Genomic DNA, 72,089 nt, shown 5'->3' with positions numbered 1-72,089 from the left:
AAGAAGAAGCCTGCAAGAAATTTTGGAAGGAGGAAAAAAAATAGGTTAATTTTTTTTAATATAAAAAAATATGTTCCCAGCAGTAGAGGTATTTGAACAAGGCGTGGTCACGCCTTGTGCGAAAACCTCTACTGGAACGAAAAAAATTTTTTTGTTTAGTTTTTAAATCAGTAGAGGTGTTTCAACATGGCGTGGCCACGCCTTGTGCGAAAACCTCTACTGGAACGAAAATAATAAATTTTTTTTTAAATCAGTAGAGTTGTTTCAACAAGGCGTGGCCACGCCTTGTGCGAAAACCTCTACTGGAACAAAATTAAAAAAAATAAAAATAACAAGAACTAAAATTTGGGTTGCCTCCTAAAAGCGCAATTTTTTTAATGTCGTTATACTCGACCCTCAAAAGCACTCATTCAAAAAGAGGCTGACGCCCAAAGTACGTGTTATATGACACCATATATGGGTCTTGGTTCCATGTGCCTCAAGTTTGGCTTGATGTATGCAATGTAAGCTCGTCTCCTCAACAAAACGTGACTTTAAATAATATGCATGAGATGAGAGTATCATCGTTGGCACTTGAAGAACAAAATATGTTGAAATCGGCAATGGAGAAAGACAAGGATCTCCTAGATGTATGTACGATAACATTATCGACGAGCTCAAATCGATAGTCTCAGGAGCTTGTTCATCTCTCAACTTCATTGGTGCCTCATCTTCGTGTGATATTTCTTCCAAAACTTCTTCAGACTGAGGTTCAACAGTTTCCTCATTCAATGCCACGCGCTTGTTTACCATATCATTCAATCGACTTATGATTATTTAAAGAATTTATCCCTCATCTTCTTGATGCTCGAAAGGTTGGTCTGTAAAATCAGATTGGCTAATTTCTGGAGTGTATTGGTACTTCCAACTCTACAGCGAAGGATCCCAATACTGATGGTAGTCAAAGTCGGCCATATCATCTAGCAAATATATCACACTGTATTCAGGTCGACTAAGTAGTGAACTATCAGTTGTTAATGCTCTATTAAATACCCATCTTCGTGTAACTGTATCCAAACCTTTAAGAAAAAGTCGAATAAGAACATAGTTAGAAAAATCATGATTCCTGAATGTGGTAACTAAATTATTGAATCTCTCTCATGCTACATAGAATGGCTCTCCGTTTTGTTGGGCAAAACTTGTGAATACTTGTCGATGAAACATCTCGAAGTATTTCACAACAAAAAATTCTCAAATTCTTATTTTTTTGATAAAATCACCTGCACAAGAAGAATGAGACATAAAAAAAAATAATAATAACAAAAATAAAAAAATAACCTTGCATCGTTCCCCGGCAACGGCGCCAAAATTTGGTGTGCTGTCGTTGTGCCACCAAACTTAAATTCCTACTCTTTAAATAAAACTAGTGTAATGGTGAGTAGGGTCGAATCACAGGGAACGGGGGATAATTCCTTTCGAGTAAAATGCAAATAAAAGGTGGATTTTGGAATATGAATTTAATAAAATACTAAACTAAATTTATCCAAGAAAGGAAAACAATAAATTTAAATGATAATTAATCAACTAGCATAAAGTGAAGAATTTAATACAAGAAAGATCTGATTCAAGGGAGTTCTACTATTTAATTATATCGCTGTTCATCGGCAAACAAATAATTAATTCAAATTGTTACAAGCAATTAACCTTATAATAATAAGGATAGCCGCTAAAATTCTTGTGTTTTTCTAAATTAATTGACCAAACCCAGCATCCAGTCAAAACTTATTAATAATTAACTGGTCACGATAGCGTTCCATATTAATTAAAAATAGCATTTCCGTTTTGTGAAAACAATTAATCCTAAAATCTAGCAACCGAGATAGCTGCAATTGATAGATCGAGTTTTGTTGAATTATTTAGATTAAATATATTATGATAGCACAACACATCTACTCTATGCTACTCGTGTACCAATCATTCATGACAATTACGGATCATTGAATTCATGGTTAGCAGTAAAAAATCATATATCGAATTAAATTGTCAAATTAATCGATATACAATATTCATATAATTAAATCATAAATCAACAAATACTTGGAATAAAAAGAATAGTAAATCTAAGAAAGGATACCTCACAGTGATAAATTAAATAGTAAAAACAACCCTTAAATCAGAAATAAAACTGGAGAGAAAATCCTTGAGCTCTTTTCTTCTTGTTTTTCACGTGAGTCTTTTTGTTGGAGAAAGTTGGGAGCTTCTTTTTTTTTTTCTTGTTTACTGCGCCTCTCTTGTACTGTACGTGAGGATGGAATGGTTGGAGTATTGAATTCTTTTCTTGTGCAAAAATTCAGCCGCCTCCCACGTGAGATGTGTTGGTTAAAAGGAAATATTTTTGGTCCAAAAATATATTAGCCCAATAATTATAACCTAATCACTAAAATAAAAATACTTAGAAAATATCTTCCAAGAATATAGAGTTTTTTATGGAAGAAACTCTATCTAGTATTATTCCTTGATATGAAAATTCATCAACTTTCACTAGGCAGCCGATGAGTAGTCATAAGACGTGGTCACGCCTTATCCAAAAAAATCTTCTGAATTTTTCTGCTCTGCGTCTTACACTAAGATCAAATTGGCAACTTTAATTGTGATATAAAATCACATTTTTTAGTCTAGATTTATCGTAAGAGCAGAAAACTTCTTCCTACAATAAAATCACACAAAAATGTGTCAATTAAGCACGTTGAAAGTGGTAACAATTAGAGATATGGCAACGAAAAATGCAAACTATTATGAGCCTATCAAATCTCTCATACCTAAACCATGCTTGTCCTCAAGCATAAAAGAGTTCAATTCATTATCTCAACTCATTATCCTCTTTCTGCTTCATTTACTTGTCCGTAAAATATTTTTTACATGCACCAAAGAAATTTAATTGTTGTGCATCTGACTACCAACATCATGAACAATTGCTTCCATCCAAATGTGTAGAAATAAAAATGCATAGGGTCCAAACACTCCTCACACGATTCGCTCATTTCACTCGTAAGTGTCTAGGTATGTATCAAGGAGCTCTCATGTCAAAACACTGAAAATTTTTACCATAAGCTTGCAAATATATCACAACCTCCGCCAAATGAATGAATAAAAATGCATAAACAAGGGCTGTAAATGGGTTGTACCGTGGCTAGAGGTCAGGTAGAAAAGAAGTACAATGGTTTATGGAACTGAAGAACACATACACACTTTCCACAGAAACAATTGCATCCAGCTAACAATAACATCTTCAACCTCATTATAACATTCAAGAGCATTTTTTTTTCGTTGCTCTTATTTTCATTCTCAGTCCCTTTTTTTTTCTTATATATATTTTTTTCAAATTTTTTTTTGTGCATAAGAAGTTTTTTGAGACAACGAATTCGAGCATGAATCACTCGATCTTAACAATTTGCACTTTCTTGGCTCAAAGCAATGCTAAATGCGAAAAGTTTGTATGATTCTCCAATTCATGGTTCAAATAGAGGAATAACCAACAAAAGGGGTTTATCATGGCTTGTAACGTGGTTATTTTCCAACAAATAGGCTCAGGCTCGAACTTGGCTCACTAGGGGTAAATGAATCAGGGTAGGCTCAAAAAGAACGGCACTGATGATGCGAAAAAAAACGGTTTGAACCTAATGTCCTTTACTTTGTTTATGCACCTAACCCATCACAAGGTATCAACAAATACATGTATAACAATGCAAGTTCTAGAAAAATCAACAATGTATAACTAATACACAATCAAATAAAATGGAGAATGATATAATGTTTGCTCATAGGCTCAAAGCTCACCAAAGAAAACGGTATGTGTGCTAGACCTCATACACTTATCATTTCAACACATCATCTAGAGCAACTACCCATAAATGTAGCAGTAAGAATGCAAAATCAGTTGCACACAAAGAAAACATTAGTTTTTTTTTCTTCATAGACTCGCATCAGAGGCATTCAAGATTCAAAAGAAAGAGATAACGAATAAACACTACATGCTTTATGGATCAAACAAATTCACTCTACTGTGTTTATTTTTATTTTTTGTTTTTTGTTTTGTTTTGTCTTTTTTTTCAATTAAACATGCAAAAAATGAAAAAATAGAAATTGAAACGAGAAATAAGGCTATATACCTCCTCCCACACCTATATGTGGCAATGTCCTCAATGACACAAAAAGTAGATGCACAACACAGACAGTAAAAGCAAGCAAGGGAAGTTAGAGAACTCCTCTGAAAATTGTTGGGTATCGTAGAGCAAGGCTTCCTATTGCTGTGGCGGAGTGGTACCGGTGGTTGAGCGACGCTGCTGTGCGAAGTTGTGGTGGACCGAGAGATGGAGGTCGGCGGGAGGAAGAAGAAGCCTGCAAGAAATTTTGGAAGGAGGAAAAAAAATAGGTTAATTTTTTTTAATATAAAAAAATATGTTCCCAGCAGTAGAGGTATTTGAACAAGGCGTGGTCACGCCTTGTGCGAAAACCTCTACTGGAACGAAAAAAATTTTTTTGTTTAGTTTTTAAATCAGTAGAGGTGTTTCAACATGGCGTGGCCACGCCTTGTGCGAAAACCTCTACTGGAACGAAAATAATAAATTTTTTTTTAAATCAGTAGAGTTGTTTCAACAAGGCGTGGCCACGCCTTGTGCGAAAACCTCTACTGGAACAAAATTAAAAAAAATAAAAATAACAAGAACTAAAATTTGGGTTGCCTCCTAAAAGCGCAATTTTTTTAATGTCGTTATACTCGACCCTCAAAAGCACTCATTCAAAAAGAGGCTGACGCCCAAAGTACGTGTTATATGACACCATATATGGGTCTTGGTTCCATGTGCCTCAAGTTTGGCTTGATGTATGCAATGTAAGCTCGTCTCCTCAACAAAACGTGACTTTAAATAATATGCATGAGATGAGAGTATCATCGTTGGCACTTGAAGAACAAAATATGTTGAAATCGGCAATGGAGAAAGACAAGGATCTCCTAGATGTATGTACGATAACATTATCGACGAGCTCAAATCGATAGTCTCAGGAGCTTGTTCATCTCTCAACTTCATTGGTGCCTCATCTTCGTGTGATATTTCTTCCAAAACTTCTTCAGACTGAGGTTCAACAGTTTCCTCATTCAATGCCACGCGCTTGTTTACCATATCATTCAATCGACTTATGATTATTTAAAGAATTTATCCCTCATCTTCTTGATGCTCGAAAGGTTGGTCTGTAAAATCAGATTGGCTAATTTCTGGAGTGTATTGGTACTTCCAACTCTACAGGAAGGATCCCAATACTGATGGTAGTCAAAGTCGGCCATATCATCTAGCAAATATATCACACTGTATTCAGGTCGACTAAGTAGTGAACTATCAGTTGTTAATGCTCTATTAAATACCCATCTTCGTGTAACTGTATCCAAACCTTTAAGAAAAAGTCGAATAAGAACATAGTTAGAAAAATCATGATTCCTGAATGTGGTAACTAAATTATTGAATCTCTCTCATGCTACATAGAATGGCTCTCCGTTTTGTTGGGCAAAACTTGTGAATACTTGTCGATGAAACATCTCGAAGTATTTCACAACAAAAAATTCTCAAATTCTTATATTTTTGATAAAATCACCTGCACAAGAAGAATGAGACATAAAAAAAAATAATAATAACAAAAATAAAAAAATAACCTTGCATCGTTCCCCGGCAACGGCGCCAAAATTTGGTGTGCTGTCGTTGTGCCACCAAACTTAAATTCCTACTCTTTAAATAAAACTAGTGTAATGGTGAGTAGGGTCGAATCACAGGGAACGGGGGATAATTCCTTTCGAGTAAAATGCAAATAAAAGGTGGATTTTGGAATATGAATTTAATAAAATACTAAACTAAATTTATCCAAGAAAGGAAAACAATAAATTTAAATGATAATTAATCAACTAGCATAAAGTGAAGAATTTAATACAAGAAAGATCTGATTCAAGGGAGTTCTACTATTTAATTATATCGCTGTTCATCGGCAAACAAATAATTAATTCAAATTGTTACAAGCAATTAACCTTATAATAATAAGGATAGCCGCTAAAATTCTTGTGTTTTTCTAAATTAATTGACCAAACCCAGCATCCAGTCAAAACTTATTAATAATTAACTGGTCACGATAGCGTTCCATATTAATTAAAAATAGCATTTCCGTTTTGTGAAAACAATTAATCCTAAAATCTAGCAACCGAGATAGCTGCAATTGATAGATCGAGTTTTGTTGAATTATTTAGATTAAATATATTATGATAGCACAACACATCTACTCTATGCTACTCGTGTACCAATCATTCATGACAATTACGGATCATTGAATTCATGGTTAGCAGTAAAAAATCATATATCGAATTAAATTGTCAAATTAATCGATATACAATATTCATATAATTAAATCATAAATCAACAAATACTTGGAATAAAAAGAATAGTAAATCTAAGAAAGGATACCTCACAGTGATAAATTAAATAGTAAAAACAACCCTTAAATCAGAAATAAAACTGGAGAGAAAATCCTTGAGCTCTTTTCTTCTTGTTTTTCACGTGAGTCTTTTTGTTGGAGAAAGTTGGGAGCTTCTTTTTTTTTTCTTGTTTACTGCGCCTCTCTTGTACTGTACGTGAGGATGGAATGGTTGGAGTATTGAATTCTTTTCTTGTGCAAAAATTCAGCCGCCTCCCACGTGAGATGTGTTGGTTAAAAGGAAATATTTTTGGTCCAAAAATATATTAGCCCAATAATTATAACCTAATCACTAAAATAAAAATACTTAGAAAATATCTTCCAAGAATATAGAGTTTTTTATGGAAGAAACTCTATCTAGTATTATTCCTTGATATGAAAATTCATCAACTTTCACTAGGCAGCCGATGAGTAGTCATAAGACGTGGTCACGCCTTATCCAAAAAAATCTTCTGAATTTTTCTGCTCTGCGTCTTACACTAAGATCAAATTGGCAACTTTAATTGTGATATAAAATCACCTTTTTTAGCCTAGATTTATCGCAAGAGCAGAAAACTTTTTCCTACAATAAAATCACACAAAAATGTGGCAATTAAGTACGTTGAAAGTGGTAACAATTAGAGATATTACAACGAAAAATGCAAACTATTATGAGCCTATCAGGGTTGAACCAAATACAATTTTTGATAATTTATAATTGTGCCTTAGGTTTTAATGTTTGTATGTTAATGAATTCCATGAAGTTATTAAAATTTTATTGAAAATTTGAATACCTATAAACTTTTTTAGAGTTTTTAAAAATCAATGTTGAATACCACTTGACTTTTTAAAACTCTATGAAAGTCTATTTTGAATACCACTACTTCTATAGATTATATAAAAGTCTTAATTGAATACATCTAGGCATAGTTTGGTACATGAGATAAGGGAGAGATTGATAAATAATCCTCATTATCCCATGTTTGATACCTTTTAAAAAAGCCCATGATAATATCATTGGCCCTTGATAAATAATTTTTTAGAAGGATGAAATGTCTCTTCTATTAGGTGTGATAATTTTAATTTAATGATAAAATACACTACAAATGACTTAATTGCCCTAAATTTATAAATGATTTTTATAAATATATGCAAGTAGTTAGAAATTAAAATCAAATAAATATTTTTATTTATTTTATATATTATATAATATGATAATTATATAAATGAATTCGAGATAATTATATAAATAATTTTTATAAATATCAATAAAATTATTAGTATCACTCGATTAACCTTAAAAATTGATATTTGACTTGACTCACAAAATCAAGGGCTCAATTATCATATTATATAATATATAAAATTAGGTAAAAATAAATAAATCATGCAAGCACTATCGGCGCATGGACAAATAAAAAATATGAACTCAAGCAACAACTTTGAAATTATAAAATTTATTATGATAAGGTTAATTTTGTCATTACAATCTAATATATAAATTTAATTACTCTTATTAAAATCATACCAAACATTAAATATAATATCCTACATCTTATTTATCCTTAACTTATCATTATATTATATATCACATTTTTATCATATCATGTGTACCAAACTATGCCCTAGACTTTTAAAATCTAGTTCTTAAAAATCAATAAATCTCCTACATTGAATACATTTCCCTTAATAATAATTATATCACATGCATCATCCTTTCATCTAATAATGAATGGGTTACTGCTCGGGATGATGTTCCACAAGTTTTAATTGACCACTTTATGTCCGTGAACACCAATTCAAATCCGCCTTGATTCAAGCCTTCTTGGCATGGAGATACGACTTTCAAATGAAATGAGAGATTACTTAGATTCCTTCTACTCTGCAGATGAAGTTCGAACAACATTATTTGTGACGTCCCCTTGGAAATGATCACTAGGACCGAATGAATTTCATGTGGGTTTTTCCAATCAAATTGGGAATTGTTAGGTTATCAGATTACCATGAAATGTCTAAATATTTCGAATGGAGTTATTCCTATTGGCAGAATCAGTGACATCTATCTGGTTCTCATTCCAAAAGTGAAACATCCATGTTTGGTTACATATTATTACCCAATTAGCCTTTGAAATACCTTGTCCAAAATTGTTTCTAAGGCGATGGCAAACCGATTGAAAAAGTATCAGTTGGAGTACCGTTTTCTCGTATCAAAGGGGCGGCGAAAGTTTAAAAATTTTAGTTTTGACGTTCAAAGTGTTCTTTGGGCATCGTATGATTTAAAACATTCATAGGATGTTTAGTTCTGATTTACTTTTGCAAATTTAGTGCATGCTCCAATTATTCAGGTTTTTAAGTCGTAATAGCACTTCTTGTAAATCCCTATGGACGGATCTTCCTCATTCTTCGATCGTCAAATCAAATCTTCGATCAAAAACTTTGTTCCTCGTATAGATTGTACTAGAGATCTAAACGAAGTTTGCGTAGACATTCGATCGCCGGAATTTCAGAAAATCCGGCAATGTTGAGGTGGCGTCGGGATGACGGCACGTTGGAAGGAAGTGACCGAAAATATTCTCCTAAATTTAGGGGTGATCGATTTTTCTTCTAAAGAGTGTAAAAAGTTATGTTATTTCATATAATCTTTAACGAAATATTTATAAGTTTTAATTTAATTCATGATCAAATAAGAAATCATACTTGAATAAGAATACATTAATTATATTATTCAAAAATCTCTCATGTATGTAATTTCTACTTTTGAAAATCTCATGTATAATTAAATTATTATCAAATTTTGATAATACAATATTTATGCTTTAAGTTAAATAAATTTTATTTAATTACCGAATTAATTAATTCATCTTTTCTAGACTATATTAAAATATTTTATAAGAATTTTGCACTAAGTAATTACCACTACTAATATTAATGTTATTTAATTAATAAATTATAAATTTACTAAATAAATAATTGTGACTCATTATAACTAAATTTTCCACTTATCCATTTTTTGCAGCTGCCAGTTTTGTGAACTCTTTAACCAAAAGAGTCAATTCATCTCTCCTCACCTAATTAGCTATTAAGCTAAATTTCACATCTTCCATTACATAAATCAATTTATAAACTTATTTAAAAGATATATGTTTGATCTTCATCAAACCACAGTCACCAAAATTCAATTCTTTGAACTTGACTATCTCAACGACAACATAGAATCGAATACATGTGTGACTTTCAATGGTTCAAGGATATAACTAGCCGTGAGTTCACAACTTCATATGATTCAGAATAAAATTTATTCTTATTTTGGATTACCATAATTATCCTCATTCTTTTCTTCAACTCATTGATCAATAACATCAGAACTCAAGTTTCAGTGCACACATCAGATCATGGTAAGAGCATCTAGTAGCATCGCCTCATGATCTCATAGGTATCACTGATAGTGCCTGCAAGAACCTTAAGTTATTGTTACCATACAATACTGTCACTCAACTCATATATGCCGATCGGATATGTAATCATTTATGTATCGAGAGTTGCAAATGAATTCGATAGTGATGTGAAATATCTTTGACTGATAATAATGACATGGTATGTGCAACTGAGGAAACACATTTCCAAAATTCATATGTCTTACTCTGACCGGATCATTGCATTATTAACTCATCAGATCACATATGATATCTTCACTCATAAGGGAGCGGTGAATATCCGACTACAATTCATTAATTCTGACGTATTTCGAAACCGCATCAAACCTTGTCACCTCATGACCCTCAATGGAGTCGGTAAATGGATCAAACTACGTGTTATTACGTAGAGCATCTATGTTGTCATGGGTCAAATGACTAATGGTGTACAACCATAACAGCGAATATTTCACTCGATATGATAACCACTTGTACAGTTAGATGGATGGTTGTTTAGTGCATCATCAAATGATCATTCATCTGTATGAATGAACATCTTCATGTCTTTACTAATGAAATATGACGTTTACATCACATATGCTAGTCTCAAGCTCAAATGACGTTTTATCCTTATTTTAGGCAGCTGATTCGACTATGAACCTATTTAGAATATACGGTACGTTTATTAATGTGTTTCATGATCACGCTAAGAGGCATACGTCATGATATCTATTGTATATTCAATGACTTTAACTATGTTGTTTGCACGTGTATACAGATAAAATAAATGTTATAATTGAATAAATCATAAAATATTATGGAAACATCGGTGAAATTGGCGTTTGTTATGTACCCCAAAGGTCCAAAGTGGGTTGGTTTTTTGCGATTTATCCATTTTCAATCGGCTTTGCTGGCAAAGCAAGAGAAATCTCTTGCGGCTCAAATATACAGGGCAAAATATTTTCCCTCGTGTCAATTTCTTGTTGCTCGGTTGGGACATAACCCCTCTTATGCATGGAGAAGTCTCCTTTGGGGGAGAGATCTGTTAGCACGTGGCATTCGTTGGAGAATAGCATCCGAAAACAGCTTCCGATGCTTATGAACCCACCCTTGGTTGCTTCGCCCTAATCTTCTTAAACCCATAAAAATTCCACAACCAAATCAAGTTCACTCGAGGGTTAGCGATTTAATGACAACTTATGGGGAGTGGGAATTGGGACAGAATACATAATACTTTGTGGCCGGTTGATGTTATGATGAAATTAAACGAAATCCCATTGGCAATGCTACGATGTCATATAGTATACAGATAAGGGTGAGTACTCTGTTAAATCCGGTTATCATCTTGCAACGGCTACTGATGAAGGGTGTTGGTCCCACGTGCAGAGTTTGAGATAATAAACCTGAAAATAAAGAATAAACTGGACACCGAGATTTACGTGAAAAACCCCTAAAAATTATTAGGGTAAAAACCACGGGCAAGATGAAAAGAATTTCACTATAATATTTTGTGGTGTACAACTCACTCACTGTGTTTCCAAAAAGAACACACACTCTCTTAATACAGGAGAACAAAACACCTCACAAATATTATAAAACTAAGCACTCAAATGCTTATAAGATGAGAGAAAACTCGAAGAAGTGATGATTTCAGAATGAAGGAGGGGGCTCTATTTATAGAGCCTCCTATCAGTGTGAAGACGCGTATAAAACGAGTCTTCCGTCTTCTCACGTAATTCCCGTGAAATTTCCTGCAGCCAACCACTACACGTTTCTTTGACTGGTCCCCCTTCATTTAAATGTTTGCCACATTTCTCCCACTTGGAGATTTGATTGAGAATCAAACACATCTCCACACATCCTTTCAATCTTGCCATTACCTGCTGCTTACGTCTCTACTAGGACACTTGAGAATCTACACTACTCAAACTTATCAGTGTTCATTGGCTTGGTCAGAAAATCAGCTATGTTGTCCTTCGTATGGATCTTTTGCATATCCACGCTTCTTTCTTCTACTACTTCCCGCACAAAGTGAAATTGTACTCCAATGTGTTTAGTTCTGGAATGAAAGGCTGGATTTCTTGCTATAAGCAAGGCACTCTGACTATCACAAAACAAAAGAACATTCTCTTGTTTGTGTCCGATCTCCTCCAATAACCTTTTAATCCATATTGCCTCCTTGCAAGTTTGAGTAGCTGCCATGTATTCTACCTCCATTTAGATAATGCCACAACTGTCTGCAGTTTTGAAACACAGCTTACAGCTCCCCTCGCAAGTGTAAACACATAACCAGTAGTAGATTTCCTTTTATCACGATCACCTGCATAATCTGAATCGACATAGCCCCTGAGTGTAAAATCCGATCCTCCATAACATAATGCAGCATTCGAGGTACCCTTAATGTATCTAAGGATCCTCTTAACAGTGCTCCAATGCTCTCTTCCAGGATTCGCCATATACCGACTAACTGCTCCCACTGCTTGAGCAATGTCCGGTCTTGTACAGATCATGGCGAACATCAGACTTCCCACTGCTGATTCATATGGTACTCGAGACATTTACATCCTCTCTGCTTCACTGCTAGGACACATCTCGGAGGATAACTTGAAGTTAACAGGAAGAGGGGTCGATATTGGCTTACTATCTTGCATGTTGAAGCGTTGCAAGACTTTTTTCAAATAATTTTTCTGGAAAAGCCAAATCTTTCTGTTGCTTCTGTCTCGGTGAACTTGCATCCCTAGAATCTTGTTTGCTGATCCCAAGTCCTTCATATCAAATTCCCTAGCCAACTGTGCCTTCAATCCTTGGACCTGATCTTTGTTGGGGCCTGCTACCAACATGTCATCCACATACAACAGCAAAATGATATAATCATCATCGGACCTCTTGATATATGTACAAGGGTCTGCACTCAGTCTGTTGTATTCAAGGCTCATGATATATGAATCAAATCTCTTGTACAACCACCTCGGTGCCTGTTTGAGACCGTACAGAGATTTCTTCAACCTGCAGACCAAGTTCTCTTTGCCTATTTCTGCAAAACCTTCTGGCTGGAGCATATAGATTTCTTCTTCAAGATCTCCATGAAGAAATGATGTTTTTACATCTAGCTGTTCTAGATGTAGGTCAAACACCGCACATAATGTCAGCACCACTCTGACTGTTGTAAGCCGAACCACAGGAGAAAATATCTCATTGAAGTCAATGCCTTCTTTCTGAGCATACCCTTTTACCACCAATCTAGCACGATACCACTCCACTTGCTTATTGCCATCACGCTTCATCTTATAGACCCATCTGTTTCCAATAGCTTTCCTCCCTCGTGGCAGTGTAACAAGATCCCAAGTTTTATTCTTGTCCAATGCCTCCAATTCTTCTTGCATTGCTATCATCCACAAGGATACATCCGAGCTTTGAGTAGCCTCAAGAAAACTCGATGGCTCACCATCATCTGATAATAGACAATATGCAATGTTGCTTTCACTGACATAATCTGAAAGCCAACCTGGTGGTCTTCTGTCTCGAGTTGACTGCCTCACATTGGAAACCTCAGACTCAACATGCTCTTATTCTTCGTGCTCTGGTACTGCTTCACAAGAAACCTGACCTTCGTCCGTCTTATTTTCCACATGAAATATAGTAGTTTCTGAATTCAACGTGCCTTTGTCTCCCTTTACTTTATCTTCCTCGAAGATAACATCTCTGCTGATGACAAGCCTGTGAACAGTAGGATCCCACAAGCGAAACCTCTTTACTCCATCAGCATAACCCAAGAAGATACATTTTCTGGATTTCGAATCCAACTTCGATCTTTCTTGCTCATTGTACAGAACGTACACAGGACTTCCAAATGTATGCAAATGAGAATAATCTGTCGGCTTCCTAGTCCACATCTCCATCGGAGTCTTCAGATCAATCGCCACTGAAGAAGAACGATTGATAATATAACAAGCGGTTTGGACTGCTTCCGCCCAAAATGACTTTTCTAGAACCGCAGTCCTCAACATAGCTCTTGTTCTGTCCAACAAGGTCCTGTTCATCCGCTCCGCAACTCCATTCTATTGAGGTGTGTAAGCCGTCGTAAACTGTCTTTTGATGCCCTCATGTTGACAATATGCATCAAATTCGTCACTGGTATATTCTCCTCCATTGTCAGTCCTCAAACATTTGATTTTCTTTTCAGAATCAAGTTCAACCCGCGCTTTAAAATCTTTGAAGACTTGGAAACATCTGATTTCTTCTTGATTGGATACACCCAACATCTCCTAGAGAAATCATCAATGAACGAGACAAAGTATCTCGCTCCTCCTAGGGATACAACCGGTGCTTGCCAAACATCCGAATGAATCAGCTCCAATATGCTTTTGCTTTTGGCAGTAGAAGTGTCAAACTTTAATCTGTGTTGTTTACTGGTAACACAGTGTTCACAAAAGGGTAGTGACACTTTTGTAAGTCCCGGCAGCAGCTTCCGTTCTGAGAGAATTTTCAACCCTCGTTCTGACATATGCCCGAGCTTTCTATGCCATAACACTGTTAATTATTCTCCTGAACCAATTGATGCAACAGCTAGTTCCGTCTCTTTGTGTGTTTCTCCCAAAAGTACATATAGATTTGCAGCAATTTTTTCCGCCTTCATAACCACAAGCGCGCCTTTCACAATTTTCATGATCCCGTTCTCGATCCGAGTTTTGCACCCGATATCATCCAATTGCCCCAAGGACAAAAGATTTTTCGTCAGCCCCTTCACACGTCGTACCTCCTATATGGTGCGAATGGTGCCATCAAACATTTTAATTTTGATAGTACCGACCCTAGCGATTTCCAAGGCATGATCATTTTCCATGAATACAGATCCTCCTGAGACTGGTTCATAATGATCAAACCATTCTCTCCGGGACGTCATGTGCCACGTCGCACCTGAATCCATAATCCATGTGTCACAAAATTTGTGCCTGCCTTCCGCAACTGTTGCCGCTTCGCTGAATAATATTTCACCACTGCCTGAAGTACTGGCCACATTTCCTTGAGAACTTTTATCGATACTCGTACACTCTCTCTTGAAGTGCCCTTTACCGCCACATTTGAAGCAGTAAATATTTTTCTTCTTACTTCTGTACTCTGATCTACCTCGTCTTTGGCTCCCACTGGAGTCACGGTCCATAAATCTCCCTCTTATCATCGGTAAAGCATCTGCTTGCTTCGAGGTTACCAACCTATCTTCCTTATTTTTGCGCCGGCTTTCTTCTTCGAGAACCGCAGTTAAGACATCGTCGAATCTTAGAAAGCCCATAAGAATATTGTTGGTAATGTTGATGATAAGTTGATCATATGAATCTGGTAGACTTTAAAGTAGAAGCTTCGCACGTTCATTTTCCCCTATTTTATGCCCCATGGAAGTGGGTTGGGAAAATAGGGTATTTAGTGTGTTGATATGGTCGATCATCGATGAGGATTCCACCATCCGAAGAGTATAAAGTCTTCTCTTTAGGAAAATCATGTTGTGTAGGGACTTGACCTCGTACATCTTTGTCAGAGTATCCCAAATAACTTTGGCTGTTTTTATCTCAGAGATACTTGACAAAACTTCGTCAGCTATAGCCAAGTGTAAATTGGCAACATCATTATCATTCATCTCGTTCCACTTTCCATCATCTGTAATCTCCACCGATCTATCTCCAATAGCCGCCAAACAATTCTCCTTTCTTAAAACTGCTTGTATCTTTATTTTCCACAGCATAAAATTGCTTCCGTTGAACTTTGCTATCTCGTACCTTCCCGCCATTATGCCTACAACAATTTTAGTAGACTGGACAAAATAATCCCGCCTTAAATAAAAAATCTCAAAAAATCTTTTCTGATGTGGAAGATCAGTCTAGGCTGCAACCACAGAGCATACTCAGAATTTTAAGAAATTTTAAACCAAGGCTCTCATACCACTTGTTGGTCCCACGTGCGGAATTTGAGATAATAAACCTGAAAATAAAGAATAAACTGGACACCGATATTTACGTGGAAAACCCCTAAAAATTATTAGGGTAAAAACCATGGGCAAGATGAAAAGAATTTCACTATAATATTTTGTGGTATACAACTCACTCACTGTGTTTCCAAAGAGAACACACACTCTCTTAATACAGGAGAACAAAACACCTCACAAATATTATAAAACTAAGCACTCAAATGCTTAAAAGATAAGAGAAAACTCGAAGAAGGGATGATTTCAGAATGAAGGAGGGAGCTCTATTTATAGAGCCTCCTATCAGTGTGAAGATGCGTATAATACGCGTCTTCCGTCTTTTCACGTAATTCCCGTGAAATTTCCTGCAGCCAACCACTACACGTTTCTTTGACCGGTCCCCCCTCATATAAATGTTTGCCACAAAGGGAAGTAGTAGTACTGGGATGGGAGTTGGGTTTTACATTAGGCAACACCAATCACAGAAAACAAAGTGGTTTTCCATGGATGAATTGGTAGCTGCGGAGATTCGAAGTTTGTGCTCAAGAACCGATGGTGCTTCGACCGTACGCTGCTCTCGACAAGCCAACCAAGTGTCTCATCTACTAGCCAAAAGTAGTATGTAATTCTGATTTTTAAGGATGCTATTTCCATGCTTTTGTTCAAGTTGTCCTCTTCGATATGATTAAAAATTAAAAAAATAAAATCTTATAATATTTTGATACACGGACCTAACAAAAAATGGTTATATATATATATTATAGATTCGACATGAAGATTTTGTCGATGAGCCATTATATTCGATGCCAAAATCCACCACCACACAAGGCTTTGTTCACGTGGACTTGTCAAGGAGACCGAGCCAAATCCACAGCCACATAGGGCTTCCTTCACGTGGACTAGTCAAGAGACCGATTATTATAATCTTTTTTGTGTATTCTGTCGAGCATCCCATCCCATCCCATCCCATCCCATCCCATATCCCATCCACGCCCTTTTGCTTTCGAATATTTTAATGGTAGGGATAGATTTGGGCTATCATCCATTCGGGGCAAGTGAAAATCACGTGGCTCATCTTCCTTGTGGACTGTAATAAGCCACGTGGTCCAAGATTTGAAGAATCTTATGTTGCTTTTCTATGATGCCACGTCATCAATCAATTTTAGAAAGAAGACAAGTCCACAAATATCCCACTTTTTTTAATATTTTAAAATCGAATATTATTTGAATCAAAATATTCATAATATATTTAGAATAAGCAATAAATTCCTCAACATTTTCGATAAGATTATCCAAAAAAGAATATCATCCATTCATCATAACATTAAAATTTGTTAGATGTTTTTATTCCATACTAAAATTGAACTAAAAAAAAACAAAAAAAAAAATTTGAACTCAAATGTTAATTTTTTGTATTACATTTGTTTTTACCAATGAAGTCAAACATAGTTGCATTGGACAAATAATAATAGGTAAAAATTTGCGTGAGACAATTTCACGGGTCGTATTTTATGTGACGGATTTTTTATTTGGGTCATCCATGAAAAAATATTACTTTTTATTCTAAAATTATTACTTTTATTGTGAAAATTGATAGAATTGACCGTTTTACAAATAAATATTCGTGAGATCGTTTTCTGACCTACTCATAATAATAAGCCACTAAGAACGATGGCGGTTGGTTTTGTTGTTTAGTGGTTGAATAAAAGTAAACATGTTTTGATGAATTTAATTTTATTAATTAATAATATCGAGTGGTTAAAAACACAGCTTGCCCTTCTCCTTGTGCTCAGCTCCACCATTACTGCTCTTCCAACTCTCTGGTTTCTTCCATTCTTTGAACTTTCCGAAAATATTCGCGGTTGGGAACACAAGAATCGAGAAGTAGCACCAGAATTTTGTTGAATCCAATGGCGAACAAGGGTTGTGAACTGTGCAGAAAACCAGCCAGAATGTTCTGCGAGTCGGATCAAGCCCGACTCTGTTGGGACTGTGATGAGAAGGTGCACGCCGCCAACTTCTTGGTGGCGAAACACAGCCGCACGCTCCTCTGCCACGCCTGCGCATCTCCCACGCAGTGGAAAGCTGCTGGCTTGAAGCTCGGCCCCGCCGTTTCGGTCTGTCGTGCCTGTGCTGAGGGTGAAGGGAGCGGCGGGTTTGGGAATGGGAACCTAGATTGTGATTCCCAAGAAAGTGAGAGCGATGATGGAGAATACTACAGAGATAGTGATGAAGGTGAAGGAGAGGATGAAGATGTGGATGAAGAAGGGGGAGAGGAAGAGGAGGGAGAGAATCAGGTTGTCCCCTGGTCGATCTACAGTTCGGCAACGCCGTCTGCGGCGGCTCCGATGGCGGCAAGTTCTTCCAGTAGTGAGGATGCGGCTTCTTTTTCCTTGTGTAAAAGAAAGCGGGACAACTACCCTTTTGAGTCCGAGGTTTGTTCTTCCCCTTTCTTGCATCTTTTGAGATAAAAAAATCGTTTAAATAGAAACTGATTCGGAGCGAAGAGTAGAAATTTCTACACCTAATTAGTATGAAACACTGTTATTGGGGCTCCCAATTTTGAATCTTTAATTTGATTTATGCAGAATGAAGAAGGTTGCTGTTCTTCACACAATCCGGACTCCAAGTTGGCTTCACATAACTTAAGTATTCAAGAATCTGAGAATCTCGATTCTTCGGAACGGACTCTGTCCAGACCACTGAAACTGCGTATAACTCGGTGGGAGCGGGATGATTCAGGCCAGAGTCCGGGGTACTCTTCCGCAGCTGTTGTCCGCACAGTCCAAAGATTCCAGCGAGAAACCATGGCAGAAGGTAGAGATACTTCTTCAGTGATCCTGGGAATTTGCAAAGTCGCCAGAGATTCTTGAACACTGAAATTCCTCGGACTCGTAGATTAATTTGATGTTTTCTTGTCGTTGGATTTGACATTTACACCAAAAAAAAAAGGAAAAAGAAACCACGCTGCTGAAATTTGAGGTAGATTTTTAGTTTTTGGTTTTATTTGATTAACAACTTGAGATATATGGAATATTTGTATGTTTGGAAGAGTTTCTATTTTAAGATGGGAATTTGGGATTCTTGTTGGTTGTATTTTTTATTTGTTCGGTTTCACTTTGAATGGTTGTTGGGGCGATTCTTCTCAATGACAAATATTGGTTCAGAGTTTGATTCAAATTTTGTATTTATTCAGTAAAAATGTTTTCTATAATTTTATTTTTAGATATGTAAATATGATTTAAAGTCACAAAGAAATGGTTTTATTCAGCTTTTTTGTAATCGCTCGCGTGTTTATGTTTATGCACCAAAAACCTTCTAAAATGACAGTATTGAAAAATAAATGGAAGGCATCTTATATTCTTTTTTTTTAAAAAAAAATAGAATATATAACCATCTAATTTTTAAAACAAAAATCACGTAAAGACGTTTAAAACAAAAATAGGTTTTTTTGTGAGATAGTCTCACGAATATTTTATATATGAGATGGATCAACTCTACGATATTCATAGTAAAAAGTAATATTTTTTTATACATGATCTAAATAAGATATTCGTCTCACAAAATACGACCCGTGAAATCATCTCACACTGGATTTTGTCTTAAAACAACTAAATTAATCAAAATATTTCCATCCAATATCTTTCTTTTAAAATGTTTCTCACTCACTTTCACTCACTCAGTAAGTTCCTTTGAGATCGAAACGATGTAATTCAAAATAAATAATATCTTACCAAACAATGAACCTGATAATGCAAAAACACAACTCAAAAAGAGACGGATTCAATGTAAGTTCAATGGAGAGGAGAGCAAAGTTGTCGGAAAGAAAAGTGAGATGTGGATTATATTTTTCCACAGCGGATGTGTATACGTGGCGTAATCTTCACCGTTCCTTTCAGAACGTGGCCTCCATCTCTTTATAATCAACTTGTGGTTTTTTTTTAATTAGATTAAAGTAAAAGAAAAAAAAAATCAAGTATCTCTTTATATACACGTGTTCAAATTTGAGCCGATGAAAATTGTTCATTTTCAAATATTAATTCAAATCCTAATTTATTCAAAAAAAAATGTGGCAAGAATTTCAAAAGAGAAATGAAGTGTTACAAAATCGTGGTTTGTGTTGTGGGATAATGATGACGAATGTGTCGAAATGCTTAAAATAGTGTATTAAAAGATGCTCGTAGGCTTCTTATTTTGGCAATAGTACACTTAACCTTTCACATGTACGTACAACAATACTTCATTGAATGTCTCACAAAATATTATTGTATGGTTCAAGAAAATCAGTCATGGCCAGATTACGCATATCGGAAGTATGCTGAATGTGTGATAAAATTTAGTGAGCATTGTGTTATGAAATATGATGCAGGAGACCAAACGGCTTCGGTTGCTATTGGAGGAAGATCAAATAAGAGAAGATGATCAATCTACCGTTCAGTTGACTAAAGTTTTAATAGCGGTGAAACTAGAACCATTAGTTTCAAATGAAAAGTCAGCCGCAATATTAAGTAGTGATGCTATGTCACATATCATAAAAAAGTTCGGGAAATTTCTAAGAAAAAATCAAAGCAACTTTCAAAACTTCAATCGAAGATCTTATCAAAAGAGATAGTCAACTGAAGACTCCAATGCTTGTTTCAACTGTGGCAAAACTAGTCACTTCGTAGCAGACTGCTCTAAACCAAAGAAAGATGACAAGAGGTCATCTGAAAAGGGCAAAAGATCTTTTGATAAAAGGAGACCCAATGATGAAAAGAAATTTTCTAAGAAAAGGCATAATCAAAAGACGATGGTAGCGGAAGAAAACAAATCAAAATGTCTTATTCAGACTCTGAATCATCTGAATCAAAAGACTCAAGCAGCTCCAGGGATGATCAAAAAGTGAAATATTTAATGACAAATGATGCAGAGCTCGAATCTACAGTGAACATGTATTTGATTGTAGCTCAACTGATTTTTCATGGGAAGACCTTGTCGATGCACTTTATGACATGATTAATGAATTCCAAAGACTTTCTCAATAATTCGAGGAAATTAAAGCTCTGCAAAATGACCTACCCGACAACATAACTTGAAACCAAGCATATGAATTTGAATTGCAAATAAGAGAAGATGATCAACCTACCATTCAGCTGACTAAAGCTTTAATAACGGTGAAACTAGAATCATTAGTTTCAAATGAAAAGTCACATGCGATATTAAGTAGTGATGCTATGTCACAGTTCGTAAAAAAAATTGGGAAATTTCTAAGAAAAAATCAAAGTAACTTTCAAAACTTCAATCGAAGATCTTATCAAAAGAGAGAGTCAACTGAAGACTTCAATGCTTGTTTCAACTGTGGCAAAACTGGTCACTTCATAGCAGACTGCTCTAAACCAAAGAAGGATGATAGGAGGTCACCTGAAAAGGGCAAGAGATCTTATGATAAAAGGAGAACCATTGATGAAAAGAAATTTTCTAAGAAAAGGCATAATCAAAAGACGATGGTAGCTAAAGAAAACAAATCAAAATGGCTGATTCAGACTCTGAATCATCTGAATCAAAAGACTCAAGCAGCTCCATCGATGATCAAAAAGTGAAATGTTTAATGGCAAATGATGATGAGCTCGAATCTACAGTGAACATGTATTTGACTGTAGCTCAACTTGATTTTTCACGGGAAGACCTCGTCGATGCACTTTTATGATATGGTTAATGAGTACCAAAAATTTTCTCAATAATTCGAGGAAATTAAAGCTAAGCAAAATGACCTACCCGAAAACATAACTGAAACTGGCTGTGAATAGTATAGTGAAATGTTGAGTCTAAGGGCAGATATTGCTAAACTGAAAATTGAGAAGGAAAAGTTACAAGATGAGAACCAGAAGGTTAAAATTGAAAATTTGAAGCTAACTGGACTAGTTTCATCCTGGAATAAGTCTTTAACCACGTTAGCTGAAATGCAAGAGTTGCATAAACATGTTGGAGACAAAACTGATCCCGATTTTAGCAACACAGAAAGCATTCCTGAGACTATTACTCAGCCAAAACTGAATGTATGCAAAGGAAAATATATTAACTTTGTGAGATCCAATATGATATATGAACATCAAGAATCTATTCATCAAAATGAACAGCTTATTGAGGATATGAAAAAATAAATAAAAAATTTGGTATTGGTTACGAACCTGAGAGTACTAGTGTTAAGCCTAACTGGAACCCATTTCAAACAAGTTCGGCCAAGCATAACTCGATGAAAGGTAAAAGAAAAAATTACTTTAATTGTAAACTTGTTCGAAAACTAATCTCGTCTGGACCCAAATAGGCATGAGTACCAAATTTTTATTTATTTGTGATTGCAGGACATCAAAACTGAACCAACTAAAAGGTCAGTCTGGTACTTGGACAGTGGATGTTCATGACACATGACTGGAAAATTGAACTGCTAGATGAACTTACTCAGTTTAATGGACCTAATATTACAATTGGAGATGTTTCTCAATGTAGAACCATATGTAATGGTAAGCTTATTCATGGTAACATTATCATCAAAATTATATTACTTGTTGAAAATCTTAAATATAACTTAATTAGTACAAGTCATTTATGTGATAACGACTATTCGGTTAATTTCAGTAAGCACAATTGTACTGTCAGAATTAGTATTGGATGCATTATAATGAGAGGTAATAGATATTGTAACACATACAAAATCAGTTGGACTACTCAATTGAATGAACCGCTATGCTTCCTAGCATCCAACTCTTCAAGGAACTGGCTATGACACAAAATGTTAAATTATTTAAAAATCAAAGCCATTGCAAACATGAGTAAAAGTAATGTGGTCAAAGGTCTACCCAAAATTGATTTATCGAAAGACAAATTCTGCACAGCTTGTCAGTTTGGGAATAAAGTTAAGTCATCTTTTAAAAATAAAGGGTGTAACTTATCAACTCGATTCTTAGAACTGTTGCAATTGGACCTATTCGGTCATATCCCAATCAAAAAACTTATGAGGAATGAAATATACTCTAGTTATTGTTGATGAAATCTCAAGATTCACCCGGATCATTTTTTTTTAAAATCTAAAGACCAAACTGGCCACTCAACTAATCAAAACCTTCACAATACTTTCAATTGAAAAATTAAAAGGAATTAACAAAATCAGGTATGACAGAGGAAATGAATTTGTTGATCAAAATTTGTATGCTTTCTTAGAAAATCATGGAATCAGACATGACTTCTCAGCTGCCAGATACCTCAGTAAAATGGAGTTATTCAGAGAATCAATACGACTCTTAAAGAAGATGCTAGAACAATGTTAGCTGATTCTGGAATTTCTCAAAGATTTTGGGCCAAAGTAGTGAACACAACATGTTCCACACAGAAAAATCAATGATAACAAGAAACATGGCAAGACACCTTATGAGATCTAAATGGGAAGCAACCCATATTATCTTATGTTAAATCTTTGGCTCTAAATATTTTATTCACAATAATGGAAAAAATCGTCTGACAACCTTTGATGTTAAGTCAGATAAGGGTGTATTTCTTGTTTATTCATCAGTTAGTAAAGTCTACCGTGTATTTAACAAACACACATAAATGTGGAAGAATATGTGCAAATTGTATATGATGAAACAATGTCAACTGGTTAGTCAACTGATACAATTAAGTTGACCAATCGATTTGAAGAAATCACTCTGGAAGATGAAATTAAGGAAGACACGCCTAATATCAAAAGATCACTTCAATCTCCAGATTTTGAGATATTTGGTCAACAAATTAGACTAACTGACGTTCTAGTGAACCAGTACGTTAGCCTACATAGAAACGATGTGATCCAAATTGATGAAAATCAAACAAAAGTGAGGTCAACTCAACTGACTCAGTTCCACAAAACTCTCTGAATGAACCTTATTATGGGCAGAACAAAAATCATTATCCCAACTCGGTAATAAATAATCCATCTGCCCCCATAAGAACCAAAGGGCAGACGATCAATCAATTTTCTACATGTTGCAATTATTTCTAATATTGAACAAAAAAAATTGATGAAGCACTAAAAGACAATAGCTAGATTGATGCTATGTAAGAACAGCTCAATCAGTTTACCAGAAATCTTGTCTAGGACTTAGTTCCAAGACTTTCTCATCAAACAGTTACAGGTATGTGATGGGTCTACCGAAACAAATTTAATGAAGATGGAACTGTGGTAAGAAATGAAGCAAGACTGGTTGCTCAAAGATTCAGACAAGAAGAAGGAATCGATTATGATAAAACTTATGCACCAATAGCAAGACTGGAAGCTATTTGAATGTTTCTTGCATATGCTTCTTACAAAAATTTCAAAGCATATCAAATAGATGTAAAGAGTGCATTCTTGAATGGACAACTGCAAGAAGAGGTCTACGTGGAACAACTACCAGATTTATCAACCATTTATTTCCAAATCATGTCTATCGGCTAAACAAAGCTCTATATGTTTTAAAACAAGCTCCAAGAGCTTGATATGAAGCTTTGTCTAAGATTTTAATGGAACATGATTTTGTTATAGTTAATGTAGATAAGACACTATTTAAATTAACAAAAAGAGAGCACACCTTATTAGTTCAAATCTATGTGGATGATATCATTTTTGAGAGTCAACTAACCCCAAACTACATTTTTGAGTCAACTAACCCCAAACTATGCGAAAAGTTTGTTACACCAATGCAAAAAGGAATTGTTGGGTGAAATAATTGTCCCTGCTTGGTGGAGTGATCGAACCGTGATGCTTGAGCTGCTGTTTGGTTTAAAAGATTTGAATTGCACTATTACCACTAGCTATAGCTTTTGGTAAAGCGGCAAGCGCTCGATCCTACAATTGGTATCAAAGCCAAGGTCACGGGTTCGATTCTCATTGATTGCAAGGAGTGCAATTATTGGGAGGGAGATTGTTGGGTGCAATAATTGTCCCTGCTTGGTGGAGCGATCGAACCGTGGTGCTTGAGCTGCTATTCGGTTTAAAAGATTTGAGTTGCACCATTACCACTAGCTATAGCTTTTGGTAAAGCGGCAAGCGCTCGGTCCTACAGGAATGCTAAAAATGTACTTCCCCAACTATAAAATTTTACACGATCGATATCATGCAACAGTTGCAAAAACATGAGTCTAGCCGACCCTCCTTGATAATCTGGGAACAATATTCCTCTAATAAACATCAATACTACACAGCAGGTATATTTCACGACATCTACTTCCGAACTATTACCATCAATAAGGGTATAATGCAGTGATCTTGTATTGAAGTCATAGACAAATGACCACCTTTAAAATGCAATGAAGACGACGCAATCCCAACAAGTCAAGACATATAAGTTGTCATTGACCACTGTATGTAAAAAATCTATTCCAGTCACCGGGTCACTCAATTGTTAGACCCCAAATTATCGAAACATCTTGTAGTATCACAGTTGCTTCACCACATCTCAAATAAAATGTGTGTGTCTCGCATCGCCATCGTTCAACAAGAATAGTAATCAAATGATTGTCAAACACTTGAAAATCACATTGTAAAACCCCATAAAATCTCATATGATTTAAATATGTAAAAACACAATTGTATAAATAATTTCTAACATATAACATCTAAACCAAATTTACAATATCATCAACAGCTTCGGAAACATATGTGTTGTTTGTAAATAGAGAACATCGAGATCTTCTGGACCTCAATTTTCTGTCATTCTAAAATAAGTTGTCAAAATAATAAGTTAATACAAAATACTCTAATAATAAATGAAATAATACATATAAAACTAAAACTAAAAAATTTATTAAGCATAGATTTTAAAAATAATATGATATTTAATATATGTATAAAATAAAAAATTCAATCATCACTTTAATATAAATAAATATTTGTTCTTCTGTTCGTTTGATTATTTTGCTCTTAGTTTGTTTTATTTATAGTAAAGATTTGACCAAATTTCGGTGAAATTATTGAACTGTAACATCCACTTACACCTACAGCGAATGTTGCAGGGTGCTGAGAAAGCTAAAGCGAAACAGACGCCGCAGCCGGACCCTGCAAATTTTTCAGGGTTTGCCACAAATAATAAGGACACCCACATTGGTTGGTTAATGGGTGTTAATAACACCCATTAATTTTCGCCCACCAATGTGAGCGCAAGAATTAATAATCTTGGCTGACATGGCAGCCAAGAAATTCATTAGAATGAATGGCGTTATTTCGAAATTTGCGACGGTTTTTCGTAAACCATCGCAACTTTGCGACGGTTTTTCGTAAACCGTCGCAAAGTGAAAAGCGTTTGTTTTTTTTTAAAAAAGGTCGCTATTTGCGATGGTTTTTTAACACCCGTCGCTATGTGCGACGATTTTTCAAAAACCGTCGCTAATTATCACCAACGGCTATTTTCAAACGGCAAAATTATGCACCAACGGCTATATTCGATTATCGTAATTCGTTTTCTTTGTATTTTGTGTTTTTTTTAAAGAGATTGTGTTGAATAATATTTTAAATAAAAGAGTCCAACTTTTTTTCATTTCTTAATAATATTTTAATGAATATTGAAATTAAGTTATTTTTAAAATAATAATACTATTTATTTTTAGTAATATTTGTTGTAAAATTTTAAAAATATTATAAAGATATTGAAATATTAAAAAAAAAAATGAGTAAGTGGACAGTGGGACCCATAAATAATGAAAGTTGAAATTAAATGAATGTGGGTGTGTGTTAATAATGGGGAAATGTTAATGTAATGAATATGTGGCTCGTGGACCCCATCATTTTTGATGAGATGGAGAGTTATTAACATGGATTAATTTCGACGGATGCGAATGCCCTAATGTTTTGCAATATTCATTCTCACCTCATTCCATCCTATCAAGCATGACTTAAATATTCCAAACCCACAAAAGTCAACAATCTTACTTGTTTATTTGAAAAAATGCACTGAACTTGCAAACTTCCTGCTAGGGGTGGTAACGGTCGATTTGGTCCGATTTTACTCTACAATAGTTCGGTTTTTCAATTTTTGATTTTGAATATCTTTAATTCAAAACCAAACCATTTTATTATGATTCGGTTCGATTTTTTGTAATACGGTTCGGTTTATACGGCCGGTTATATACAGTTAGCTAAAATTTGTTAAGAAATAAATTTATACGTCACTTTATGCCTTTAAATCTAAATTATAGTATTTTTCAAACATTTAATTTGTGAGACTTTATCTTATAAATATATATAAACTGTGTTGTGTACAAACATGTCATACGAATACAATAACAATATATAACTAATTAACCATGTAAACACGGAAAATACATGAATCCAACGGAATATTCAGTAATAGGAATGATAACAAGGTGTCAACCAGCTCGAATGAAACACTTATCATCTTACGAAAAAATTAACGAAATATATACAAAACACAAAAGAAAAGAAAACGTCGATTGGTGAGTGGTAAGAAAGAAGAGAAAACGATCGGATTGAAAATTGAGGGTTAATGATACGAAGTTTGTAAATTTTAATAGGCTCATTATACATAAAAAGTCTTATAATTAACAATAATATGACCCATTATACATAAAAATCATATACTTAACAATAATATGGTCGATTCGGTTATTCTATTTTTTGGGGGATTAAAACCGAAAACTGAACCGAAAAACCGAATTTTATAAATTTAAAACCATAACCGACCGAAAAATCAATAAAACCGAACCATTTAAACCGAAATATTCGGTTCGGTCGGTTTTTTATTTTTAGGGTTTTAAGCCCACCCCTACTTCCGACACTCAAATCACGCATTCTATTTTTCTTGCACCTCCTTAATCAGTTACCCAAAGTTAAAACGATAAGGAAATGCTCAAATTAATTGCAAAAACCCGAGACTACTTGCTTGCTCCAAAAGCATAAACAAGGGTTTCTTCATAAATAATTTTTTAAAAATTAAAATTTTAAAATTAATGTATGTAGTGGAGTTTTGTAAAATTTTGTAAAACTCCACCGCTGTTGGCGGATGCTGTGTTTCTAGATTTTTTTTTATATATTTTTAAAATTTGTTATGTTTTTCCAGTACATCTCTTATTTTAAAAAACAGGACTCGAGACTAATATAAAAAATGAGAGTTAAAACTCAAGTTCCATGAATTGAATCGATTAACTAATTTTTTTCCCAAAAAATTTTTTATTTGTAAAATATCATATTTATTTTTAATAATTTTGCACTCTTTTTTAAAAAAAATATTTATTCATTTAAATAGGTGTCTGTTTAGTTTTCAAAAAATAAAAAAATTTGTATATGTATTTTTACTAGTAATATGATTAATAATAATAACAACAACAACAACAACAATAATAATAATAATTGAAATATACAAGTTCTTGAGTTTTCACACACAAAATTCTTGAATTTGTTATATTCTTATTTTTCTAAAACAAATTATTTATTTAAATATACGTTCTTTTAGTTTCGAAAAAAAATAAAAATATGTATATCTATCGATTCACTTATTTTTTATAGTAATATAATCAATAAAATAATAATATTTGGAATAATAATTAAATCATATTAATATTTAAAAAATATCGCAGGTCTTTACTAGTGAAAAAAATGAAGTAGATCAACATACACTTCGTTTATTTTTTCGTAAACTAAACCAATATATATTTAAATCAATAAAAGATTTTTTTTAGAAAATTTAAAGAGCACAAATCCAAAAACTCTGCGTACAAAAAATTCAAAAATATTACATAACAAAGTTTAAGATATTTGAAAATCTTGAACTATGGTTTAAGATTTTAAAATTATCTAAGATTTATCTACCCATATATTATTACTATTCGAATTATTTAGTATTAGTATTATTATTGTTGTTTCTTAATCAATAAAAATAAGTAGACCTACACATACATAATTTCATTTATTTTTTTCAAAAACCACCGCATATAAAAGAAGTTTTAAAAAAATTAAAAGGGTCCATATTTTTTCGAATGATAATTACCAAATATTTTAAAATAAAGATTTTTTTAAATAATTGACCGATTTACCTTTATAGGGTGATTTATCTTTAAAATTAATCAACTCACCAAAAATAAAATTGAAGCTCAAATTCATTAATTTGAAAAAAAATAAAAATAAATAGATCGACACATAAACACTCTTATATTTTTTCCGAAAACTAAACCAACATATATTTAAATAAATTAAAAAAATAAAAGAGCATAATTTCAAGAAATGCATACATAAATTCAAAAGTCTGCATTTTTCAACTATTATTTTTTTTATTAATCATAGTACTATTAAAAATAAAATAAAAAAAAGTAAATCGATACATATACACATTGTTAATTTTTTCGATATCTTAACCAATGAGTAAAGACTTTTTTTTTTAAAAAAAAAAGTGCAACTTTTTTTGAAAGATAAATTAACTTATATTTTACAAAAAAAAATTGAAAAAAAAGAGTTGATAGATTAATCATTTTAAGATGATAAAACACAGCTTTGAGCCCAGATTCACTCCGTTTTCCCTCTATCACTAGGTACCCGTTTGGTACAAGATATTGATTATGTGGTTGGTTTAACCTGTTCATCTAGAGTTTCGTTGGATTTTTAATCATTCTACTCGATCAATTCCGCAAAAGACCAAGTCATATTAATTGAAGGAAAATAAACACATCTCACTCACTTGTACTAATTACCACTTTTTCAATCACACCCTTGATTCCAATTCTTCTGTTTCTCTAAACCAAAAAAGAATGCAATTTTTAATATAACACAAGGGTGGTAATTTTATCCAAAAGTCAAAAGATTCTTAATTTATCCCACAATAAAAAAAAATCATATCAAACACAATACAATTTTATCACCGTATACTAAATTTTTACGTCGATCATTATTTTTATCATTTACTTACTAAACATTCAATAATCTCATCCTCCTAACCATACATAACCTAAGATTAAGAATACAACATTCCGAAATCAGTACCCTTTATCAAGAGTGAGCTTTAATATAATTTACCAATGTTTTTCCCTCAAAAACTGCTCCCTTCATTTAAAAAACACATCACCTTTAAAGAGACAAGAAAACAGAACAAAACACAAAATATAATTAAAAGATTAAAAACACAAAAAACTTTCACCAAATGAATAATCACCATTAAAAAGTAAAACAATAAACCAAATAAACTTTTAATTTAAAAAATTAAAACAATATTTAAGCACACAAAACTTTCCTCGAATAAAAAAAAAAACATCACTCTTAAAGAACAAAAAATAAAAACTCAAAATAAACATGATTAAAAAAATTAAAAAAAAACAATTCATGCAATTAAAAAAACAAAATATTATTTAAACATATAGGTGTTTTACATAAATATTTACAGAACACAAAAAAAAAATAATACAAATGCATGCTAACATCTATAACAATCTTATTTAATTACCACAAGTGAAACAAAGTAACATTGTCCGATAGACGTATTTAGGTGCTGCAATGAATTACACATAGCAAAGGTAACATGACAGCCAAAACAGGTCCTAACCCAAAACCCACAAAACATAAAATACATGTATCATTTGACAATGTCACAAAACAAAGTGGAAGCAGCAAACATTCATATACATGAAAATACTCTACATCAAGTAAATCTCATTGATTTTATAACTGACCTAAAGCTTGAAAACAGTGATGAATTGCACGAACCGCATAAGAGAACTGGTGCACGAGAAACATCAGCGAGTTTTTTTTCACAAACAAAAACATCAGATTTAAAGAAAATATTTATATCAAATCTAAAACTACGGATACAATAACTGCAGAATTAGTTGATAGATGTAAGTAGCAGTAGGAAGGAACCTAAATATTAAACATAATTTACTTACCTAGAGTCATGACATGGCACCATTAACCATAGCATCAGCTAGGAATCTGTCAGAAACATGTAACATTAGCAAGATTACATTCAAAGGCAGGTATCGAATTTATGACGAAAAGAAAACGTGGAGGTTCTGAGATATTTGACGATATATGGAAATAAAATTTTACAGTACAACGCAATTTCATTCTAATATTAATGCACGGGGTCATTATCTTACAAAGAGCGACAAAGAAGGATCATGATAACCGCATCATTCACAAAGAATTCAAAAAGGGGAAAGCAGTTATGTTATATAACTCCCAACTGAAGTTGATCCCTAGTGAGCTCAAGTCAAAATGGTCAGGACCATTTGTCATTTGCAATGTGTACCCATCAGGAGCTATAACACCGAGAGACGCAAAGGATGAGACCTTTACTGTAAATGCCCAGATATTGAAGCATTATATGGGTGGCGCTATAGATCCACAAATTGGAATCACACGGTTCCAAGACAGTCAATAATAAAATGGGCATATAGTCGAGCTCTAGACTATAAATTGAGAACTACTTTTCTTCCCTTTAACCGTATGTGATTAATCTGCGTGGAGGGCGCGCTGGGGCCATCATCGAAAATAAAAAAATTATGTGCACAGTTGACCGCTCCAGAGCACCCCATCATCGAAAAATAAAAAATTTATGCGCGAAGGTTTTCAGGCCAACTAGTGATTCTCCCGTGCTATATGAGGTATATATCTCCTTCAAGTCAAGATTTGGGAAATTTCAAAGCATCTCCGCCCGATTTCCGAGTAACTCCGGTGATTGCCGAGCATTTTCCGGCCCCGTTCAAACTGCTGGAGTTTGTAGTTCGCCCATGACACCAAAGCGGACCAAGGTAACACACTCTTCTTTCTCCTCGTCCAATCTCTCAGATCGATTTGTCAACGATGCCACTAGGGAGAGATATGACCATCCAAAAATAAATGGACTCCCCATCCCGGAGCATAGATTTGGTTTTTCTGAGCATAGATGCTCAAGTATTCCGAGTCTGATCCAAAATATGTGGTGGGTAAAATTTTGCGCTCCACCCAAGGCATTAATTATCCCACTTATTCGTGAATTTTATGTCAATGCAGCCGAACGTAGGAATAGCAAGTCGTGGGTGAGTGAGATTAGTGTCATGATTCACGAACACTTAATGAGCTGCTTGGTATGGTACCGATGGACGATTCTCGGTTTGAGGCCTTGATGGCCAACCCAGATTATAATTTGATTGTCAACTTGCTTTGTTATCCGGGTACAACATTAAAGGTACCCGACACATACACATGCTTTGGGAAAAAGATTTCGAAAGTGGATCTCTCATTGTGGAACGCAATTTTGTCGAAAAAGGATGATGCCAATGGGGCATACGAGTGAAGTACAGAAGGAGAGGGCAGTTGTGTTATACGCGTTAACGCGGAACATTCCGATGAATGTGGGAAAGCTGATTTTCTCACAAATCAACTTGAGCATCAACATCTGCAACATGCATTGTATTTTCCTACAATTATCACCGAGCTGCGTGTTTTAGCTAGGTCGCGGCGCAAATCTTAAGCAACTACAGCCACCGATAATTCTCCCGGTAGGTATTGGATTATGTTATGTGGCTGCATACCGTATACAACCTCAAAACGTGTCTTACCTGCGGAAGAATGTAGCGGTGTTACACCAATACTCTACCCAAGAAATCCATTTTGCCCACCCTCTAGGTTGCTTGGACGTGAAGCATCTCAGATAAGTCTCCAAAGGAACTTCAGATTGGCCATTGGTTTCCGGATCATATGCAGAACTCATTTTGAGTTTGGTTCGCTGTAATCTGAAGAACTCTGACCAGAAATGACTCAAAACATATCGTCCCTTCCACTCACAATAGTCTTGGAGATACCATGCAGTCGCACCACCTCCTTCATAAACACTTCAGCCCTTCCTCTTGCTGTCAGGTGGTGTTTTAGCAACATGAAGTCCTTGAACTTAGACAGCCCTGTAATGAAGTCCATTGCTAAATCTTCCCAAATGGCCTCCGGCATAGGTAGTGCTTGTAACAAACCAGCCGATGACTTGGCCATATATTTTTGATGGCAAATGTCACATTCAGACACAAATTTATACACTATTTCGCATTCCTGGCCAGAAGAAACTATTAGCTATTCTTTTCAAAGTTCGGAAAGCCCCGGAGTGGCCTCCCATATGTGTAACATGAAACTCTTCAATCAACTTAGGCACCCATACAGAAGCTTGTGAAATGACCACCCGATCTTTGTACAACAACCTCCCATTAACCATTGAGTAAAAAGCATGGTTTCCAATCCCTTCTCTGAGATCTTTAGTTATTGCTTGCGACTTGGGATCTCTCCTGATTTCCAGTTCAAGTTCTTCCCACTCCAGCCATATGGGAACTGACAGAATTGACAATTCAACATCCTGACCCATCCTGAACAATGCACCAGCCACCCCATTCATCCGACCAGCATGTTTGATATCCAACTCATAACTCAGCAGTTCAGATAACCAATGTGGTTGGTCGGGTGTGCTAATCCTCTGTTGTAGTAGATTATTTAAGGATTTGTGATCGGTCATAATTGTGAACTTTCTTCCCAATAAGTACGGCCTCCAATGTTGAATAGCCATGACAAGGGACATCAACTCTTTCTCATAAGTAGATTTATCCAAAGCCCGGTTTGCCAAAGCCCTAATATAATAACCAATGTGCTTCCCCTCTTGAGACAAAATTGCTCATATCCATTTCCCTGATGCATCACTTTTTTTTATCACAAATTCTTTATCAAAATCAGGTAACTGTAAAACCGAGGTTGCGCTAATGGCTCTTTTTGTCTGCTCAAAAGTCCGAGGTTGTGCTAATGGCTCTTTTAGCTGCTCAAAAGCCCTATGTGCTTCCAAATTACATTTGGAATCGTTCTTCTTCAAAAGTCCAGTTAAAGGTTTGGCTATCATCACATATCCTTTTATGAACTTCCTATAATATCCCTCAGAAATCCTCGAACGTTCAGAGGCTTAGGCCATCCTTGCACACTCTTGACTTTTTTATCATCTATCGGCACCCTTTCCTCGGAGATTGAATGTCCCAAATATTCCACCACCTTTAGCCCAAACTGACATTTCTTTTGATTTAATATTAACTGTGCCAAGGTGCCTCAAATGCTCTTCCCACATAACACTATAAATTAGTATATCATCAAAGAATACTAGCACAAATTTTCTCAAGTATGGGCGAAGTACCTCATTCATCATTGCTTGAAAGGTTTTCGGGCATTTTTTAGCCCAAAAGGCATCACAAGAAATTTGTAGTGTCCCGAGTGTGTCCTAGAGGCTGTTTTAGGAACATCCTTACCTCGTACACGAATCTGGTGGTACCCGGATCGCAAATCCAGCTTAGAAAAATGTCTTGCCCCATACAATTCATCCAATAACTCATCCACCACTGGCATAGGATATTTATCGGCCACAATGATTTCATTTAGTGCCACATAATCAACAGAGAACCTCCAGCTACCATTTTTTTAATCAGGATCACATGGCTACAATACGGACTGGTGCTAGGCTCAATCACCCCGGCAGAAAGCATTTCTTTTACCAGTCATCCCATCTCATTTTTTTGCCAATAAGCGTATCTATAGCGCCTCACTACCACTGGTCCACAGCCTTCTTTTATGTGAATGTTACGTTCTTCCCTCCTTTCGGGTGGTAGACCCTTAGGTTCTTCAAAAATATTCTGGAATTTAGCCAACAATTTTTTAATCTTCGTCGGTGGAGTCTGCCTCTTCTCACTCTTATGCTCTTCTTTCTCATCCACGATAACCCATAATGCACCACCAAATACACATCCACAGTTTTGATTAGAAATCGCAGAGAGACAATGGACCTCTTTAGGGGTGGGGTCCCCTTGAATCTCCTCTTCTCTTGACCCTTGTAAAATTTTCATACCATCCTCCCCCAACCTACTCGAATTTCTCCACAGGAACTCAGCCATTCCACTACCAGCATCAAGTCCACACCCCTAACTCGATGGTTAACTAACATACTCCAAGATCAACCTGTAACTCTCTGCACACTCCTTGACAGGGGACACGACAACCATCACCCAAATACACATCAAACCGCACACTCTCATCCACGTCTAAACCCAACCCATAGATCAATTTTTTTTGAAATAAAATTGTGGCTAGCACCACTATCATGTCCTTGATACCCCAATCTTTCCCTTAAGCTTCATAGTTCGAGATTGGTTGACCCATCCCACTGAGTATAATGGTAACTCCAACGTTCCATACTCCACTTCTTGTCCCTTTTCCTGCTTGCTCCTCCCCCCTCCCAGATGATCCACCTCTAACTCCTCATCCCCCCTTCCCCAACAGTGACTCGCGTGATTTTAGAAGTGCACCTGTGTTGTGGTGTGCATGGATCCACACATTTAAAACACAACCCTTTCTCTCTTCTCAAGTATTCTTGATGCGAAAAAATTCTTCCTTCCCTTTCTTGATTTCCCCAGGCGCTGGATCACTACTCATTTACCGATGCTGATTTTCTCATGGTTATCATAAGTTCAGTTCTCACTGCTTTGCGCCCTTGTATTTCGCTCCCGCTTCATTTTGACTAGCCCAACCCACACTATGACCCGTCTTCTTGTCTATTTTTGGGCCCAACATTAAATAGGCAGAATATGGGTCAATGGGCTCACCCTGATTCTTCAATGTTGCGGACCAGGGCCCTCATCGCTGTTTTGGGCTCATGAATCCCAATTAGACTGCGCATCTCAGTGCGTAATCCACTGAGAAAGTAGCCCAGTGCTTGGTTCTCTTTCATATCACCAATCTGAGCCATAATTATCTCAAATTTTGTGATAAAATCTTCAATTGGCCGATCACCATGTCTCAACAACGCCAACATTTCGAAAGGGTTAGCTGTTTTTCTTCACCCGTAGCTTTTTATCAACTCTTCTGCAAATTCTTCCCAGACATGTCGGGTATCTTGTTTTTTATCCATCTGAACCAGTGAACTGCCACCCCTTTCATACACATGTGAGCTATTTTTAAGTGGTTGGCCACAAGTGTGCCATGCAATTCAAAATACTGATTGGCCTTGCCTAACCAGATGAAAGGATCTCCTCCATCGAAACTGGGTAAGTCGGTTCTTCTCTGAAAATATTCTCTCCTCCGAGGTCTCATGGTGTTCGCCCCTGCGTGAGCCCCCTCCTTCATTTCCTTCAGAATGGAACAACTCCTCGTGAATGGGCTGTTTTGTGAGTTTGGCCGGAAGCACTTTGATTTCCGATATATCACCCACTGCTTTGTTGAGATTGGTTATGTTTCCTTGCAGATCCCCGATCCCTCCTCTCAGTTCAAGTATATCTGCTGCTAAATTTCCTTGCATCTTGAGAAACTCTTCCTTCAAGCCCAGCACCAGATTTTACAGTGCCTCAAGCCTTGCTTCTGATCTCGTAGATGCCATGACTCGTGCTCGGATAATACGGTGGGTCGGACCAATTTGATAGAATTCACATGAGCTTCAAGAATTAAAGAACCACATATAGAAATATAATATGGATTTTCGTATTGATGATATGAAATAAACAAGAAACAATCTGAGAGATAATCTCTGTGCAAATATTCTCCCTAGCCACTGCTATTTACAAATCACTATCACAAAAATAATGGAATGTTTGTTCTCTCTCTTCCCTCGCTATTTTTCTACTACTTCCCTCGCCCCACGCGTCTTCCCTACCTTCCTCCTAGAGTACACATATTGGATCATGGGCTTTTGTTTCTTTAAGCCTACATTCTCTATTCCCGTATCACTAGACTACTAGACCAATCAGAATCTAGGCACAAAACATGTACAGCCATCTTGTATGTATACAATCAAGATAAAAAGTTGAAATAGAAGTGTGTAAAATGGCGGGGGAAAATGACTGGGGTTGACACATGGAATTAGGAATTCCCTGCGATCAACTACACTTGGAGACCGATCAGAGCAACATCTGCTTTGAATAAACATCAAGATTCAGTCAAATCTCAGTTGTACGAGTCTTTTAAATAGCAAGCTGGTTTAGATGATAGATAATAATGGCTACCAAATATGTCCCCGAAAGAACACAAAAGGAAGACTTGAAAAAACAAACTCTAAGGGGGGTGTATTCAATCTAAACTTTTAATGACTTTTATAGAATTTTAAAATCTAGAGGTATTCAATCTAAACTTTTAATGACTCTATATATGTTTAGTGGTATTCAACATGGATTTTGGTAGAGTTTTAAAAAGTCATGTGGTATTCAAACTTGACTTTTTAAAACTCTCCAAAAGTCAAGAGGTATCCAAAAAATCCATAGATTTTCAAGGATTCTTATTTTATTATTCATGTACAAATCTTAAAGCCTTATGTACAATTGCAGAAAATCTAAAATATTCTTCCACCTATACCAAAGATTTTGATGGACTTTCTTTTTTGAAAAATACGCTATCTCTCTTCTATCTCAAGCCATCTCTAGGGTTCTTCACTCTCTCAAAAAAATTTCTTCTATTCAAAGGTATGATTGGTCATTCTTGAATTTATTATATTGCCAATATTTATGTGTAAAAATAGATGAATTGTTGTTTGTTCTTGAATCATTATGATTATTGTATTTCATAAATTTTCTTTCATCTCATCAAAACGATGAATGATCCGACATGTGATGAATTGTGTTTTTTCTTGAATCATTATGATTATTGAAAAAACTTAGGAGTACTTCAGCATTCATATTATTCTTTCTTATTCTATACAGTAAATGATTTAAGAACCATAGTTTTTTCTCAGTGTAAGATCTAATTTTAGAGTTCTATTTTCTTGATTGTCATTCCCAAATTAATTAAGATGGTCCTTTAATTGAACTTCTCTAAATAAAATTGAATCTTAGAATTTTTTTCGATATAGAGAGGAAAAGAAGAAAATTAAATGATGAAAAGTGAAATGATATAAGTGCAATTATGTACATGGTAAATGTGAAAGTTGTAAACAGCTAAGTGTTTTTAATTATTTTTGTGATGTGGCTAGAAAGTGAAAAATTGATTTCGTAAACATTAGGAAGTGGTGTTGGCTAATGCTAAAGTTTAAGTTAGAAAAGAAGTGAATGGTATAATAGGATAATAAGATTTGGCTTGGAATAAGATAAAATTTTGAAGACATGGATACAGTTAATGAATATATTTTTTAGACTTCTTGTACAAACTGATAGTATGTGATAAGAAATTTACCCACACTTAATCAAGATATACTTAATTTATACGTTCAAATACTTTACCTTATTTTTTAACATGATTAAATATGTGTTTCAATACAATTTAGATGAATTATTTTATGTGATTTCTTTAATATGAATAGCATAATTGAATTATTTATTTATTGTCTCAATTTTTTTCTTATTTCTCATAGTTGTCTCCAACAGTTTTTTATGCCATGTTAAGTCTGTATTTAATATTTATTAATGTCTTACTCGTAAAAGTAATATAGAAAACCCAATAGTCATTATGTGTACTTCACATGCATTTCAAGTGACTTTTCCTGGCATATTTAGGAGTACTGTAAGCTATTTTACATCCTGTTACCACATATTATACAATGTTTCTTTGTTTGCTTCAATGAGTGTGGGAAGATAACGTCATTTTTCAGCTGTTAGGAATAGAAGAGTTAAGAGCATAGTTATAGAGCGGACATTTGGTATATTTAAATCACGGTTCAAAATATTCAAGATGACCCCTCCATTTCCATATACGACCCAAACAGAGCTTGTATTGGCTTGTGCCAGATTACACAATTTTCTTCGAAAGGAGTGTCGATGTGGTGAATTTCAAATTGAACCAGATAATGAAGCTCAATTGTCTTCATCGGCACAAGTTTATGGAGATGACAACTTTGATCAGTTATTTGATACTCAAGAACAACAACGAGCAAAAGCTAATGCATGGAGGGATATCATAGCCAATAGAATGTGGAGCGATGTTGATCAAATTGTCAATAATGATTAGCTTTTTTTTATGTAAAAGTCTACTTATTATTTTGATTTTTCCTTTTAATAAAATTTTATTATGAACTTATAAAATATTGTTCATTAATATGTTGAATTGACATAAAGAATTGAAATTTTGATTTCAATAAATTGGATAGTTCATTTGTCATTTTTCACAAATTAAATTTATTTAACCTTTAAATAAATTTAATTCATTTACATTTTCGTAAATAAAAAAAATTAAAATTGAATAGGTTATACATGTCCAATAATTATTTAAAAGAAATTAATAAAAAAATAAATCACAATTATAAAAGTTTACAAAAGTTTACAAAAGTCTATAAAAATCTTGAAAAAAAGTATATAAAAGTCTATGAAATATATTTTACAATTCCATGAGATTCTATAAAAGTCAATCAAAATCCATCAACTCCATAAAAGTCCACCTTTTAAAAAAAGTCATTAAAAGTTTAGATTGAATACACCCCCGTAAATACTTCTGGGAAAAGAATTAAACTAGAAAATAATGTTCTCTCATTCAAAGAAGAAGAAAATCTGTTTTAAACTAAATTCATAGTTTTTTCCCTAGCAAAAACATTGCGATCTTTCGAGAGATGGTGAATCTTAACTTCGTAATTTAAGAACCAGCCAGAGAAATGCTCGCGTTATTTTTGGTGTTGTGATAAGAAGTTCAAGTACTGGTGAAAAATAGGAACAATAGCTACAAGCTTGAAAAAAACCATGATATACTCTAATCAAGGTTTTAAAATTCGTTCGGGGTTAGTCGGGCGCCAGCCCAATGCCTAGGCGGGGACTAGGCGCCGCTAATCGGATTCTACGATATCAAAACATAATAAATCACATACTAGAACTTCAATACAATAACATCAAATTTAAAATACGCTCAAAATATTCCCAACATAGTCTAATGTATCATCTCAATAAAATAAGAAATAATTCAGATTTCTTCCAAAATTCACAATAAAATAGTCTAATGTGTCATAACAAATTTACTCCACTTCTTCTTCTCCGAAATTTTCAACAGCTTGTTCTTCATCGGACACAAAATCAATATCATCATTGTGATCATCATCTTCTTCTTCATATTCAAAATCATCTTCGTGAAGCTCTCTAACTATAGAACTTCTTCGGGGTTGTAGATTTTCATCTGCCCTAGTTGCTTCATCAACTAATTGCCAAGTGAGCCCCGAACCTGGTTCAACTTCATTTTCTTCCCCACCATCAACAATCCAACCTTGTGCATTTGAAGCATCTTTTTCAAGAAGGACGTCGACGTTTCTTTCTTTCTCTCTTTTTTACTTGTTAAACAATCTAGTATTAATTTTTTTTTTAAATCAGGCCCGCCCAGGCTGGCCGCCTGGCCCCTAAACATAATATTTAATAATTGAGACATGCATAATAAATTATTTTGCATAGATCATCATAAACAGATTCATTGTGTTTCACCAAGTGTTCATGATCCCTGCATTGTAAGGCACTTAAAAGCACCTCAAGCTTTGAACACATTCCAAGTATTGCATTTTACTGCCAAGAAACATGACTCATTAAGGGTTGCCCCTTAACTCCCACCTCGAAGCACTTTGCAACAGGAGCATGCCTCTAGCACTTTTAATAACTATGCTTTTTACGTTAGCAAACCTTAATTACTTAGAATGGAATGTTCCTGACTTAGTGTTGTGATCATTCGAGAGCAGGAGTGGTTTCGATTAAAAATTTCGAGTGAAATAAGAAATAAAAACTTTATAAATCTCCAAAATTGTGATATATTTAGTTTCAGAGTTCCAATCATAACACACATAAACAGAAACAAACAAGCAATAAACAAATAAAGTTAAGGTTCCACCAGTGTTCTAAAACTCCGCCTAGGCACCTCCTAGGCGCTAGGCGCCGCTTGACCGCACCGAAAAGGTTCTAGGCGGCCAGCCTATGCGGCAAGGGCGCCTAGGTGCTCTTAGGCGCGCCTAGGCGCTCCTAGGCGGGCCTAGGCGCTCCTAGGCGGGCCTAGGCGGGTCTAGGCGGTTCAAGATGGGCCTAGGCGTTTAAAGTTTTTGGGGAAATTTTTTTGTACTTTTAATTTTTGAAAGCCGAATTAAACTAGAACATGACCTAAGAAAAAATTATAGACTTGTGCTTTTAATTTTTAGGGATTGAAAACCCATTTAAAACAACGATTTGTTGGCTTGCGTTTGCACTTGCCCTAACACGCCACTCTCATCTTTTTTGTCTATTTACTTTTGCACACATAAGCAAATCGAACCAGACACTAAAAGTAATTTTTTTCTTTATTTTGATTTCTTTTGCATTGCCTATTATTCCGATCCACCTTAAGCAGAAGGAATGAACCAATTGTTAATTGGATTTTAATAAAATTTGGGCTGAAATTTAGTTTTAGAACCAATACAAGTCTCTTGATACCGTGGAATCCGCCTACCGACGCCTAGTCCCCGCCTAGGCGGCCTAGGCTCTAGGCGCTAGTCCGGCGCCCGACTAACGCCTAGCGAATTTTAGAACCATGGGTTCCACAGACATCTGTCTGCCCTATGAGTATACTAGGATAGTATATCAGACAAACTTGTGGAACCCTCATTTTTTCAGATCGATCGGGGGCAAAAAGAAGCTATAGTATAACTTACTAAATGACAAAAGACATTTTTATCTTATGCACTACAAATTGAAACAGAACGTTTATCATTTGGTCCACCAAGAAGGTATTTAATGCATAATTCCAACAAGACAGCCAAAACCCAATAGAATTTCTTAAGCTCACTAAATTTTATAATTGCTTGTCGAATCGATGTGGATTGTAACATTAAAAGGCCGGAATCTACAGAACCCGCCACTCACTAATCAATGTGCATGCTCCACCCAACGGTATTCATATTCCTTTTCCAGGTACCTTGGTGCCAACAAATAGTGCAAACCAAAAAAACTAGTGAAAACCAAAAAAACTAGAATGGGAAATCTTCTTTAATTTATATGTTATTCAACAAATGCTTGGGAATAGATGTGCAATTCTAACAAAGTGCTAGTTAATAACCATGTTACCGACAATTTTTACCAAATAAGTTATGTTCTATTATTTATCCCTCATTAGGTTGACTGCAACATTAAACCCAAAAACTCAATTTCCCTGCGAGACCTACTATACCACATTATGGTCACATAAAAAATTAAAATCCATGCCTTCTATAAACCTCTTCACGTGATCAAAAAATGAAAAATCAACTTTTTGTTGGGTCCCACTATTTCACACATCATTATATATATTTTTCATTTACTATCTTTATTTATAATCTAGATTAATAAATCATCAAAAATATATTTATGATAGCCATCTTAATTGATTTATAAATAATATTTATTAGCTTTATTTATTTAATAAATAATACATTTCAATTTAATAATTAACAGTGTTCTAAAACTCGGGCTAGGCTGCCTCTAGGCGCTAAGCGCCACCCTATTGCACCGAAAAAAGGTGCTAGGCGGATCTAGTTTAGGTCACGTCTCTCTGCAATTTTTTCAACTATTTTCATATGCAAGTGAAATTGTGTCTCTCTCATTCCACTAGTATCCTCAGTAAGAATATCATAATCTCTCTTTTTGGATCGATATCTTTATGCTTTAACTCGATTTCCTTCAGCTTTAGCTCGATTTCTTTATGCGCCAATTTTTCCTTTTGATATCATTGCATATGTTTCCATTTCACGTTGACTCCTTCATCTTCTATAACTTTGGCTTTGTCCTTTCTTTTCGCCCTTTGTTGCCCTATTGGACGTGACCAGATTTCAGAGTCATCTTCAGTATCCGGATTGGTTGAAGACGTATGTGCCTTTGATTTGGTAGTCCTCGCCTTTTTGTAAGAGTGACGATCAAGTGATTGGGGAGCCCATTTCTTGCACACTGTTACAATCTTCAACACATGTTCATACTTGAACGCCTTATTCTTGTGTACTTTTTTCCACATATCATGTGTAGTGGCAAATACATTAGCGTCACTTTCACCACAAGCCCGATTGTTGAAGAAATTGTTGTACCTGTTAGAGTAGATGCCCTACAAGCCAACGGTTGGCTAGGGAATTTATTGACTCAAGTGAAATAAACAATCTTTATTTTAATATAATTTAACTTTTTATGGTCTTGTTATACTTTATCTGTATACCCATGCAAACAGCATAGATAAAGTCCTTGATTATGCTTTAATACAAATGAATCGTACTTCGATGTTGAAACTCATTTGTTAACACTGCATATTCTAAATTCGTTCCTAGTCGATTCAGCCGCCTAAAACAGGAATAAAGGCCGCTTGAGCTCGAGACTAGCATCTGTGATGTTGTGTACTGCGTTTCTTGGTAAGGGCACAGAGATGTCCAAACATGCAGATGAGTAGTCATATGATGATTATACCGAACAACCCTCCCTCGGACTTTCCAAGTGGTTATCATTCATCGAGAGGATAAGTCCGTGGTTATGATTGTACACCATTAGTCCTTACGACCCGGGACAACACTGAGGCTCTATATGCTAGGGCTGTGCTTTGACTCGTTTACCGGCTCCAGGAGAGTCATCAGGTGGCGAGGTTGGGTACAGTTGCGACACATATAGGAGCTAGTGCATTGTAGTCGGGGATTCACCGCTCACCTACGGGTGTGGATATCCTGTGTGATCTGATGAAATAATAGTGCATGGAATCTCTGGCCAGAGTATGAGATGTACGTTAGAGAAGGAGTTCTCAAATAGTACACGCGATGCCACTATTATAGTTATCACATAGTTATCGAATTATTATGCAACCCTCGATGAACCAATGGTTGCAGATTCGATCGGGAAATATGAGATTAAGGGACCGTACTGTACGTTAATCATAATCGACTGGTTCTTGCAGGCACTATCAGTGATACCTAGGGGATCATGGGGCGATGCTACTAGACGCTCTTACCATGATCCGATGGGTACAATCAGAAATGAGTTCTGACATTCCTGATCAAGGTGTTGATGAAAAGAATGGGGCTAACTAGGGTAAGCCCGAATAAAGGATTATGTCCTGAATCACAAAGAGTTGTGAACTCACGGCTAGCTGTATCCCTGAACCATTGAGGGTCACACAAGCACTGGATCGTTTGTTCCCGTTGAGAGAATAAATTCAAGAAGTTGAATTTATATTATTATAGTAAATTCAATGAGTTGAGTTTATGATAATTAAATTTTGAGAAAATAAATTCAAGGAGTTGAATTTATGGGATAGAAAATTCAAGAAATTGAATTTATGAAATTTGGAGAGAATAAATTCAAGGAGTTGAATTTATAAAATTTGATAATTAAACTCAAAAGTTGAGTTTATTAAATATTAAATTTTGGAGGTGATAAAATTCAAGGAGTTGAATTCACAAATTATATAATAAATTCAAATGTTGAATTTATAATGAATTTAATTTATTAAACTCAAAAGTTAAATCAAAAATTTATGTATTGACTCGAGATTGACCATGAATGGAATGCAATAAGAATCTTTCATTAACTTAATTAATTGGATTAATTAAGTAAAGGAAGATTAATATAAAATAAGATTTTATTATTCTTGTTGCACAGGACATGCATTCAAAAGAGATTGGCAAAAGTTGAGATGCAATTTTAAGATCTTTAATTATCTTAATTAATAAGATTAATTAAGTAAATATAAGATTAGAAAATTTAATAAGATTTTAAAATCTTATCTTACGTAAATGGGCATCAAAAAGATTTTTTGCAATATATCATTTGAGAATCACACGGCTCCTCCCTAATTTTTTACGGCAGCTCTCAAAATTTTCTCCTATTTTTCTCTCCAATTCGGCCACTCAAAAGGTTTGAGGGTTGTGCCGGGTTTTAGTGTTCAATCTCTACGCAGAACATCTTCTAATTTTCTAGTGCAAATTAGAAGAGGAACAAGTAATCCGGTCGTGGACCTGATTCGAAGATTAAAGAAGTAGATCGAAGAACGTTCGTAGGGATTTACAACAAGAGCTACGTCCGCTAATACCGGAGTAGTTGGTGCCAAGTGAAATTATTCACCAAAGGTATAATTCTTTAACATCCTATGAATGTTTTTTGTTAAAATCATACGAGCGCCCAAAGCAAATCATATTTTGATTGTCAAAATAAAATAAAAATTTTTAAAACTTCCGCTGCGTTTGGGCGTGTAGAAACCGAGATCCAACAGTACCATCCCGCAAACTTACAAACATCGTCATGATCCGATAGTAATGTGACTTTATCGTCGTCCATTCTCTCGCAGGCGTACACGCAGGTCGATTGTCATTATAGTACGTGGTGGTACTTCACCAAAAATGTTTATTCTTTTGCACATTACCAACTTTTGTATCATTGGTACTAGTGACACAAGCTCTAGCAATACATTTCTCCTCCTCGATTAACCATATCATCTTAACTCTATTACGAGGGGCATTCAGTTATTTGCTATCATCCTCGAGGTTAATATTTTCTATCTCGAGTTCTGTCGAATGTGGTGGAAGTTGAGCTGGCATTGAAATTGGTGTTGTAGGCTCTCTATCAGATCCAGATCCTCCCACAGTCTTCTGTCGATATTCGCTTGACAACATTATTGATGGTGGTGGAGGAGAAAATACTTGAGAAGAGGGTCATAAACTGGGCACCAATTGCGGCATAATAATCGGCTGGAAACATGAGAAATAGAGAATTAGGAACAACATTCGAACCAGTTTTGTGAAAATTGTGTAGCATAAGAAAATTGAGATGGGTGAGGATTGGGACGAGAACGAGTTTGAACATTTTGAAATCTTGTGTTTCCTTCATTATTTGGAGAACCAAAAAACATGTCGAATATTTCAGCCATTTAGGATAAAAAGATAGAAACATTTTGAGAAATGGTGAAGAAGTTTTAGATAGTGAACGGGAAAAATGAAAGATTGTAGAGCATATTTATAGGCAAATTTTTAAAATTAGCCGTTTTACATGTGGGGCGTGCACAGCAAAACGCGGACAGAGGGCGCGTGAGCTGCACCCTCTCTCCCCCCTCCACCTTTTCTTCATTTTTCTCTGAACTCAGCTTCCATTTTCCGCACCCAACTTCAACTACCACCACATTTTCAAAATCTGCAATTTTCGGTTTTTAAAGTTGCTTGGGTTTTTAGACCCACCATTGCGGTCACACTTAATAATCAACTATCTAATCCTTGACTTTCAAATAAAGAATGCCAACAAACTGAGCGTAGTGCATACACAACCCCAAAATTAATCAGAGGAATAGGAAAAAATACAAGCTGCGATAGTGCATACACAACCATAAAATTAATCAGAGGAAAAGGAAAAATACAAGCTGTGATAGTGCATACACAACCACAAAATTGATCAGAGAAATTGGAAAAAGAAACATTGTTCAACTGAGAAATCTTGAAAAAGGGGCTGGCTGACCTTTTCGATCATCAGCAACAGCATGATCCACCTGTTTCTCCTCCTCAAACTGTTCCGCAGTTCCCACAGAAACAACAGGATGGATTCCCTCCTCGATATCCTTCTCGTCGGGATACCTCACCACAACCACGGGACAGACACAATGCCTCACGCAGTAATCACTCACGCTCCCAAGCCTCCCATTATGTCCCCTCTTCGCCGCACCAAATCCCCTGCTCCCCGTGATCAGGGCACTCAATCCAAGCCTCTCAACCTCCAGACAAAGCCTCTCTTTGAGGTCATGATCCTTCACAATGTGAATTTTAAACGGTATGTGCGCCTCCACAAGCGGCTGTGCGAGATCAGACGCCTTGGCGGTGGTAAAAGCGTCAAAGTCGTCTTCAAGCTTTCGTTGAGATTCCTCGTTTCCAGCATCGACTATAGAAAGATCAACCGATCCCCAGTCAGCGCCGTACAGGACGGAGGTGGGGCGGACATGGACCAGAATGACGGCGTCTCCTGGGCGGATGTAATTATGGACTGCCCATTTAACGGCGATTGCGGACTCATCGCTGAGATCGACGGCGATGCCGATCTTGCGCTGGGCGTTGGCGGTAGGGGTTTCAGTGGAGAGAGGGGTGGTGGGAGGTGGGAAGCGAGGGGATGAAGAGCGGACCTTGATGGAGGCGAGCGACGGCAGGTCGGAATCCGGCGGGAGGTGCTGCATTTTCGATGGTAAGGACGGGGTTAGGGTTTTGATTTGTTTACTTCTATTTGGGCAGTTGACTGGGTGGAGATCAGATTGGAAGTTTAGGGGCCATAACGTTTAATAATTTTAATTTATCGAGTTAGACGATAATTGAGTATTAATTAAGCATATTTTAAAAGTTGATTAAATAAAATAATAATAATAATAATATGTGATTATTATATGATAAAAGGCATAAAGTCTCCGGCAAATAATTATATGCAAAAACTTGTGTGAAACGGTCTCGCGGGTCGTATTTTGTGAGACAAATCTATTATTTGGGTCATCCATGAAAAAATATTATTTTTTATGTTAAGAATATTAACTTTTATTGTGAATATCGGTAGGATTGACTCGTCTCACAGATAAAGATTCGTGAGACCATCTCACAAAAAACTTACTCATAATTATATATCACTTGATTACATATTTTTGTTTCATTTAGAATTTGATTTAAGTTCTATATCATTATCTATAATATATCACAAAAAATATTATGACAAGTACCCAAAAACTCTAAACTCAAATCTTATTTTTCCGATCGAACCGTATCGAATTTATGGGACAGGTTTGATTTTGACGTTTATTTATTTGCACACAACGTGTGTACGTAAATTAAAATTTTATGTAAAATATAATTTCATGTTTATACATAAAAAAATTTAATATGATATATAATGAGATTAGATAATTTTTTTAAAGTTAATGTTGGAATTTATGATTTATTATTTTTTTCAACTCACTAATTTATTATGCTCCGTTTTATTTTAAAAAATAATGGTATTTATAGAAAAATGGTACTTGGAGAGAAACATTTGTATTTCAAAAGGAATAAAAAAAAAATTTAATATTCATGCTTCAAATTTATCTAATAGTAATAATAAATAAATGAAGGCTCTTGCTTGAATAGCCAAATATTTGGGCTTCATATGAGTCATGGATATGAATACTTTATATGAAAGATTCTTTTGAATTAACTTAACAGAGATTTATAAAAAGAGTAGGGCTCTTGTGATACAGTGTTACGAATCTTTATGTGTGAGACGGGTCAACCCTATCGATTTCACAATAAAAAATAATACTCTTATCATAAAAAGTAATATTTTTCATGGATAACCCAAATAAGATATTCGTCTCATAAAATAAGACCCGTGAGACCGTCTCACACAAATTTTTACCTTATAAAAAAATAAATAAAAAGAAAAATTTGAATAACTAATTGGTAATAATTGTATAATTTTTCTACATAGTTTTTTCTTTAATATTTCAATCATAACATGTAAACACAAGAATTTTCCAAAAATTATCAAATTTGAATTTAAATATGTACCATTTTATTTTCCTTGAGTAGCTGTGGTTACTAAGCCTGGCACATTATATTAAATATATTTAGTATTATATGTTTATTAAATTTTAGCAACTCCAGCACTTTATATTAAACTAGTATCACTCGTGCATGTGATGCTTGCATATAAATACAATAATATATTTATTATATATTGTATATGTAAATAATATATGGTAAATTAGAGATAAATCCTCAAGCTCAAACATAAATTTATCTTAACTCTCTACACTCAAAAAACTTTGTTTCAGCTCCCTAATATAATAAAAATGATAAAAATACCTTTATATATGTTGATTTTAATGATTGATTTTTACTGGATCAGAAATGATATCAGAGACTATGTAAAATTATTTCAAATATAAAAAATTATTATTACTGAGTAATTAACAATTTGAGGATGAGAATTTTCTCAAATAATATGGATCTAAACTCAAGTTCGAGATTAATTATTTGCAAGATTTATTCCAAAACTTTGGAATTTTTGAAACAAGAAGATCACCAAAGTTGGATATCAAGAAAAAAATAGAACATATCATGTCATATGATAAACTTATGATTCCAAACAATATGTTCCTATAAACAGTACCAGATTCCTCTAAACTCTCCTGATATCTTAGACAAATTCAAAAAACAATACAAAATTATGGCAACATGTTGTATTATATACCACAAAATGTGGAGAAAATTCTTGAAAAATAAGAATAAATTCTTGGAACATTAAAAGATATTCAAACAAGAATCCAAACCCTAGAACAACATACAAATTCTATAAAAAAGACTTCGGAATAAAGGTTATCACTATCATTTGGTACTGAACCCTATTACACCAAAGAGAGAAGGCCAACGTAATGATAAAGCCTTTAACTGACGAAGAAAAAATTATCAATCTAATTAAAATTATCTCAGAAAAGAAATTAATTTGATGACAACTGTCACGCCCCGAGACCGGGGTTAGTCGACATCGACGTTGTTCATCAATCACACAATTGAAAAACAACCAGCCTCGTAGCACAATATAAACCGAAACCAGTTTATTTCATAAATAAAAAAAAACGATGTCTTTAAAACCGAAATAATAAACAATTGCGGAAACGTCTTACAAATAAAAAAATACGAAAATTCTAAATCCGAATACTACAATTCTCGAAATTTATCATCAGCCCCAGAATTGTTCTGACTCTTCTTCCTCAACCTGCTCTTCGGATTTATCTGGGGAGAGGAGTAAGGGGTGAGTATTTTGGTAAATACTCAGCAAGTGGGGGCCGTTCGAGTACACAACAACATGCATATACAATTTCGAAATACACACACACACCATGCATATTTTGACTCATACCACATTCGTATCATTGACCTGACACTGAGATTCCTCTACTTTCAATGGTTTACTGAATTCAGTCCCTAATTTTTATTCCTCTAAGGGGGCGAGGCCGAATCGGTTATATCCCCACCGTATGAGGGTCATATCATAGTTGGGATTCCCTTCCATATCAAGTTGAATTCTCACAGTGTCAACATAAAACCCATGCAGCAATCATAACCAGAAGGGGGGGTAGAAGAAGAATTGTACTCGACCGAAATTTCAAAAAACGAAAATGCATACACCGAAATTACACATTTAAAACAAGCTCACTTACCTTAAATTCTTGCTGAAAAACGTGGAAAGCTAGGGTTGCTGGCACAGGAAATTTCGAAAATTTCCTCTTCGGCGACTGGACGGCAGCGCTTCGCTACTCGCCTGAGCAAAACTCGAAAATACCTAGGGGAACTAGGGAGAGCAAAACTCGAAATTTGGAGGAGTTTGAGGTGTGAATTTTCGAGTTATAGGCCCTCCTATTTATAGGGGTTGGCTGCTATCTCGATGGTGTCATCCGCGCGTTTAAACTTTAATCAAATCTTCATCTAGAATCGTGATCTAATCTAAATCTTTATCCTTGATCCTGGATAATAAATTTCGAAATTTAGATATCTCCCCTTGGATGATTTCGAAATTTTGCCTTGTCCAGCCTGCAAAAATTTCAACTTTTGTGTCTAATTTCCAATATTCGGTAGATTTTTATTTCCCAATAAAATTATTTTTCTTAAATCCCGAAAATTACCTACCTAAATTCGAAACTTAGTGGTACTTTTCCAAAAATAAGAGTTTGATATTTTTCTTAAAATTCTGGTAGTTAAACTTTTAAATTTTTCCCAAGCCTGTATTTTATCGTGCAGACTTTTCCCTATATCTCATCAATTTCAAAAATCATCCCTAAATCCTTCAATATTTTCGAAAATCCTATGATATCTACTTCAAGATTTGTAATCCAAGATTAAATTATCTTCCTGCTTAAATCTTTATCCAGGTATATCAATCTTAGATCTATATCCGGTATAATTCTGCATATCTCAAATTTCGAAATATACACGATATTATTTAAATTCTTGAGTTCCAAATAATGCTCAAGACAAAATTATCCATTCCATTTCGAAAATATTGCAAATCTTGGTACAAAATATTATCATGATAAAATCTAAAATCCTGGATTTTACATCCCTCCCTCCTTATGGGAAGTTTCATCCTCGAAACTTGGGTTGACTAGTTCTATTAAGAGGTAAGGGTATTGGTTCCTCATCCTTTCTTCTAGCTCCCATGTGGCTTCTCTTTCAGTGTGGTTAGACTATTGCACCTTGACGTAGGGAATGATTCGTCGCCTTAGTACTTGGTCTTTAATGTCCACGATCCTGATGGAAATTTCTTCGTACTTCAGCTCTTCTCCCAAGTTACTTTCGATCATGAGCGGTTCTACTTACAACATGTGGCTTGGATCCGAGATGTATTTCCGTAGTTGGGACACGTGGAAAACATTATGGATTCTTGACATGTTTGGCGGCAGTGCCAATCTGTATGCCAGTGTACCCACCTTTTCCAGAATTTCGAAGGGTCCTACATAACGGGGGTTCAGCTTCCCAGCTTTGCTGAATCGGACAACTCCTTTCATAGGCGAGACTTTTACGTAGGCCTTATCGCCAACGTTGAATTCCACTGGCCTTCTTTTCAGATCTGCCCAACTCTTTTGTCGGTCTTGAGCTGCCTTGAGTTTTTCTCGGACAACTGTAACCCTGTCTACTGTTATCTGTACGAGCTCGGGTCCTACTACTGCTTTTTCTCCCACTTCATCCCAATAAAGTGGTGATCGATATTTCCTTCCATAAAGAGCTTCGTATGAGGCCATTCCGATGCTGCTGTGATAGCTGTTGTTGTAAGCAACCTCAATTAAAGGTAGATGAGTGCTCCAATTGCTACTGAATTCAAGAGTGCATGCTCGCAGCATATCTTCCAAGATTTGGATGGTTCTCTCCGTTTGTCCATCGGTTTGAGGATGATAGGCCGTACTTAGGGTTACTTTCGTTCCCATGGCCTCTTGAAAGCTCTTCCAAAAGCGCGAGACGAACCTTGGGTCTCTGTCAGACAGGATGCTCACTGGTACTCCTTGAAGTCTTACAATATTGTCCATGTACAGTGTAGCTAATTTGTCCAGATTGTAGTTCATACGGACGGGTAGGAAGTGTTCAGATTTTGTAAGTCTATCTACAATTACCCATATTTCGTCCTGACCATGCCTTGACTTTGGTAATCCTACCACAAAGTCCATGGAGATATGGTCCCACTTCCACTCAGGTATCTCCAACGGTTGCAACAATCCTCCGGGTCGCTGGTGCTCTGCTTTGACCTGTTGACAAACCTGACACTTAGAGACGAATACTGCCACATCTCTTTTCATTCCGTTCAACCAAAAATTCCTCTTAAGGTCTCTGTACATTTTTGTACTCCCTGGATGGGCTGAAAATTTGGACTTGTGTGCTTCTGATAATATTTTTTGGCGGAGGTTATCGCTGTCTGGTACCCACAGTCGTCCTTTCATCCATATGACTCCCTTGTCATCAATTTGTAGATCTTGAGACTTCCCGTTTTCGACTTGTTCCTTAAGTTTCTTTAGCTCGGGGTCTCAGTCCTGATTTAACTTGACGATTTCTTGCAGATATGGCTGGGCCGAGAGGGAAGCTAGAGTGATCTTGCCTCTGTTTTTCCGACTCAGAGCATCGGCCACTTTGTTCGCTTTACCTGGATGGTAACTTATAGTCAAGTCGTAATCCTTCAGTAGTTCGATCCATCGCCTTTGCCTCATGTTTAGTTCTTTTTGGGTAAACAAGTACTTGAGGCTTTGGTGATCTGTGAAAATTTCACACTTGGCGCCATAGAGGTAGTGCCTCCAAATTTTTAAGGCAAAGACAACTGCTGCTAACTCAAGATCATGCGTAGGGTAGTTCTTTTCGTGCGGTTTCAACTGCCTTGACGCATAGGCGATCACTCTTCCCTCTTGCATGAGTACGCATCCCAGACCTTCCTTAGATGCGTCACTGTAGATGGTGAATTCCTTATCTTCAATAGGTAAGATTAGCACTGGCGTGGATGCGAGTTTTTCTTTCAATGTCTGAAAACTTTTCTCGCAACCTTCGTCCCAGATGAACTTGGAATTCTTCTGAGTGAGCTTAGTCAGTGGTATAGCTATGGAATAAAAACCTTCGACGAACTTCCTGTAATAACCTGCCAGTCCAAGAAAGCTCCTGATGTCTGTGGCGTTCTTAGGTTTTGGCCACTCTGTAATTGCCTCAACTTTCTTGGGATCCACTGATACTCCTGCTTCCGAGATCACATGTCCTAAAAAGGATACACTCTTAAGCCAGAACTCACATTTCTTAAACTTAGCATATAGCTCTTTCTCCCTCAGTGTCTGTAGTGCAAGGCGGAGGTGCTCTTCATGTTCTTCCTCGTTGGGAGAATAAATGAGGATGTCATCAATAAATACCACTACGAATCGGTCCAGAAATGGTTTGAACACTCTGTTCATTAGGTCCATAAAGGCTGCAGGCGCATTGGTCAACCCAAAAGGCATCACTGTGAACTCATAATGCCCATATCTTGTCCGAAAAGCTGTTTTGGAGATATCTTCAGCCCTGACCTTCAGTTGGTGGTATCCAGTCCTCAGATCCAATTTAGAAAAGACTGCGGCTCCCTTGAGCTGGTCAAATAGATCGTCTATCCTCGGAAGAGGGTACTTGTTCTTGATAGTGATCTTGTTCAGTTCCCTATAGTCGATGCACAATCTCATACTCCCATCTTTCTTCTTCACAAAGAGTACTGGTGCTCCCCGTGGGGACACACTAGGTCGAATTTGCTTTTTGTCCAGCAATTCTTGGAGTTGCTCTTTTAGCTCCTTGAGTTCAGCTGGCGCCATCCTGTAAGGTGCTTTAGAGATTGGTGCTGCACCAGGAACCAGATTAATTTCGAACTCAACTTCGCGGTCCAGAACTGTCCCTGGGAGTTCTTCTGGGAAAACATCCGGGAACTCACATACTATTGGGATGTCTTCTATCCTCATTTCGACTTCTTCTTGCACTTCGTTGATCATTGCTAGGTAGATGTCTTATCCGGATTTCATGGACTTCCATGCCTGGGAAGCGGAAAGGAGTGATTTTCGCTTCTTGGATTTACCATGATACACGATCTCTTTCTGATTTGGGGTTCGGAGCTTAACTTTTTTCCCTTTACAGTCCACTATTGCATGGTTTTGGCTAACCAGTCCATCCCTAGAATGATGTCGAAATCGACCAAAACCAATTGTATCAAGTCGGCACTGAAAGTCTGATTAGCGATACCGATCTTACAATCCTTGTGAATTTCATGGGTTTCTATGGTCTTACTCGTAGGTGTGGCTATCCGAAAAGGTTCAGTTAGAGATTCGGGCTTAAGTCCTAATTTCTTAGCAAACCTCTTAGACACAAAAGAGTGTGTAGCACCACAGTCAAACAATACATAAACAGTTACTTTTTGAAGTAAGACGGTACCTGATACGACTTCATTGGCGTCGTCCGCCTCTTCTTGGTTCATAGCGAACACCCTGGCATTAGGCTTATTTTCCTTTGGTTTGTTGGGGTTAGCTCCCACAATCTGCCCAGTTCCCTTGTTGGGCCCAGCTGCTTGGTTGGCGGCCGTAGGACAATCTGCGATCATGTGCCCTGCTTTCCTACATCCGAAGCACGCACCACTAGCTCTTCGACATTCCCCGGGGTGTCTGAAACCGCACTTCGGGCATGGCTTGGGTCCTTGATGGTTGGCCGCTGAGGTTTGCTCTGAGGAAGTCCGCCTGATTGGTTTGGCTTTCTGAACTTCTGACCGCCCTGAGAAGACTGACCGGCATGAGGTCGCTTGTTCTTATTCTCTCCCTCCCTGCGGCGGATGTCGATTTCAGCTCGGATAGCTGCGCCCATAAGATCTGCAAAATTGGCGGGCTGATAAACTGCTAAGGCTGACTGGATTCTACTGTTTAATCCTCTCTTGAAGCGGTGCAGCTTCAAAACTTCGTCCGCCATGATGGCCGGAGCATAAGACTCAAGTGCATTAAACTGGGAGGTGTATTCCACAACTGACATGTCTGGGGCTTGAGTGAGATTTTCAAATTCACTCAACTTCTGCAATCTGACTTCCGGCGGATAGTACTGTTTCATAAATATTTCTCGGAAGTTTCGCCATGTGACTGGTCCTGTAGCGGTCATGGCTGGCGAGACTGCTTCCCACCACTTAGCTGCTTTGTCTTCCAGAAAAGGCACGATCACATCCACTTTGAGTGCCTCGGGAACTTCCAATAGCCTCAACTGAGTCTCGACACTCTTTAGCCAACTCTGGCCAACTTCAGGATCGGCGTCCCCTCTGAATATCGGACACCTGTTCTTACGAAGGGACTCGTAATGAAATTTGACTCCATTCGGTGGTGGTGGTGGAGGTGGTTGATTGGCATTTGGGTTTCCCAACCCTTGCAGTGTTGTCGCCACTATGGTGGCTATGACCATAAGATCAGCTCGGCTTAGATTAACTGCAGGCGGTGGTCCATTCTCCTGTCGATTCTCCTGTCTCTCTTCGCAATCGGCATTAGCGTAATGCGGGTTGCGGTTTTGCCTTGGGGGTCTGCCGGCCATTTCTTACAATCGCAAGTTCTAAGAATTGGTACGAGTAGGTTTCATGCAATAGATTGCGCAGAAGTAAATTGAAATCAATGGAACAAATAAAATATTTTATTGATTTCTCAAACAGGAAAAATAAATGAATATGACCAATCTAAATAAATGTATTGAAGAAAAGAAAACGTAGCAACAATGGGAATAAACTGCTAAGAATGGTTCACTAAAATGCTCTAATCCGCTATCTCTCCATTCCCCTCGGCCACGTCAGGTAGGGCTTCTTCCTCCTCGGGATCCTCAGGCACCTCTGGGTCTAAGAACTCTGCAAGCTGCATCTGAAGACTCTGATTTTCCGATTCCAATTCAGCAATCTCTTCCATGTGGGTCAGAATCTTTCCTATAGCGTCATTCAATTCATTTCTTGTGTGTGCGCAGTTTTCTTCATTCTTCTGGATGAGCTCCTTCTCCTTTGCTTTCCTTTCGTCTACCTCCTTGGATAGCCTTTGGTTATTCTCAGATAATTGCATGATCACATTCCAGGATTCTTCAATTTTTTTCTTATCCCTCAGCCGGGCTTGACGGGCTTCAGACAGTTCTATGGTGCATCTATCCACTTCCTCCTTAGCTTGCTTGGCTTGACTCATCGTTATTTGTAATGACTCTCGCAGTTCGCAGTTATGTTCTTTAACGAGCTCGAACATTTGGAAGACCTCGTCAATTCTTTTCTCTGCTGCCTCCAGTTTGGTAGTCAGATTTTCCACTTGTTGTCTCCTCTCAAGATTACTAGCTCTCAGCCTCCTGATAGTCCTATCCTGGTATCCTATAGCCAATTCCTTTAAACGTATAGCAGCCTGAGCGCGCGTGCGATGCTGGTGGTAATTCAACTGAATAGTCTCCCTATGGGTAATCGGGGTTACTTTCTTACGAGCAGTGACACGAAAACGAGCCATTTCCTGAAAAAATAAAAAGGAAATGCTCAGAATATCACAAATAGGACAGAATAAAAATTTCAAGGTTATATAGAGTCAAATATACGAAAATAATCAAAATTTTCGGAAATTTCCAAAAATGGAAAGTTTTGAGATAGACACATGGATTCGAAGCATATGTCGAGAGGATTCCAGAACAGTTGACGGAATCAAATTCGGAGTTTCCTATGAAAATTTATAAGGGTTACAAAACTTTCCTAAAACGGCAAAAACGACGTTTCGGAGGCCTAAACAAAGGATTTTCGCGATTTGGACCCCTACCTCACAACTTTAGCATGATGAGTCTCGTTCGTTGGGCTGTTTCGAAGGGGGTAGTGTCGGCCTCGAGTTAAAATTCATCCGAAAATTTTTCACTCTTTTTTTTTGTATTTTTCGAAAAAAATCTTTTCCCACCCGGATTATGAACCTGGCGGCTCTGATACCACTTAAATGTCACGCCCCGAGACCGGGGTTAGTCGACATCGACATTGTTCATCAATCACACAATCGAAAAACAACCAGCCTCGTAGCACAGACCGAAACCAGTTTATTTCATAAATAAAAAAAATGATGTCTTTACAACCAAAATAATAAACAATTGCGGAAACGTCTTAAAAATAAAAAAAATACGAAAATTCTAAATCCGAATACCGAATACTACAATTCTCGAAATTTATCACCAGCCCCAGAATTGTTCTGACTCTTCTTCCTCAACCTGCTCTTCGGATTTATCTGGGGAGGGGAGTAAGGAGTGAGTATTTTGGTAAATACTCAGCAAGTGGGGGCCGTTCGAGTACACAACAACATGCATATACAATTTCGAAATACACACACACACACCATGCATATTTTGACTCATACCACATTCGTATCATTGACCTGACACTGAGATTCCTCTACTTTCAATGGTTTACTGAATTCAGTCCCTAATTTTTATTCCTCTAAGGGGGCGAGGCCGAATCGGTTATATCCCCACCGTATGAGGGTCATATCATAGTTGGGATTCCCTCCCATATCAAGTTGAATCCTCATAGTGTCAACATAAAACCCATGCAGCAATCATAACCAGAAGGGGGGGGTAGAAGAAGAATTGTACTCGACCGAAATTTCAAAAAACGAAAATGCATACAACGAAATTACACATTTAAAACAAGCCCACTTACCTTAAATTCTTGCTGAAAAACGTGAAAAGCTAGGGTTGCTTGCACAGGAAATTTCGAAAATTTCCTCTTCGGCGACTGGACGGCAGCGCTTCTCTACTTGGCTGAGCAAAACTCGAAAATACCTAGGGGAACTAGGGAGAGCAAAACTCAAAATTTGGAGGAGTTTGAGGTCTGAATTTTCGAGTTATAGGCCCTCCTATTTACAGGGGTTGGCTGCTATCTCGATGGTGTCATCCGCGCGTTTAAACTTGAAACAAATCTTCATTTAGAATCGTGATCTAATCTAAATCTTTATCCTTGATCCTGGATAATAAATTTCGAAATTTAGATATCTCCCCTTGGATGATTTCGAAATTATGCCTTGTCCAGCCTGCAAAAATTTCGACTTTTGTGTCTAATTTCCAATATTCGGTAGACTTTTTATTTCTCAATAAAATTATTTTTCTTAAATCCCGAAAATTTACCTACCTAAATTCGAAACTTAGTGGTACTTTTCCAAAAATAAGAGTTTGATATTTTTCTTAAAATTCTGGTAGTTAAACTTTTAAATTTTTCCCAAGCCTGTATTTTATCGTGCAGACTTTTCCCTATATCTCATCAATTTCGAAAATCCTCGCTAAATCCTTCAATATTTTCGAAAATCCTATGATATCTACTTCAAGATTTGTAATCCAAGATTGAATTATCTTCCTAATTAAATCTTTATCCAGGTATATCAAATCTTAGATCTATATCCGGTATAATTCTGCTTATCTCAAATTCCGAAATATACACGATATTATTTAAATTCTTGAGTTCCAAATAATGCTCAAGATAAAATTATCCATTCCATTTCGAAAATCTTGGAAATCTTGGTACAAAATATTATCATGATAAAATCTAAAATCCTGGATTTTACAACAACTTTAAAAAGGATTGGTCTCGATGATCTCCAAGACCTTGCAGAATCTTTTGTGAATCTCAAGGTCGTAGATCTAAAGATGAACACAACTGGAGATGAAACAACAGCGATAACTTGGTCATCTTCTCATGAACCACCAAAAGAAAGTGTAGGATCTCATAATACAAATATAAGAGGACCCCAAACAGATTTTCATACTAGTGGAGAATAACACACAACAGGAACATGGTCAATGAGAAGTTAAATTCCCTTACAGCAAACACTCGACGGGAAATCTGTTTTGGAACATATACATCCTTATGGGGTATGCTTAACCTTGATGTACTGGACTTCAAGAACATAGAAGATCTCACAGATGAGTTGGACATCGTCTATGAGAATAACAGCAGGAACACTTGATTTCAACATAGAATGATTCATTAAACTTTTAGAAATGAGTCTTAAGGGATTAGTTAAAATTGCTTGGGACTTCGGTAGAAATCAAATGGTCAATCCTAGCTGGAGAATCTCTCAGTGAGATAGCCGAAAGAACTGCTACACTATTTGAAGCACAATTTATAGGAGTAGACTATTTTAACAGTCAAGACACATAGAAGAAAAATAAATATACTCAAGCTACGTATAATCTTGAATTACATGAAATTTGTTTTGTGGATGAATATTTTATATTATTCACTAAATATAGATGAAATTCAAGGGTCGAAGAAAATATAGCAATGCAACGTTTCTTTACCAAAATGCCAAGTTCCTGGAGAGAAATGCTAATTAGGGAATATGTCCCGAGCAATGCAGATACTTTGGCACGAAGAGCCCCTTTTCTCAAATGAAAATTTACAGAATGGTTTCATATGACATCATTACAAAAGAATTAAAAACGGCTAAAAGATATTAACAAACATACTATTTTATTTTGTAAAGAAAATGATCTTCCAACAGTTATTGGAAGTAAACCACAAAAGCAGAAAAGAAAGAGCATTAGATCTCGTTCTTAAGCCAGAAGTGAAAGAAGTTATTGGAAACCAAGAACATTATAGTCCAGAAAAAATGCCAGATCTTACCAATATGGGCAAAGAAGTTGACCATCAAGAAGTAGGATATCATCCCAAGAATCGAGAACATCTCGAAGCACGAGAAGAATACCTACAAAGAAAACTTTCAAAATAGCTCATACACGAGTTAATGAAAGTTTTAAAGATTTTAATTGGTGGACATGTGGAGCAAGAGATCATATTTCGACCAACACTCCGTAAAATGATAAAAGGGGAATAAAATGCTTTGATCCGACCTCGAATATTCAACAAACTGTTTATTACCTAGATCTTTTTCAAGTATACCAGTTTGAGAACATTGCCTCAGACAAAATATATAAGAAGAAGAAGAAGAAGAAGTCTTAAGTTATGAAGAATTTGATGGAATAAAATCAAAATATTACTAAAGACACGGAGTTTCGACACGAAACACGTGAAAATTTGTTCCTAGTTTCTTTAGTCAGACAATAATATCTTATAACATGTCCCAAAAGATCATGAACGAAAATCCTAGCCTACAAAGATATCAAATATTTTTTGCAGTACATATATAAAAATTATTATGAAATATTGGCCTAAGAAACAGAAAACATCATTTAGTCGATAAAGTTTCAAGAAGGGAAATGACAATCCCTATGAAACTTATGTGAAATAGAATGGAGATGCAATTAATTTCTTCTGGAAAAATAAAGGAGGAATTAAAAAACTCAAGATAGAAGTAGCACAAACCATGTCTTGGATTCATATCAAAGCAATCCAGATTATGATAAAAGCTACTTTTAAAGAATGAATAGATTCACCCATCGGTATCGTTATATGCAATAAATGAATGAGCAACTTTCAGGATTCAATACTGGAACAATCTGACGAAATCTCTGTGCAGGGAAAATTGTAGGAGTAATTAACCCAAGAATTTCCTACAACCTGGCAGATCGAGACTTCAGCCGAGCTATGACATTGCATCAGAACTTCAAAAAAAAAATGATGATAAAAAAAGTTAATATACCATATTCTATTATCTATAAAATTTCATATGTTCTATCATTTAATACACATCATTCAGAATTGTTTATTAAAAATGAGTTCATTGAAATACCCGAGATATTTGGGAAAACCGCTCATGTGATTTATCCAGAAAGAATTAAGTTTCTATTACTGCAGAAAACAGATATCTAGATCCAAGACAAGCCGATTCTACAAAGGAATCAAAATCTCAAATTAGAACCAATAATACTATCTTTTTAAAGAGATAGACTTACAAGCCATATGTGGGGAAAAATACATGTCCAAGAAACCCAACAGCTACTAACAAGCTTTTCGATAATAGGAAAGTTTAGATGTCCATAAGAATGGAAAGAAATCGAAATAGTATTTGATATTACAAAACAAATGAATCAGCTTCCGTGTAATACCATATACTATCTAGAACAACTTATGATAGAAACCTACCAAGGAATAATTAATATCGAAGAATTGGAAGTTCACATAAAAGGAATTCCAGGAAAATAACCAAATCAATTGGTTATTGGGCTAGAGTTTCTCGATGAACATAAAACTTGGAAACGTCTAGAAAATGGAATGGAGTTCATGACAGATGATAGAATGTGGAATATCCAATAACAACAAGTTCATTCTCGATTTATATCCCAATGAGATGTTATATGAACAATATATGACAGAATATTTTTCTGGTTATATTAATTCAGGATCTGGAAAAAGAAAAGTTTTTCCAAAAGAATTGGAAGAAGAATTACCTCAGATTGCTGGACGAGATTTCTCTAAACGAATCTTAATCTTATGTAAAGGAATTAAGATGACAGATATATTAATTGAAGATGAGGTAAAAACACCACCGATTTACTTTCAAGATATAGGAGCTGAAATTCTGTTAGGAAACAATTTCCTACAAATGTTTAATTCATATACACAAAAAAATGAGACTAGAAGATTAGTCTTCACAACATCATGTGATCACAAAGTCATAGTCCAGGGACTAAGAGAGGCGTTTTACAGAAAAATGTCACTACAGTTTCGCAGCAAGCGTGGTGATGAAGGAAAACTTCTGAACCCAAAAATGAAGGATTCTAGAAGGTTTGCAGAAACAATGCTCCAATTAAGAGCAGATAAACACATCCAACCTGAAGAAATATAATTCTTCAAGATAGCTCTATACTAGAATGAGGTAGAGTTTGAATCAAAGGTATCCCTAGAATATGTCAAGAAAATGATTAAAAAAAATTACAATGAAGATCCATTGGCATTGTATGATAAAAATCAACTCAAAGCCAGTCTTAAAATCAAAGAAGGCAAAGAGTATGAATTTGTCCGATAAGCCTATCCTAATGAACATAATTGTTCTAAATGATGTGCAGATTATTATCAAGGAATATCTAGACCTTGGACTAATCAAAGCAGAAATATACAACAGTCTAGGTTCTCTGGTAAGAAATCATGGTGAAATCAAAATAAACAAACCAAAGTTATTTATTAATTATCAAGAAAGTAATAAGATCTTGAAATTTGATGAGTATTTTATGCATAGTAGAGAACATTTAGTTAGTTGCACATGCAACGAAAAAATATTCTCTAAGTTTGATTGGAATATAGATTCTATCATATCCAGACGCAGGAAAAAAGTAAGAAATTCACAGCTTTCTCCAAACCACTTATATTTGGAAAGTCTTACCAATGAGATTGTCAAATGCACCCCAAATATTTCAAATAAAAATGGATAATCTATTTAAAGATTATTTCAAATTTATGTTTGTCTATATTGATATGTTCTAATAGCGTTTAAAAATATGGAAGAACATAGTAAACATTTATAGATTTTCTTTAAAATTTGACAAAAAGAAGGATTGGTTTTATCTGAAAAGAAAGTAGTGGTTGCTACAAGAAAGATTGAATTTCTCGGAATAGAAGTCGAGGATTCTGGAATAATTTTGCATGAACAGATAGTAGAAAAAATGCAAAATTTTCCAAACATATATACTAAAGGAAAAAAATAACTTCAAAGTTTTTCAGGAGTTGTTAATTTTGTTAGGATGTCATTAAGAACCTAGGAAAACACAAAAAAGTGTTTAGTCCATTGCTGAAGAAAGATGCAAAATTTTTATGGACATTAGAACACATGAAGGGACTTAGCCAACTAAAGGAGTTTTGAAAATCTTCCAAAAATGGTTATTCCTCAAGATGAAGAAAATATGGTACTATACACACATGGTAGTGATCATTGGTGGGCAGCGGTTCTAACAAAGCTCACACCAGATGGAAAACAACCATGCAGGTATTGTTGTGGGCTATTCTCAGAAGCAGAAGCCATAAAATGACATATCAACGAAAATGGATTTTATGCAGTAAAAAAGGATTTTGAAAAATGGTCATTATTTTTATTGGAAAAAAAATTTACTTTAAAAGTTGATAACATACAGGTAAAAGCTTTCTTGAAAAATAGAATAGAATCTAAACCCGAGAAAGCTAGATTGTTAAGATGGCAATCTTTATGTTAAAACTATATTTTTGATATTGTGATTATTAAATCTCATGAAAATATTCTTGTAGATTTTTTAACAAGAGATGGAGAGTTGTGATATCGATGCCATCATAAAAATGTGAAAGCATTTGAGAACACCTTGAAATGCTTCAAAACGAGTTCAACAAGCTTACCATAAATGCAGAAGTTGTGGGTAGACTACAACAAGTTGATAAGAGAATTGTCTCTGATCGAATTACAGGATGTCACAGGCTTATACCCAGCTATGGCTTGTAATGCAAAGGCCTATCCTCCAAGGTATTGAGAAGCCACTGGTTTTACACAAGTGTTAATTTAGGATCATCTCCAGATGAGTCAGCTGAAACAAAAATTGAAAATTCGGAATCTTATCTCGAGTCTTCAAGTCAACCCTTCACCTCGGAGATTGAAGAGGGAAAAATCAACATTAGACCAAAATACATGTAAGGGTAAATCTAAGGTTGGTACTAATGAAACCACAGTTTCTCCATTTAAGGTGTATCAACAAAATTGAGAGAAATTGAAAACAAGAATATGCATTAACCAAGCCACAATCCGGGTTGATGTATCAGGAAAATATCTCAGGATATGGATGAAACCAAATTCATATCCAAAGGAGGTCTAGACGTGGTAGGAATTCGGGGCCCTTACCTCAGTTTATACAATATCACCCAGCTTCCCAGAAATTTTCAGGATTACCTAAGTGGATCCAGGAAGCGGTTCATGAAACATGGGCAAACAACGGCTATTTGTCTAGATGAGATATTTTGGAGCTATATTTTTCAGTACAACACATGAACCAACCGAAAAATGCTCACACGAAGCCTTTCATTTTATCAAGCTAAGAAGCCAGATATGAATGTCAAAAGTTTATCAAGGATCCACCAGTAGAAGAAACATCCATTGTTGTTTTGATAACTGGAGATGACATCTCTACTAGAAGAACATGTGATATATGGGTTTGTCTAACCGAGATGGACAAATTCAAGTTTCCATTTAAGTTTTATCATAATTCTGTAAATGGATAATTCAAGTTAAAAACAATGACATGAAAAACAACAAATTTTGCAGAATACCTATTTGAAAAGAAAAAAAATCTTCTGTTGAATAGCAAGTTACCGGGGACCAAAAAAACTTGTTGAAAATTTTGCAACATGGCTCATGTGAGAAGATGGCCATAAAGCATCCGCCTAGAATGCTTCAATAAAAAAGAGCCAGAATTTGGTAAAGCATATCGACCTTGATCGGACGGAAAACATATTGAAGAAACAAGACCAATTGATGAAGGACCACACAAAAAACAATTTCCTCAGGGACAATACAAAAGCAAAATATTCTCCGACAAAGAAAAGTAGGTATGTGATCCAACCACTCCATTAGTGGAGGATGGACCACCACTAAAAGATGATTCCACTAACTAGTGGAAAAAGGGACCACTCACCCACCCATAAAGAAAAGCAACCAACTAGTGGTTGAAGGGACCACCACTCAAAAAATGTTGTCGGCCACAAAAGACAAAATAATTCACAAGACATGAAGTCCGGATTTCAAATCTATTAAGACTTCTATAAATACCGAGGCAGAAGAAAGATGAAGACATCATCCAACCTCTTCATTTTCTTCAAAATAAATTGTAATATTTTCTCTTTCTAATTTATGTATGTTGTATTCTCAGCTACTTATAGTAGCTAAACAAGTTCATCATATTTTCTACGGGAGGTTACTATATAATAATAGTTTGTATCTTTGAATAAAAAGACCAAAGCTTGTTTCCTCTCTTATGTATTATTTTCAAATTAAACCACTTTACTATACATCCTAAGGTAGGAAACGAACACGATTGTGCTAGGTATTGTTGAAGGAATATACATCAAGAACCATCTGTTGCGACTGTGTGGTTAGGCTGTGAGTAGCAGTCTGTAAAACCCGACGGGTACAACCCGACGACACTTTGGCCAAATAGGTAAATTGTTCAATTTATTATATTGAAACATGATATGCCATTTATTAAAAAAATCGATAATCTAAACATGGTATGTAGGTTGGAAATCTTGCGTAACAACATTTCTTTAGGCTATATGACTTTAAAAACAGGCTCGATAGGTAAAACAATGTCACGTTCTATAATTATGAAGCTTGAGGATATTTTTTAGAATTTTGAAAAATTGGAGAGCTCAAACAAAAATTTGAAGGAGTGAGGATAAAGTCATGTTTGATGATGGGGAGTAATTTCCAATTTTCCCAATAATATATTTTTAAAATTTTCAAATAATTATTTCAATATAATATTTTCTAAAAATAAAGATTTTTCTCATATATTTGTTTTAATTATCATTTTTACATCCAAAATGAGGTCAATATTTTTAACATACTTCATGAATTAAACCAAATTCATTTATTTGTGTTGAAACGGTGTAAATTGTATGAAACATATGAGACTTGAATGATCTAAAATTATTTATATTCGTTATATTTTCTCAACTAAAATACATTAGTCCTTATATAATCTAAAAGCTTTTATTCTTGTGCTTTAGTTGCTTTTTTTTTTTTTTTTTATGTTCTAGGGATGACTACGATCAGGTATATTTTCTGTTTGTAGAAGTATCTTTTTGTGCTTATTTGCTACTAATATTTTCATTGTATCGCGAAGACAAACGCTTATAAGATCCTCAAATCAAAATTGATGAGAGGGCAAATCTGTTTTAAAAAAATTATGTTCTTCATAAGCCTGAGTCTTCTACTTTCTGATTTTGTCCTCTTCGTGACAAAGTTGTTTCAACTAGCAAGAGTTCAACACGTTGCATCCTACCATATTTTTCATTCCCCTGATTAATATTTCTACTTATATATATTTTATTTATATTTTCATCTATTTCAATTTATGTTTATCTCTAATAGATTTATTCTTGCTTGTATGTCGGCTAACAATATTTAAAATATTAATTTTGAGAATATATATTAACTTTTGTTTTGTATTTCAGATATGACCACTGATTCAAATGTGTTAGTACAAAAGGTGATTGAACATGTTGCTAAGGTATCGCACCACATGTGTCTGTTTCTACTACTAAGTTTCATGTTAACCATGCTAATAAACCGAAGAAATTCAACGATTTGAATTTTAAGAGTTGGCGGCAAAAGATGTTCTTTTATACTATGACTTTGAATTTGGAAAGATTTTTGATTGAGGATGCTCCCAAACCAGCTACGGGCAAGGAAGATATACATGCCACTAGTATTGTTGATGCATGGAACAATTTGGATTTCTTACATAGAAATTATATAATGAATAGTCTGGATGATTAATTGTATAATGTATACAGTGAAAAGAAAACGGCTTGAGAATTGTGGAAGTCTCTAGGTCGTAAATATAAGTCTAAGGATTCCAAAGCCAATAACTTCATGGTTGGCCGATTATTGGATTATAAAATGATGGACTCCAAGACAGTGATTAGTCAACTTCAAGAGTTCCAAGCCATCTTGTACGAGATTCATGCTAAAGCCATGGTGTTGAGTAAATCTTTCCAAGTTGCAGCTATTATTGAGGAACTGCCTTTGGCTTGAAAATATTTTAAGAAATATCTGATACACAAAGGAAATGAGATAAATGTAGAGGAATTGGTTGTTAGCTTTTGTATTGAAGAATAACAAGGGTTTTGAGAAAAGATTGTTCAATTCATGTGTGGCTAAAGGCAATGAGGTCAAGCATGTTAGAGCTCGAAGGCCAAGAAAACACCAAAATGTTTGATAGATGTGCCAAGTTGGGACCTAAGAAAGATAGTTTCAAGAGAAAATTATATGAGAAATGCTACAACTATGGCGGCACGAGTCACAAGACTTCAAAGTGCAAGAAAATGAAAAAAAATATGGAGATACATACGATGGATGATATATCTCAATAGGTTTTTATTATGAATATATGTGTCGTTGCTTCTAAAGTAAATATGATGTGTTCAAACCCAATATATTTATGGATTGATACTGGTGTCACTCGTCACGTGTACTCCGATAAGGAGATGTTTGCAAGTCTTGATGAATCCGCAAATGGTGAAAAGTTCTATATTGGAAGGTCTGCTACATTTGAAATCAAGGGTTAGGGAAAGGTGATCCTGAAGATTACTTTTGGCAAAGAGCTCAATCTCAACAATGTGTTATGCTAGAATTCGAAAGAATTTGGTTTCCAATTCGCTTCTGAATAAGCATGAGTTTAGTATTGTTTTTGAGTAAGATAAAGTTATTTTGTCTTAAACAGAAGATTTTTTGGGAAAGTATATGCAATTGATGGGCTTTTAAGCTCAATGTAATGGTTAGTGTGCCTAATATTAATAAAACTAATGTTTCTGCCTACTTGTTTGAGTCGTCCACTTTGCGACATGGTAGACTAAGATATATTAATAATGATACTATTCATAGATTAATTAACTTAAAAAAGTATTTTTACATTCCAAATTGATTAAAAACACACACATAGATACACAAATGCAAGACTTGCGTTGAGACAAAACTAACAAGGTCATTTTTCCAAATTATTGAAAGAAATAATAAACCTCTTGATTTAATTCTCTCATATGTATGTGATTACAAAAGGAGTTCAAACACTTGTTGGAAATAAATATTTTATTACTTTTGATGATGATAACACAAAAGTTTGTTATGTTTATTTTCTCGAAATTAAAGATGGAGCCATAGATAAATTTGTGTTCTAAAAAACTGAAGTTGAAAATCAACTGAACAAGAAAACAAAAGTGGCAATAAGTGATCGTGGAAGTGAATATGAATCACTAGTTTTGTACGCACTATGGAATCAGACACAAAAGAACTGCATTTTTTCTTCTTAGCAAAATAACATTGCATATAGAAAGAATCATTATATGAAATAAATAATGAATGTGTTGTTGTTGAGCTATGGTTTACCACATAACAAGTGGGGCAAAGCTATTTTAACAAAAAATTATCTTTTAAATAAGGTGTCTCGGAAGAAACAAGATAAAATTTCATATGATTTATCGAAAGGAAAAACGTATTCTTACCAATACTTGTGAGTGTGGAGGTGTTTTACTAAAGTGATAGTACATGCTTCGAAGAAGGTAAAAATAGAATCAGAAATTGTCGATCGCATTTTCATTGGACATGCACAAAACAGTAATGCCTATTGTTTTCTTGTGTATAAATCACAAATACATTATACTCGTAAGAATATGATAATGGAATCAAGAAATGAATCGTTATTTGAACACTCATGAAATTCTAAAAAAGAACAATTTTTTTCTAAAAGATCATATGAGACAATGGAACAAGAACAAGAGGTTGAAGATGAGGTTGAACCCAGACATAGTAAAAGATCTATAATTGAAAAATCATTTGGTCCGGATTTATTACTTTCATGTTAAAAAGTGAACCTCAAAATTTTGAGGATGATGTGAATTTCATAATGGAAAAGGCCATTAATTCTAAAATTTAATCCATTTTTCAAAACCATGCCTGAAAATTAGTTGGTGTTCTTCTTGGAAACCAACAACTAGGTACAAATGGATTTTTAAAATAAAATGAAATCAGATTGAACAATTGATAAGTATAAAGCTCGAATGATACTCAAAAGTTATCGTTAACGAGAAGGGTTTGATTAAATTGACCTTTATTCTCCGGTTATAAGAATCACCTTTATTTGAATGATACTTGTGATTGCCGTTTTTCGAAATCTTGAAGTACAACAAATGGATGAAAAAGTACCTTTTCTAAATAAAGATTAAGAATATGAGATTCACACAAAACAACCTAAGGGATTTTCTGCACTTGAACATAAAAAAAACTTTGTAAATTGGTTAAGTCTCTGTATGGATTAAAATAAGCATCAAACCAATAACACGAAAATTTGATATATACATTATTGAAAGTGGATTCAACGTCAATGAGTGTGACAAATGCATATACATTAAAGACACTAAAAATAGCTATGTTATTTTATTTCTGATGATGGTCAGAATTTTCATTTTTGACATTTTCTACACTTATTCTAAGCTATAATTTCAAAATTCAGAATTTTTGGACTAGCCTATGAATTTTTTTTATGAAAAACAAGGTCATTCGTGATAAATATTTGGGATGATTAACTTCAACTTTGATACTGTTGGAATATTTCATGTTCGCAATCTTACTTGATTTTGATGTTAACGAAACTTGTTATTTTGTTGCTAATGATTTTACCTAAGTGTGCACTTAGCTGAACGTAACTGAAGCTGTGGGGACCCGAACCTAATTCATTGCTTAATCATTTTTGAGAATAATTAAATCAATTACAATAAATAGGGTCTAAATTTTTTTTAAAATACAAGAGTACGCAACATATGAAATAAATCTTATTTCATTTACAAAATCAATCTCCAGATCTAAGTACAAGTCCTGTACAAAAGTAAATCATAACAAACTACTGTTCATTCACTACACGTCAAGTAATGAAACAGGTCTACTTCTAAGTCCGGATCTCCACGCTAACTTGTCCTCTCATTCTCTTCTTGACCCTGATCATGTCCCACCTGTTGTCTTGCACACATACAAACAAGACAACAGCCGGATAACTCCGGTGAGAATATAATCCCAGTATAAACAATGTAAACATGCAATCATATAAACATATATAAAAGCATATAACAGTTATCAATAACATGTATCGAATCCGAAAACATGAATGATATAAAACTGTAAATAACTCGTGACTCGTCATCTCAGACTTGACTCATCTCTAATCTAGGGATCCCGGTTTCTGGACATTGTCTCATATATCGAATCTCAGCGATAGAAGCCGATCTGCTCCTAAACAAACATCGATATAAACCAAACATCCAGTGTCTTGGCATATCCGCCAAAGACTTGGCATATCCGCCAATGACTAGGCATCTCCGCCTATGACTAAGTACACGCTTTGCTATAACTCAATAGACTAAGCATATCAATATCAGGAATTGCAAACATCAATGCAATAAATAAAGTATGTGGTTTTTGGGAAACTCGAGTCCAATCTGACTCAAGTCGATCTCCCGGTTAACATTGATTTATACCTTTCTTTCTGTCGGATTTCTGACTCTGTCGAAATCTCGAATTCGAAGCTGTCAATATCAAATCTGAAATGACATATTCGATAGGTACAATATCAATATACCCCTCAATCAATACTGGATACAATCAGAATTCAATCAAATTCTGTTTCAACAGCATAACTGCACAATCTCAATATACCCAGTGAAATTAGTTCAACTGACGAGTCAACTGATTTCACCAGTCCAGCTGAAGATCAGTTCAACGAACCAGTTCAGAACATCAGTTAGAACCAATCAGTTGCAAAATTTGACAAGCTTATTCTATGGGATCCAGCTGTGAACAAAGGTACAAAAGCATCTGTACTATGAATAGTACAATAATGCACGTTGCAACAAAGCTTTAAGACAAAATGTTCTAGAATGGTTGTCGGAAAGTCGAGACACGAATTTCAAAGAACACATTCAAGCTGCAACGATCACATGTGATGAGTCTTGATGTACGATCGCATTACTGCTATAAACACAGACCAAGACCATCAACAAAGATAATAATGAGAGGTGAAAAACAAGAGAGAAAAGAAAAGGCACGCTTATTGTATATCAGCTTACAGGAAGCAATCAGCCCAATCGAGGGAACACTTCGAGTTATATCAGCTTAATGTAGAAGCTTATTTCCCTCAGTGTGTGAAAACACCTTTCGGGTTGTTTTCAGAGATCAGTTCTCACACACACATAATCACCACTACTCAAATTACGTCTTGCACAAGGACGTAAAACTTGTGTATGTAGTCTTTGACACACAGACGTTAAACAAGTGTTGGCTGGAAGCAGATGTCTTCAGTCTAAACTAGGAGTTCAGTTAGGCAGTGGGTAAGACCTATGTGAGGCCCGGGGCCGAAGAGGGCGGGGGGTGATCGCCGGTGCCATGAGGTTGCACGGACAATGAGCGGCTCCTGGCAGGCTTCTAGGTGGAGGGAACATGAATGACTCGATCCCACACCGGAATGAGAGGGATTCCGAGACTGTTCCATGTAATGGTCTGTACAGTTGAAGAGGGCTTAAAAGATTTGATATGTACTACTCATATCAAGAAGGTGCAATTTCTTTTCGGTAGCTCATCACATAAGAACTCCAAAGTTAAGCGTGCTTAACTTGAGGAAATTTTGGGATGGGTGACCTCCTGGGAAGTTTCCTAGGGTGCGTGTGAGTGAGAACATAAGCATGCTGGAAAGACTCGTTTTGGTAACAGTGAGGACAGTCGTCAAATCTGGGGCATTACAGTTGGTATCAGAGCCGACCTCTCTTAGTACGGTGTGGTTCGAGGACGAACCAAGCGGAAGCTGGTGGGCATATGAGGCCCGGGGCCGAAGGGGGTGGGGGATGATCGCAGGTGCCATGACGTTGCACGGACAATGAGCGGCTCCTGGCAGGTTTCTAGGTGAAGGGAACATGAATGAACCGATCCCACACCGGAATGAGAGGGATTCCAAGATTGTTCAATGTAATGGATTGTACAGTTGAAGAGGGCTTAAAAGATTTGATATGTACTACTCATATCACGAAGGTGCATCTTCTTTTCGGTAGCTCATCACATAAGAAAACTTGGGGAAATTTTGGGATGGGTGACCTCCTGGGAAGTTTCCTAGGGTGCGTGTGAGTGATGATATAAGCACGCTGGAAAGACTCGTCTTGGTACAGTGAGGACAGTCATCGAATATGGGGCGTTACAACCTAAGCTGGGTGGGTTTGTACAAGGTGTTGTATAAATTAAAGTATTCTAGTGGATCCGACCCAAGGTGGTAGAAGAGGTGACGTAGGAGCAGTCGAAGTCTCCGAACATCCATAAACATATCTTGTCTATTAACTGTTTAACTTTGTTTTAAACTGATTTGATCAGTTCAGCTGATATCAGTTCAGTTAAGCCCATAGCTGAATTGATAGAAGACAGAACTGATTCCTAGTATTTCAGTCGAACAGTTTACACAAGCTAAAAGTCTTTTTAAAATACTTCAGTTTTTCTTAACGAAGGATTACTTCGAGTGTTTTCCTCTTGGTTTCAAACCAAACTCGATCTAATTAATCGGTGTATATATTCTTAGAACAAGAGCTATAACAGCTCATTGAGAATATTGTGTTTGAAGCACTCTTGCAGGTTCCCGAACCGATCCATCGGATACTTCTAGATTTCAATCATGCATAGTGTTTTTCAACTTGTATATTAAAAAAGAAAAACGATT

The 72,089-nt window shown here is 35.6% G+C and overlaps 2 protein-coding genes and 1 long non-coding RNA gene across 5 annotated transcripts; 1 reads left to right on the top strand and 2 right to left on the bottom strand.

Moving 5' to 3' along the window:
* The first annotated feature begins 17,591 nt into the window (after positions 1–17,591).
* LOC142548048 (uncharacterized) lies at positions 17,592–19,008 on the top strand. The gene is made up of 2 exons (XM_075656413.1): positions 17,592–18,272; positions 18,426–19,008. The coding sequence occupies exons 1-2, from the start codon at positions 17,748–17,750 to the stop codon at positions 18,708–18,710; spliced, it is 810 nt and encodes a 269-aa protein (XP_075512528.1). The 5' UTR covers positions 17,592–17,747; the 3' UTR covers positions 18,711–19,008.
* Positions 19,009–29,725: 10,717 nt separating this feature from the next.
* LOC142549070 (universal stress protein PHOS34-like) lies at positions 29,726–46,966 on the bottom strand. Of its 3 annotated transcripts, none has more exons than XM_075657821.1 (3): positions 46,174–46,966; positions 30,712–30,757; positions 29,726–29,897 (listed from the first exon to the last, which is right to left on the bottom strand). In XM_075657821.1, exons 1-2 carry the CDS (start codon positions 46,877–46,879, stop codon positions 30,750–30,752), a joined length of 714 nt encoding a protein of 237 aa, XP_075513936.1. In that variant the 5' UTR covers positions 46,880–46,966; the 3' UTR covers positions 29,726–29,897; positions 30,712–30,749. The 3 variants fall into 3 exon arrangements, with proteins under 3 accessions (XP_075513936.1, XP_075513935.1, XP_075513934.1); XM_075657820.1 differs by lacking the exon at positions 29,726–29,897 and adding an exon at positions 30,253–30,544 and having other exon boundaries at positions 46,174–46,965; XM_075657819.1 differs by lacking the exon at positions 29,726–29,897 and having other exon boundaries at positions 30,253–30,757; positions 46,174–46,965.
* On the bottom strand, positions 42,397–46,167 carry LOC142549071 (uncharacterized). Its single transcript, XR_012821052.1, has 2 exons — positions 44,945–46,167; positions 42,397–42,779 (listed from the first exon to the last, which is right to left on the bottom strand). It is a non-coding gene; the product is annotated as an uncharacterized LOC142549071 (long non-coding RNA).
* Positions 46,967–72,089: the final 25,123 nt, after the last annotated feature.

Source organism: Primulina tabacum, chromosome 6 (assembly GCF_025594145.1).
Source record: "Primulina tabacum isolate GXHZ01 chromosome 6, ASM2559414v2, whole genome shotgun sequence".
NCBI classification, from domain to species: Eukaryota; Viridiplantae; Streptophyta; class Magnoliopsida; order Lamiales; family Gesneriaceae; genus Primulina; species Primulina tabacum.
Note: the sequence above shows the minus strand (reverse complement) of the source record. Positions and strands in the feature narration are given on the sequence as shown.

Excerpts from the sequence above, each read along its gene's own strand:
- LOC142548048 (XM_075656413.1), top strand. The coding sequence starts at position 17,748 with ATGGCGAACAAGGGTTGTGAACTGTGCAGAAAACCAGCCAGAATGTTC. Across the intron at positions 18,273-18,425 it reads ACTACCCTTTTGAGTCCGAG|AATGAAGAAGGTTGCTGTTC; the intron begins GTTTGTTCTTCC and ends TGATTTATGCAG.
- LOC142549070 (XM_075657821.1), bottom strand. The coding sequence starts at position 46,879 with ATGCAGCACCTCCCGCCGGATTCCGACCTGCCGTCGCTCGCCTCCATC.